The sequence below is a fragment of the Chiloscyllium plagiosum genome, unplaced genomic scaffold, assembly GCF_037043375.1.
Source record: "Chiloscyllium plagiosum isolate Xiang-an unplaced genomic scaffold, Cpla_swu_hap1 HiC_scaffold_35, whole genome shotgun sequence".
Lineage (NCBI taxonomy): Eukaryota > Metazoa > Chordata > Chondrichthyes > Orectolobiformes > Hemiscylliidae > Chiloscyllium > Chiloscyllium plagiosum.
Window position 1 is genome coordinate 24,451,231 of NW_028270173.1, and position 72,089 is coordinate 24,523,319.

The 72,089-nt window shown below is 46.4% G+C and overlaps 2 protein-coding genes across 2 annotated transcripts; both read right to left on the reverse strand.

Annotated features, from left to right (window-relative positions):
* Positions 1-6,690: 6,690 nt before the first annotated feature.
* Positions 6,691-21,478, reverse strand: LOC148140468 (uncharacterized). The gene is made up of 5 exons (XM_087978879.1): positions 21,248-21,478; positions 21,067-21,162; positions 18,090-18,188; positions 16,884-16,933; positions 6,691-7,113 (listed from the first exon to the last, which is right to left on the reverse strand). The coding sequence occupies exons 1-5, from the start codon at positions 21,417-21,419 to the stop codon at positions 6,997-6,999; spliced, it is 534 nt and encodes a 177-aa protein (XP_087835005.1). The 5' UTR covers positions 21,420-21,478; the 3' UTR covers positions 6,691-6,996.
* Positions 21,479-41,310: 19,832 nt separating this feature from the next.
* On the reverse strand, positions 41,311-59,365 carry LOC122541381 (uncharacterized). The gene is made up of 10 exons (XM_043678104.2): positions 58,953-59,365; positions 57,189-57,494; positions 56,401-56,664; positions 55,486-55,599; positions 55,212-55,295; positions 54,627-54,740; positions 50,900-50,998; positions 49,146-49,244; positions 46,373-46,452; positions 41,311-44,664 (listed from the first exon to the last, which is right to left on the reverse strand). Exons 1-10 carry the CDS (start codon positions 59,023-59,025, stop codon positions 44,596-44,598), a joined length of 1,302 nt encoding a protein of 433 aa, XP_043534039.2. The 5' UTR covers positions 59,026-59,365; the 3' UTR covers positions 41,311-44,595.
* Between the last annotated feature and the right edge of the window lie 12,724 nt (positions 59,366-72,089).

The following is a 72,089-nucleotide window of genomic DNA, read 5'->3' on the forward strand; positions in this document are numbered from 1 at the left end:
GGCTGGGAAAGGGTGGGGCTGGGGGGTAGGTTATTGGGGCTGGGAAAAGGTGCGGCTGGGGGTGAGAGTTATTGGGGCTGGGACAGGGTAGGAGTTGGGGTTGTAGTTTTGGTTGGGCCTGGGGTGGGGAGAGTTATTGGTTCTGGAACAGGGTGGCGATGGCGGAGGTTACTGATGTTGTAACAGGGTGTGGATGTATTGGTGCAGCTAGGGCTGTAAAGTGTTTATTGTGTGCTGACGAAGAACTAATGAGGCAGTTGTCGTCGATTCTAACTTAGCTGCCTGTCCTTTAAGAGTCATGCTCAATACTGTTGTGTTTACTTTTCCCATTAGGATCGCAATAAAGGTGTATCAACTTTTAACCAATAAAGGTTTTTACAACATCTCCATTTTTCCAAAGTTAAAACCTTTGTACAAGCAGATATAAATGCTTGTACATGGTCACATATTAGGCAAAAGTGAGGACTGCAGATGCTGGATATCAGAGTCTAGATCAGAGTGGTGCTGGAAAAGCACAGCAGATCAGGCAGCATCCATGGAGCAGGAAAATCGATAGGACTGAAGGCAGGGAGCCTGTGGGGTGAAGAGATAAATGGGAGGGAGGTGGGGCTAGGGAGAAGGTAGCAACAAGTACAATAGTGATTGGGGGTGGGGATTCATTGATGGGATGGGGTGTCATTGGCTAGGTCAGCATTTATTGCCCATTTCTAATTGCCCCAGAGGGCAGTTAAGGGTCAACCACATTGTTGTGCGTCTGGAGTCACATGTAGGCCAGACTGGGAAAGGTTAGCACATATCCTTCCCTAAAGGGCAGTAGTGAAACAGATGGGGTTTTTTGACAATCGACAATTATTCACGGTCATCATTAGAGTCTTAGTTCCAGATTTTTATTGAATTTAAACTCCAGCACCTGCCATAGTGGGATTCGAACCCAGCTCCCCAGAGCATTACCTGGGTCTCCGGATTATTAGACCATCGATAATAACGCTAGGGCATCACCTCCCCCCAGCTTGATGTTTGTCTTGGGCTACGTCCCAGAGAATGAACCGTAAAGCACAGAGTCCCAGATCACGGAATTGCTGGGGATGAACCTCGACACAAATCATTGCATCTCCCTCCAGACTTTCTTTACAAAATCACATTCAGGAGGGAGATGTGTGACAGCCTCTACTGCCCCCTCATGGCCGCTTCGAGGGCAGCGTGCGGTGGTGCAAACCGACCGGGCATACATGATGGATCTGACGGGCAGTGCCCTTCTCACCACCAGCCGAGCGATGTCTTGGTGCTTGTTGGAAAGTTCTGGCGATGGGACATTCTGCCGAATGACTTTGACAGTCTGCTCAGGGAACCACGTGACAGGATCCACCCTCTCCTTATCCCTCAGGGTCTCGAGGGCACTACGTGCTGACCACTCCCTGATGGACCGGTGGGTAAGGGTCATTTTCTTTGTAAATTTCTCCACGAGGGACAGGAGATACGGAACAGTCCAACTACTTGGAGTGTTCTGCAGCAGCGAGGTCAGTCCCATCCTTCCCGACCCCGGGACAGGTCGAACCTCAGTACGTACTGACACTTGGTGTTTATGACCCAAGGGTTTACGCACAGCTTGATGCAGCCACACACACAGGTGGCCAACAGGGTGAGGTTAGCGTAGTTCTAACCCCCCCCCCCGCACCCTCATCCAGAACATGTACATGGAGTCATCGTGGACACAGTCCATCTTTGACCTCCAGATGAAATGGAAGGTTAGTTCGGGTGACTGAAACAGCACAGCCTCGGGGAATGGGCCAGACCTGAGCCACTTAAAACAACAGAGAGAGAGTGCCTCACGCCCGATGACCAGGATCTTACCCATAATGGAGTGGAAACGGACCCGTTTCTGCCTCACCTTGGCGATGCGCTCCTCCCTAATTTTGTATTCCAGGATGGGATCAGTAAAAAGTGCTATTCCTGTCACATTATCTGCCCTCATCTCTTTGACTCTTCATCACTTCTATTGCTATACACTACTGGATGGTGCATATGACAGGTACACAAGTCCAGTAGGAGCTGAGCTCCATCTGTACTGCCCAAGCCCTGCATGCACAGTCTCTCTCTCTCTCTCTCACACACACACACATCTTATACCAGTTGTACCTTTGTACTGTTCTGTTTATACTACACATGCAATTTACAGATCAATGACACATGCAAATAACAACACAGTAACAAAGTGGACCCTGCGCAATGAACTTCATAACAACTCATTTGTACTCACTCCCGTGGTTATAGTACTTTCTCACACTCTCCTCATTGTGTTATCAGCTGGTTTGCTTTTAACAGGGAAGGATGGGGATGGAATATGAAGACACTGGGTGACATCTGGTTTGTTATGATGTCCTCCCGCTAATCCTGCTTACACACTGCATCCTATTCCCAGCAGGAAGCTGCCTTACTTTGTCACGCATTGAGCCCACAGATTGCCCATGACATTGAGGTGCTCAGCCTGTGCTGATTGTCATTCCTACACTCCCTTCAGTCCTCTCTGTAAGCAAAAATAGAGTAGCCATTCTCCCACCTACCCACCCCCCCCCCCCCCCCACCCCTCCTTCTGCAAAAATGTCTAGTCTGCACTTTCAAACACCATCGTCAGTAAATCAAAATTATCCACACAATTCATTCTAACAGCAGCAGCTGGGTGCCTGACTGCATTGTTCAGGACAGTTCATTCCATTCAAAGGTGCTACCTGAATGCAAGTTGTTGTTGCATCACTCCTGTAACCAGCTGGCTGACCAATGATCTCTGTCCCAAGTCCAATTTGGCCGTCGTGCTGCTGAAATTGAGAGTGCCCATGCAGCATTGGATCAATGTTCACAATCGCCTAATTTCAATACAAAGGCAATCAGAATCCTACTCTCGAACCAAACAGTTACACAATTAGGATTGAAGTTGGGCTGATGCAGAGACTGACTCAGGGTAGAGGAGTAACCACCAGAAGCTTCTGAACTAACTTTACATCCTTCCTGAAAGTCACCCATCTATCTGCCTGATCACTTTTCCAAACCTACTAATCATCACACTCTGTATTCCATCACTAACATTAAGTTAGAGACAAAAAAAACTGCAGATGCTGGAATCCAAAGTAGACAGGCAGGAGGCTGGAAGAACACAGCAAGCCAGGCAGCGTCAGGAAACGGAGAGGTCAACATTTTGGGTCATGATGTGGAGATGCTGGTGTTGGATTGGGGTGTACAACGTTTAAAAATCACACAACGCCAGGTTATAGTCCAACAGGTTTAATTGGAAGCACTAGCTTTCGGAGCGACGCTCCTTCATCAGGTGATAGTGAGGAGCAGCGCTCCAAAAGCTAGTGCTTCCAATTAAACCTGTTGGACTATAACCTGGCGTTGTGTGATATTTAACGTTTTGGCTGTAATCCTTCTTCAGGTCTGGGGGTGGGTGTAGAGGGGAGCTGTAGATGAAGAGGGGTGAGCAGAGGCAGGGTGGTGAAGTGGGGATAGGTGGAGACAGGCAGAGGGTATGACCTGGTTGGTCAATGGGAGGGATGGAATAGCAAGGAGGGGAAGTGGGAGGGAGGTTATTTGAAATTGGAGAACTCAGTGTTGAGTCCTCCGGCTGGATCAAACAGAGGTTGAGGTGTTGTTCCTCCAAATTGAGGTGTGGTTCGTTGTGGCAATGGAGGAGGCCAAGGATGGTCATGTCGGAAAGGGAATGGGAAGGGGAATTAAAACAGGCGTTGACCAGGCGGTCCAGTCATCCCCTGTGGACCCAGCTGTGATGCTCGGTGAACCGCTCTCTAAGTTTACGTTTGGTCTCCCCGATGTAGAGAAGACCACATGGGGAGCAGCTGATGCAGTAAACTAGGTTGGAAGAGAGGCAGGTGAACCTCTATCTCACCTGGAAGGACTGTTTGGGGCCATGGATGGAGGTGAGGGAGGTGCTGGGCAGGCAGATTTTGCATCTTTTATGTTTACAGTGGAAGGTACCTGGGGGCTCAGGGGGTGGGGTGTTGGTGGGGAGAACAGCGTGTACCAAGGATTGGTGAAGGGAACGGTCCTTGCAGAAGGCAGAGAGAGGTGGGGTCTAATTGGAGTTGGCAGAAGTGTTTAAGGATGATACGTTGGATGCAGAGACTGGGTGGGGTGATAGGTAAGGACAAGGGGTCCCTCTTTTCATTGCATTTGCCGGGGAGGGGTGTTCGTGTTTAAAACAGTGGATGCAGTGACTGGTGGGGTGGTCAATAACATTAAGCCTGAAACAAAAGCAACTTCCAAAAATGCCTTATATGAAAAATAAACTTTATTTACTTTCTGAAGGTTAGGCGGCACGGTGGCACAGTGGTTAGCACTGCTGCCTCACAGCGCCTGAGACCCGGGTTCATTTCCCGCCTCAGGCGACTGACTGTGTGGAGTTTGCACGTTCTCCCCGTGTCTGCGTGGGTTTCCTCCGGGTGCTCCGGTTTCCTCCCACAGTCCAAAAGATGTGCAGGGTCAGGTGAATTGGCCATGCTAAATTGCCCGTAGTGTTAGGTAAGGGGTAAATGTATGGGTGGGTTTCGCTTCGGCGGGTCGGTGTGGACTTGTTGGGCCGAAGGGCCTGTTTCCACACTGTAATGTAATGTAATCTAATCTAATCTAAATGTTAAAATGTTAAAAAAAAATCAAAGTCCTCAGGTAAGGAACATTTGCAAACATTCCCAAAATGCAAACACTACTCCGTTTTTTAAAAAAAATCTCCTTGGCTATTCAAAACTAAAACTCTAACAATGTAAAAACTCTCTTTAAAACACAGTTTTTTTAAGCTTATAAATTTAGAAAATAAAACTTCAGCTGTTCATTGTAGGTCTTTGAAAAGCTCGCTTGAAAAAAGTGGGAAAGAAATCGCAACTATTTTATTCATTGGTTTTTTTTTGTACGTTAAAAATACAAAAAAATTCTTATGTGCAGATTTATTGTAGTTTCGTTATCACTATCAGATTTCACTAATATAAGTCTGTTAATCTAGGCAGAGGGACACAACAAACAGACATCAACCTATCATCCTCATTGTGAGACTTAACCCATTCAGGCCCAAATGGGTCCAAGGGCAATGCAGGACCACATAAAATGGTAATCTTTTTGGTTGATTAAGGTTATTCCTTATCAACATCAAACAATCTCCTTAAACTCTAGGGAAACTTTCCAGTCTTGTGTGCTTGAACCAGCCATGCACATCACTTTATCTTATCGATTTGGGGGAGACATTTTGCAGGCATCACTACCTCGGCCATCTTTTATTGTCAGTTTCTCATTGGCCAAAGCCTCAACCACATGGCTGTGGGTCTGGAGTCACAATTAGACCAGACCAGGTAACAATGGCAGATTTCCTTCCCTGAGTGAACCAGATGGGGTTTTCTCCTAACAATCAGTAACAGATTCATGGTCACATGACTCCTGCTTCCACATTTTTACTGAATTCAAATCCCACCATCTGCCATGATGGGATTTGAACCAGGGTCGCCAGAACATTATAGAGTCACAGAGAGATGTACAGCATGGAAACAGACCCTTCGGTCCAACCCGTCCATGCCGACCAGATATCCCAACCCAATCTAGTCCCACCTGCCAGCACCTGGCCCATATCCATCCAAACCCTTCCTATTCATATACCCATCCAAATGCCTCTTAAATGTTGCAATTGTACCAGCCTTCACCACATCCTCTGGCAGCTCATTCCATACACGTACCACCCTCTGTGTGAAAAAGTTGCCCCTTAGGTCTCTTTTATATCTTTTCCCTCTCACCCTAAACCTATGCCCTCTAGTTCTGGACTCCCCCACCCCAGGGAAAAGACCATGCCTATTTACCCTATCCATGCCCCTCATGATTTTGTAAACCTCTATAAGGTCACCCCTCAGCCTCCAACGCTCCAGGGAAAACAGCCCCAGCCTGTTCAGCCTCTCCCTGTAGCTCAAATCCTCCAATCCTGGCAACATCCTTGTAAATCTTTTCTGAACCCTTTCAGGTTTCACAACGTCTTTCCGATAGGAAGGAGACCAGAATTGCACGCAGTATTCCAACAGTGGCCCAACCAATGTCCTGTACAGCTGCAACATGACCTCCCAACTCCTGTACTCAATACTCTGACCAATAAAGGGAAGCATAATAAACGCCTTCTTCACTATCCTATCTACCTGCGACTCCACTTTCAAGGAGCTACGAACCTGCACTCCAAGGTCTCTTTGTTCAGCAGCACTCCCTAGGACCTTACCATTAAGTGTATAAGTCCTGCTAAGATAACTGGAGTCTCCGAACCACGAGTCTAGCAATAATACCAGCAGGCCATCACCTCCCCACACATAAAGCCCAAGCATGGATCTAAATCAATATTCAGTGATATAAAATGTGCTGTTTGGAAAATTACAAAAGCAGAATAAATAAGTAAATATGAGAAAACAAGTACAAACATAAATGAATACAGGCAGAATGACAAGCCAAATCATCACACACGTTCTCACAACTTTCAAGTCCATATAAAATAAACTTATTCTAAACAGAGAACCAGACTGTTACTGTGTAAGGACACCCACACTGAGATTAGGGTTAAATGATGCCTTGCCCATCACTCCATGACTTCTCCTGTGTGTGGTCTAATTCTGCTGCAATTGTCGAACACGGTCAGACACCAAGCACACACAGGTTTGGCTATTTCGGAGATTCCAGTTTGGAATTTAGACTCGGCGTGAGCATCATTCTCTGCGATCTGCTAGTCTGCTGGCAGATCATGCAGTGACGTTGTAGATAGGGACTAAGTGTTCAATTTTCTAGTCCAAGTATTCCATCAGCCATGTGGAAAATGGTCACTCCATCCAGACACCTCCTCAGCACAGAAAATTAACTTCAGCCAGTGCAGGGTCTTTGCTTCAAATCAGAATTATTGTTCAGATTAATCTTCTCGTTTGGTCTCCCTTAATTCAATCATTTTGCATTTTCCTCATTTGGCTTTTCGATCCTGATTCAACGAGTGCAATTTATAGCGACTGGTTCATGTCCCGACTTTTCATTAGGCCTTCGGAGTCTGAATCTTAAACAGTCACAGAATTCCTTCTGCCTCAGAGACCACGGTTCCTCACCCTGCAAAGGAAGAAAGGGAGAAATCAGAAAAATGCTTTCCCACAGCAAGCTCTGAGGACACGGACTACACTGTCTGCACATGTGATTCTGACAGGTTTCAGTTACTATAGAGGTGCCGGTGTTGGGCAGCAGGGGACAACGTTTAAAATCACAACATTAAGTTACAGTCCAACAGGTTTGTTAGGAAGCACACGTTTTCGGAGAGCTGTTCTTTGTGAGGTAATTCAGACATTCAGCGGGACAATTAAAGCGAAAGAACATCAAGTGGAGGGAAAGCAGCCTAAATAATATTCTTGCCAAACACACCGTTGGGTTAAACAAGATGATAAATATCTGATGGAAGAACAGCAGAAAATAAAGCAACATACATGACATGCATCATACACCGACAGAAGTGTGGAGAGCAATGGTAATTGGCATCTCTGTGTCAGTGACCTTATAAACACAGCAGGAAGATTCTCTCTAGTCTCTCTCTCTCTACCTCTGTGTCAGTGACATTATAAACACAGCAGGAAGATTCCCACTGGTCTCTCTCTGTGTCAGTGACACTATAAACACAAAGTTTGTGAAGGTTTGAGATTTAGGGTGTAGGTTTGCTCGCTGAGCTGAAGGTTTGATATCCAGACGTTTCATTACCTGGCTAGGTAACATCATCAGTGGTGACCTCCAAGTGAAGCGAAGCTGTTGTCTCCAGCTTTCTATTTATATCTTTCTCCTGGATGGGGTTCCTGGGCTTGTGGTGATGTCATTTACTGTTCGTTTTCTGAGGGGTTGATAGATGGCATCTAGGTCTATGTGTTTGTTTATGGCGTTGTGGATGGAGGCCACATACAAACACAGCAGGAAAATTCTCTCTGGTCTCTCTCTCTCTCAGAGTCAGTGACATTATAAACACAGCAGGAAGATTCCCTCCGGTCTCTCTTTCTCTGTGTCAGTGACATTATAAACACAGCAGGAATATTCCCGCTGGTCCCTCTATCTCTGTGTCAGTGACATTATAAACAGAGCAGGAAGATTCCCTCTGGTCTCTCTCTCTCTCTCTGTGTCAGTGACATTATAAACACAGTGGGAAGATTCCCTCTGGTCTCCCTCTCTATCTCTGTGTCAGTGACATTATAAACACAGCAGGAAGATTCCCTCTGGTCTCCCTCTCTATCTCTGCGTCAGTGACATTATAAACACAGCAGGAAGATTCCCTCTGATTTCTCTCTTTCTTAGTGTCAGTAATATTATAAAAACAGTAGGAAGATTCCCTCTGGTCTCACTCTGCATCAGTGACATTATAAACACAGCAGCAAGATTCCCTCTGGTCTCTTTCTGTGTCAGTGACATTATAACCACAGTAGGAAGATTTCCTCTGGTCTCTCTCTCTCTCTCTGTGTCAGTGATGTTATAAACACAACAGGAACAATCCCTCTGGGCTCTCTCTCTCTGACATTATAAACATAGTAGGAAGATTCCCTCTGGTCTCTCTCTCTCTGACATTATAAACGCAGTAGGAAGATTCCCTCTGGTCTCTCTCTCTCTCTGTCAGTGACATTATAAACAGAGCAGGAAGATTCCCTGTGGTCTCTCTCTCTCTATCAGTAACATTATAAACAGAGCAGGAAGATTCCCTCTGGTCTCTCACTCTCTCTCTGCGTCAGTGACATTATAAGCACAGGAGGAAGATTCCCTCTGGTCTCTCTCTCTCTGACATTATAAACATAGTAGGAAGATTCCCTCTGGTCTCTCTCTCTCTGACATTATAAACGCAGTAGGAAGATTCCCCTGGTCTCTCTCTCTCTCTGTCAGTGACATTATAAACAGAGCAGGAAGATTCCCTGTGGTCTCTCTCTCTCTATCAGTAACATTATAAACAGAGCAGGAAGATTCCCTCTGGTCTCTCACTCTCTCTCTGCGTCAGTGACATTATAAACACAGGAGGAAGATTCCCTCTGGTCTCAATCTGCATCAGTGACATTCTAAACACAGCAGGAAGCTTTCCTCCGGTCTCTCTCTCTCTGTATCAGTGACATTATAAATACAGCAGGAAGATTCCCTCTAGTCTCTCTCTCTCTCTATGTGTGTGTCAGTGACATTATAAACACAGCAGAAAGGTTCCCTCTGGTCTCTCTTTCTCTGTGTCAGTGACATTATAAACACAGCAGGAAGATTCCCTCCGGTCTCTCTTTCTCTGTGTCAGTAACATTATAAACACAGCAGGAAGATTCCCTCCGGTCTCTCTTTCTCTGTGTCAGTGACATTATAAACACAGCAGGAAGATTCCCTCCGGTCTCTCTTTCTCTGTGTCAGTTACATTATAAACACAGCAGGAATATTCCCGCTGGACCCTCTTGCTCTGTGTTAGTGACATTATAAACACAGTGGGAAGATTCCCTTTGGTCTCCCTCTCTATCTCTGTGTCAGTGACATTATAAACACAGTGGGAAGATTCCCTCTGGTCTCTCTCTCTCTCTCTCTCTCTCACTCTTTCTCTGTGTCAGTGACATTATAAACACAGCAGGAATATTCCCGCTGGACCCTCTTGCTCTGTGTTAGTGACATTATAAACACAGTGGGAAGATTCCCTTTGGTCTCCCTCTCTATCTCTGTGTCAGTGACATTATAAAAACAGTAGGAAGATTCCCTCTGGTCTCACTCTGCAACAGTGACATTATAAACACAGCAGCAAGATTCCCTATGGTCTCTCTCTGTGTCAGTGACATTATAACCACAGTAGGAAGATTTTCTCTGGTCTCTCTCTCTCTCTCTCTCTGTGTCAGTGATGTTATAAACACAGCAGGAAGATTCCCTCTGGTCTCTCTCTCTCTCTCTCTCTCTGTGTGTCAGTGACATTATAAACACAGCAGGAAGATTTCCTCTGGTCTCTCTCTCTCTCTCTCTCTCTCTGTGTCAGTGACATTATGAACACAGTAGGAAGATTCCCTTGGTCTCTCTCTCTTTGTGTCAGTGACTTTATTAACCGTGCAGGAAGATTCCCTCTGGTTTATCTCTCTCTCTCTCTCTCTCTGTATCAGTGACATTATAAACACAGCAGGAAGATTCCCTCTGGTCTCTCTCTCTCTGTGTCAGTAACATTATAAACACAGCAGGAAGATTCCCTCTGGTCTCTCTCGCTCTCTGTGTCAGTGACATTATAAACACAGCGGGAAGATTCCCTCTGGTCTCTCTCACTCTCTGTGTCAGTGACATTATAAACACAGTAGGAAGATTCCCTCTGGTCTCTCTCTCTCTGTCAGTGACATTATAAACAGAGCAGGAAGATTCCCTGTGGTCTCTCTCTCTCCGTCAGTAACATTATAAACACAGCAGGAAGATTCCCTCTGGTCTCTCACTCTCTCTCAGTGTGTCAGTGACATTATAAACACAGGAGGAAGATTCCCTCTGGTCTCAATCTGCATCAGTGACATTCTAAACACAGCAGGAAGCTTTCGTCCGGTCTCTCTCTCTCTCTCTCTGTATCAGTGACATTATAACCACAGCAGGAAGATTCCCTCCGGTCTCTCTCTCTCTCTCTCTGTGTCAGTGACATTATAAACACAGCAGGAATATTCCCGCTGGTCCCTCTTGCTCTGTGTTAGTGACATTATAAACACAGTGGCAAGATTCCCTCTGGTCTCCCTCTCTATCTCTGTGTCAGTGACATTATAAACACAGTGGGAAGATTCCCTCTGGTCTCTCTCGCTCTCTGTGTCAGTGACATTATAAACAGAGCAGGAAGATTCCCTCTGGTCTCTCTCTCTCTGTGTCAGTGACATTATAAACACAGGAGGAAGATTCCCTCTGGTCTCAATCTGCATTAGTGACATTATAAACACAGCAGGAAGCTTTCCTCCGGTCTCTCTCTCTCTGTATCAGTGACATTATAAACACAGCAGGAAGATTCCCTCTGGTTCCCCTCTCTCTCTCTCTGTATCAGTGACATTATAAACACAGCAGGAAGCTTTCCTCCGGTCTCTCTCTCTCTGTATCAGTGACATTATAAACACAGCAGGAAGATTCCCTCTGGTTCCCCTCTCTCTCTCTCTCTGTGTCAGTGACATTATAAACACAGCAGGAAGATTCCCTCCGGTCCCTCTTGCTCTGTGTTAGTGACATTATAAACACAGTGGGAAGATTCCCTCTGGTCTCTCTCTCTCTGTGTTAGTGACATTATAAACACAGCAGGAAGATTCCCTCCGGTCCCTCTTGCTCTATGTTAGTGACATTATAAACACAGTGGGAAGATTCCCTCTGGTCTCCCTCTCTATCTCTGTGTCAGTGACATTATAAACACAGCAGGAAGGTTCCCTCTGGTCTCTCTCACTCTGTGTCAGTGACATTATAAACACAGTAGGAAGATTCCCCCTGGTCTCTCTCACTCTGTGTCAGTGACATTATAAACACAGCAGGAAGGTTCCCTCTGGTCTCTCTCACTCTGTGTCAGTGACATTATAAACACAGCAGGAAGATTCCCCCTGGTCTCTCTCTCTCTCTCTCTCTGTGCCAGTGCCATTATAAACACAGCAGGAAGGTTCCCTCTGGTCTCTCTCTCTCTGTGTCAGTGACTTTATTAACCGTGCAGGAAGATTTCCTCTGGTGTCTCTCTCTCTCTCTCTGTGTGTCAGTGACTGTATAAACACAATAGTAACATTTCCTCTGGTCTCTCTCTCTCTCTCTGTATCAGTGACATTATAAGCACAGCAGGAAGATTCCCTCTGGTCTCTCTCTCTCTCTGTATCAGTGACATTATAAACACAGCAGGAAGATTCCCTCTGGTTCCCCTCTCTCTGTGTCAGTGACATTATAAGCACAGCAGGAACATTCCCTCTGGTCTCTCTCTCTCTCTCTGTGTCAGTGACATTATAAACACAGCAGGAAGATTCCCGCTGGTCCCTCTTGCTCTGTGTTAGTGACATTATAAACACAGTGGGAAGATTCCCTCTGGTCTCCCTCTCTATCTCTGTGTCAGTGACATTATAAACACAGCAGGAAGATTCCCTCTGGTCTCTCTCACTCTGTGTCATTGACATTATAAACACAGTAGGAAGATTCCCCCTGCTCTCTCTCTCTCTCTCTCTCTGTGCCAGTGCCATTATAAACACAGCAGGAAGGTTCCCTCTGGTCTCTCTCTATCTGTGTCAGTGACTTTATTAACCGTGCAGGAAGATTTCCTCTGGTTCCCCTCTCTCTGTGTCAGTGACATTATAAGCACAGCAGGAAGATTCCCTCTGGTTCCCCTCTCTCTGTGTCAGTGACATTATAAGCACAGCAGGAACATTCCCTCTGGTCTCTCTCTCTCTCTCTGTGTCAGTGACATTATAAACACAGCAGGAAGATTCCCGCTGGTCCCTCTTGCTCTGTGTTAGTGACATTATAAACACAGTGGGAAGATTCCCTCTGGTCTCCCTCTCTATCTCTGTGTCAGTGACATTATAAACACAGCAGGAAGATTCCCTCTGGTCTCTCTCACTCAGTGTCAGTGACATTATAAACACAGTAGGAAGATTCCCCCTGCTCTCTCTCTCTCTCTCTCTGTGCCAGTGCCATTATAAACACAGCAGGAAGGTTCCCTCTGGTCTCTCTCTATCTGTGTCAGTGACTTTATTAACCGTGCAGGAAGATTTCCTCTGGTCTCTCTCTCTCTCTCTCTGTGTGCCAGTGACTTTATAAACACAATAGTAACATTTCCTCTGGTCTCTCTCTCTCTCTCTCTCTGTATCAGTGACATTATAAACACAGCAGGAAGATTTCCTCTGGTCTCTCTCTCTCTCTCTCTGTGTCAGTGACTTTATAAACACAATAGGAAGATTTCCTCTGGTCTCTCTCTCTCTCTCTCTCTCTCTCACTGTGTCAATGACATTATAAACACAGCAGGAATATTCCCTCTGGTCTCTCTCACTCTGTGTCAGTGACATTATAAACACAGCAGGAAGATTCCCCCTGGTCTCTCTCTCTCTCTCTCTCTGTGTCATTGACATTATAAACACAGCAGGAAGGTTCCCTCTGGTCTCTCTCTCTCTGTGTCAGTGACTTTATTAACCGTGCAGGAAGATTTCCTCTGGTCTCTCTCTTTCTGTGTGTCAGTGACTCTATAAACACAATAGTAACATTTCCTCTGGTCTCTCTCTCTCTCTCTCTGTATCAGTGACATTATAAACACAGCAGGAAGATCCCCTCTGGTCTCTCTCTCTCTGTGTCAGTGACTTTATTAACCGTGCAGGAAGATTTCCTCTGGTCTCTCTCTCTCTGTGTGTCAGTGACTTTATAAACACAATAGTAACATTTCCTCTGGTCTCTCTCTCTCTCTCTCTCTCTGTATCAGTGACATTATAAGCACAGCAGGAAGATTCCCTCTGGTCTCTCTCTCTCTCTGTATCAGTGACATTATAAACACAGCAGGAAGATTCCCTCTGGTCTCTCTCTCTCTCTCTGTGTCAGTGACATTATAAACACAGTGGGAAGGTTCCCTCTGGTCTTTCTCTCTCTGTGTCAGTGACATTATAAACACAGCAGGAAGATTCTCTCTGGTCTCTCTCTCTCTGTGTCAGTGACATTATAAACACAGCAGGAAGGTTCCCTCTGGTCTCTCTCTCTCTGTGTCAGTGACATTATAAACACAGCAGGAAGATTCCCTCTGGGCTCTCTCTCTCTGTGTCAGTGACATTATAAACACAGTAGGAAGATTCCCCCTGGTCTCTCTCTCTCTCTCTCTGTGCCAGTGCCATTATAAACACAGCAGGAAGGTTCCCTCTGGTCTCTCTCTCTCTGTGTCAGTGACTTTATTAACCGTGCAGGAAGATTTCCTCTGGTGTCTCTCTCTCTCTCTCTGTGTGTCAGTGACTTTATAAACACAATAGTAACATTTCCTGTGGTCTCCCTCTCTCTCTCTGTATCAGTGACATTATAAGCACAGCAGGAAGATTCCCTCTGGTCTCGCTCTCTCTCTGTATCAGTGACATTATAAACACAGCAGGAAGATTCCCTCTGGTTCCCCTCTCTCTGTGTCAGTGACATTATAAGCACAGCAGGAACATTCCCTCTGGTCTCTCTCTCTCTCTCTGTGTCAGTGACATTATAAACACAGCAGGAAGATTCCCGCTGGTCCCTCTTGCTCTGTGTTAGTGACATTATAAACACAGTGGGAAGATTCCCTCTGGTCTCCCTCTCTATCTCTGTGTCAGTGACATTATAAACACAGCAGGAAGATTCCCTCTGGTCTCTCTCACTCTGTGTCAGTGACATTATAAACACAGTAGGAAGATTCCCCCTGGTCTCTCTCTCTCTCTCTGTGCCAGTGCCATTATAAACACAGCAGGAAGGTTCCCTCTGGTCTCTCTCTCTCTGTGTCAGTGACTTTATTAACCGTGCAGGAAGATTTCCTCTGGTCTCTCTCTCTCTCTCTGTGTGTGTCAGTGACTTTATAAACACAATAGTAACATTTCCTCTGGTCTCTCTCTCTCTCTGTATCAGTGACATTATAAACACAGCAGGAACATCCCCTCTGGTCTCTCTCTCTCTCTGTCAGTGACATTATAAACACAGTGGGAAGATTCCCTCTGGTCTCTCTCTCTTTCTCTCACTGTGTCAATGACATTATAATCACAGCAGGAATATTCCCTCTGGTCTCTCTCACTCTGTGTCAGTGACATTATAAACACAGCAGGAAGATTCCCCCTGGTCTCTCTCTCTCTCTCTGTGTCATTGACATTATAAACACAGCAGGAAGGTTCCCTCTGGTCTCTCTCTCTGTGTCAGTGACTTTATTAACCGTGCAGGAAGATTTCCTCTGGTCTCTCTCTCTCTTTCCGTTTGTCAGTGACTCTATAAACACAATAGTAACATTTCCTCTGGTCTCTCTCTCTCTCTCTCTGTATCAGTGACATTATAAACACAGCAGGAAGATCCCCTCTGGTCTCTCTCTCTCTTTGTCAGTGACTTTATTAACCGTGCAGGAAGATTTCCTCTGGTCTCTCTCTCTCTCTGTGTGTCAGTGACTTTATAAACACAATAGTAACATTTCCTCTGGTCTCTCTCTCTCTCTCTCTCTCTGTATCAGTGACATTATAAGCACAGCAGGAAGATTCCCTCTGGTCTCTCTCTCTCTCTGTATCAGTGACATTATAAACACAGCAGGAAGATTCCCTCTGGTCTCTCTCTCTCTCTGTCAGTGACATTATAAACACAGTGGGAAGATTCCCTCTGGTCTCTCTCTCTCTCTCTCTGTCAATGACATTATAAACACAGCAGGAATATTCCCTCTGGTCTCTCTCTCTCTGTGTCAGTGACATTATAAACACAGCAGGAAGGTTCCCTCTGGTCTCTCTCTCTCTGTGTCAGTGACATTATATACACAGCAGGAAGATCCCCTCTGGTCTCTCTCTCTCTCTCTGTGTCAGTGACTTATAAACACAGCAGGAAGATTCCCTCTGGTCTCTCTCTCTCTCTGTATCAGTGACATTATAAACACAGTAGGAAGGTTCCCCCTGGTCTCTCTCTCTCTCTCTCTCTCTCTCTCTCTTGGGCGGCACGGTGGCACAGTGGTTAGCACTGCTGCCTCACAGCGCCTGAGACCCGGGTTCAATTCCCGCCTCAGGCGACTGACTGTGTGGAGTTTGCACGTTCTCCCCGTGTCTGCGTGGGTTTCCTCCGGGTGCTCCGGTTTCCTCCCACAGTCCAAAGATGTGCAGGGTCAGGTGAATTGGCCATGCTAAATTGCCCGTAGTGTTAGGTAAGGGGTAAATGTAGGGGTATGGGTGGGTTTCGCTTCGGCGGGTCGGTGTGGACTTGTTGGGCCGAAGGGCCTGTTTCTACACTGTAATGTAATCTAATCTCTCTGTGTCAGTGACATTATAAACACAGCAGGAAGGTTCCCTCTGGTCTCTCTCTCTCTCTCTGTGTCAGTGACATTATAAACACAGCAGGAAGATTCCCTCTGGTCTCTCTCTCTCTCTCTGTGTCAGTGACATTATAAACACAGCAGGAAGGTTCCCTCTGGTCTCTTTCACTCTGTGTCAGTGACATTATAAACACAGTAGGAAGGTTCCCCCTGGTCTCTCTCTCTCTCTCTCTCTCTCTGTATCAGTGACATTATAAACACAGTGGGAAGGTTCCCTCTGGTCTTTCTCTCTCTGTGTCAGTGACATTATAAACACAACAGGAAGATTCCCTCTGGTCTCTCTCTCTCTCTGTGTCAGTGACATTATAAACACAGCAGGAAGATTCCCTCTGGTCTCTCTCTCTGTGTCAGTGACATTATAAACACAGCAGGAAGATTCCCTCTGGGCTCTCTCTCTCTGTGTCAGTGACATTATAAACACAGCAGGAAGATTCCCTCTGGTCTCTCTCCTCTCTGTATCAGTGACATTATAAACACAGCAGGAAGATTCCCTCTGGTCTCTCTCTCTCTCTGTCAGTGACATTATAAACACAGCAGGAAGATCCCCTCTGGTCTCTCTCTCTCTCTGTGTCAGTGACATTATAAACACAGTAGTAACAGTCCCTCTGGTCTCTCTCTCTTTCTCTCTGTGTCAGTGACATTATAAACACAGCAAGAAGTTTCTCTCTGGTCCCTCTCTCTCTATCTCTGTGTCAGTGACATTATAAACACAGTAGGAACATTCCCTCTGGTCTCTCTCTCCCTCTGTGTCAGTGACATTATAAACACAACAGGAAGATTCCCTCTGGCCTGTCTGTGTACATGTCTACAGAATACTGATCCATGCTAAACAGGCAGTGACTTTCAATCGAAAAACCTGTAGAAATCTAGATTTGTATTAATAAAATACCTGCAGTACATCTTGACGTATCTGGCTTCTCCTTCTCTCCTTATTTGGGTCTGTAATAAAACAAAGATCCTTTGTCATTCCCAGTCACTGGATACAGAATAACATTGCAGGCCTGTTGTTGACCTCAGTCTATCATAATTCCCCATCCCAATTGCTTCTCCATTGTCACATCCTGCTTTCTGTTTCCCCCAATACCCAGCTTCCTGCTCAGACCCACCTATGTGACCTTCATAATGATCCCAGCTGGCTGGGTCTGAAATACTTCCTGATATTTGTTTTCTAAATCTTCCCTTCACATCCTGGAACCCATATCTTAAATCCCTGCCACAGGTTTGCTGCTTGGAACATAAGAATTTATAAATATAGATTAAGTTCTATCAAAGTTTTTGAGAAGATTTGTAGCTCGGGTGCTCGTTATTGTGGTTCTGTTCGCCGAGCTGGGAATTTGTGTTGCAGACGTTTCGTCCCCTGTCTAGGTGACATCCTCAGTGCTTGGGAGCCTCCTGTGAAGCGCTTCTGTGATCTTTCCTCCGGCATTTATAGTGGTTTGAATCTGCCGCTTCCGGTTGTCAGTTCCAGCTGTCCGCTGCAGTGGTCGGTATATTGGGTCCAGGTCGATGTGCTTATTGATTGAATCTGTGGATGAGTGCCATGCCTCTAGGAATTCCCTGGCTGTTCTCTGTTTGGCTTGTCCTAGAATAGTAGTGTTGTCCCAGTTGAATTCATGTTGCTTGTCATCTGCGTGTGTTGCTACTAAGGATAGCTGATCTATCTGAATCACCTCCTACTGTGCGGTCAGTGCTGCGATCCAATGGCATTACAGACTCACCACCGTGTCAGTCTCTACCTGCTGGTCTAGACCAGTCCCAGACACTGCAGTGCGATACCCCCTGCCATGGTTGAGAGTTGTGGAACAAACAAAGTATCTCTTTCACTTCCATGAGGTCCCCTCTCTGCTATTTCTTCTTCAGGTTCTGCACACACCACCACCATCAGGTCAGAACTTTGTGCCCTTAGCTCCCACACAGTGATGTTGTGTGAACATCAAGGGATGGGATGGGATGGTTCATGTAGTGGTGAGATTTCCTTGTCCCTCTTCCCAGTTTAAACATTAACGTGGTGGCAGGAACCTCTGGGTTTTCCCTATCACTGCACGCCTTAGAAAGTGGGCAGACCAATCAATATTTGGGTACAGTTGATACTTACAGCACCACATTGCGATATAAACCGCAAAGATGAGAAGACCGATGCCCAATATTGGGCCCACCATGCTCCATGTTAATGAGGTAACACTGCAACCTTGATCTGAAAGTGTACAACAGTGAACACATCGAGTTAGTTCACACTAATCACCACTTATCCAATGGGCATTTACACAGCACCGGCAACTGCATGGAAAGTCTGCAGCAAGGACACTATGTGCAGGGACATGCGCCCAGTTTCTGGATTAGACCAGGCCATATCTCAGGGCTGCTCCCTCACACACATAGCGCCTATCTGCCTGCTTACAGCATCTGTGCCTTGCTGTGCCACACTGTTAGGGTGCAACATCGGGCCTCAAACAACGGGCAAGGAAGGTGGAGGCAAAGTTCAATGTGGTGGGTCACCCCACTGGAGTTGGCAGTAGGCGGGGAGGGGGGTTGGGATGTGTGGAAACGGGGCTGTGGCTGACTCCCGGGGTGGGTGGTGGGGGGAGTGTTAACCTGGCGATCAGGCACAGCTCAGCTCACCGTGAGCTGCATTCCCTGCTGTCCTAATGGTTCACAATGCAACTGGGAAATGGCAAAGTGGGTGGGGCCAATATCAACTGGGTGGGAGCATGCCCAGGATCCCTGTCAGCACAACACTAGGACACAGCAGGGCCATACAGGAAGCAAGTGTTTGCACTCTCCAACAACATGCAATGGGAATTATTTCACTGACCAGCGTCTGACCCTGAAGCACTTTCCCTCTGCAGGCACGGCCCATGGCCAAAGGCAATTTGTACCAGCGCCATTCAGACTGAACATTGATTCCTGTTGTTTATTGCTAACCTTGGCACCAGTGAGAGGCCACAAAGGCCAATGGTGGGCACAGGCGAACTTGTACTTGTGAGATTTCTAAGGCTGTGCGACAGACCGAGACCATCACTTCACCTCCTGTTCCCGAAGCTGTGGTGAGGGCATTGTGAAGATGAATGAATGATGTGCGTCTGAGATGTGAAGAGTTGTTCACTCCACCAGCCTTTCACCAAGTTGGTGCCCGTGCTGAGGCTGAGTGAGTGATGGAGACGTGGCCCTCATTAATTGGGGTGGCTCTCTGTCTGGATTACTGTGTATAGCCCTCCTCTGCAGGGCATGGCACCACTGACTTTTTGGATCCCTCACACACGCTTTTCTTATGGTTCCATCAGAGCTCATTCCCCCTGAGTGCCCTGCACCCAGCCACTGCAGGGATGTTGGTCACTGTGTCAACATGGGCTCCCGAAGTCCCAGGACACCTGGCCAGATGCTGGGAGTGACCTGATGGATGCAGGAGGGAGACGCCATACTCTCCTCATGGCTGTGAGGTTGACAGCAGTTCTGAACCTCTATGTGATTGGCTCTTTCCGTGGAGTGAGTGATGTCTCGGTGTACAATCCCGGTCATGTACCCACAAACGTATTAGGACAGTGACCTATGTCATCTGAACAAGATTCGAATGGTTAGGTATGTCAACCCATGATGGATTCAGTGCTGCTGCCTGGGTAGTAGGAACATCGTCCCAGCATGCAGCACTGTCCCAGCATGCTGCTCCATCCTGGCACGCCACCCAATAAGAGCTCACCAAATGGGGATGTGACTGAAGCTGAGGACCTGGGAGTACGGGAGCAGCTTTCGGGGGGAGGGAGACAGGGACACTGGGGAGAGGAGGGAGAGACAGGGACAGCAGGTGTGGAAATTTTGGGGGTGGGGTGGGGAGGGAGACAGGGATACCATGATTAGGAGGACGAAAGTGGGGACACTGTGATTGGGGTTGTGGGTGGGTGACTTGTGCGGGGGGAGGGGGGATGGGCGGAGGAAACCGTGCTCTCCTTCTCCATGACAGCTAGGTTGCATTGGGTGCTAAATGCCTGACAGGACCTGTCTGAGCCTCAGTTCCTGTCGATGAGAGCTGGGTGCAACAGACCATCATGGAAGGTGAGGTTGGTGATGATGCCAGTGTTTGGTGATGATGCCAGCGTTTTGGTGGCACTGTGAGGTAAAGTGCGGCCCTGAGTCATTTTTACTGCGCTCGGATTAGCCGGCTGTAAATAAAAGCTCATATTTGGAAATGTCTGATTGTACAGTCAGGGATCATCACTTAGAGACAAGCAATGTGAAGTCTCCAGTGGACACGGGCACAGAGCTGCGGTGACCCTGAGAGGGGGCTTAGACTGGAAATAACTGAGGGGAGGTCTGGTGTGTGACACTGTGGTCAAACAGTAACAAGGGTGAGCAACTGGGGGTATAAGGGAGAGCCAGCCACACTCCCATGGGCTTAATGGCAGCTGTGCCATTACTGTGTCAGTAAGGGGCAGTGCCAGTGAGGAGCAGAGATGAGCACCAGTGTCAGTGATGGATACTGCCAGTGAGGGGCAGTGCCAGTGATGAGGGACAGTGCCACAATGCCAAACCTGTGTGGGTGCACTATAGCCTGTTAAAGAATGTCTGGGGAGGATACTCTGGAATTACTGTGTAACTGAGTTGCTCTGGGAGCAGTGAGTGGTCAAAGGGGTCAGAAAGTGGGTGGAAGGTATGCCACAGGCGCCGGGCTGGGGAGTTAATGAGGTGAGTTTGGTAAGGTCTCATTACACTTCGTAGTGAAAATCCCAACAGGACCCTCACTCAGCCACATACAGGTAAGGTCCAGTCCAGTGTCTCAGAATCCCACTCCCCACCCCATTCTCACTTCATGTCCACGCAGTGAGGGAGAACAGCCCAATCCAATGGGTGGGAAACCCCTGGGATCGGGTAAAAGGTCAGATTGATAACCTGCGTAAGGCTGCTCTCCATTGGCTGCAGTACTGGTGATATTAACATAGTCTCCTCAGAAGGTCAGTGATTGGCCATCAGCAATGGGAATCCAGCCAATCTTATTCTCCCGAATCTGGACAGACCAATGGCAGGAGTCAATCTCTCTGAAATATTCTGAACAGTAATGAAGAGCTGACAGTAAAACTCACTGTTCTGACGAATCTCCTCCACCAGGATGGTGATTGAGATGACAATCACAGTTAAAGAAATCAGGGGGGGACTTCCATCAAGTAAACCTCGCAAACCTGTGAAATATAGATGTCATGATGAATTAGGCGGTGTTTGTTTTTAATACTAGAAAGATTTTACCATAAAGAAATCATACTTTACCTGCGTTGTGTAGGAATGTCTTCATGCACAGACAGTCCATTTTCCAAACATTGATCGTGGCAATCACAGCAAACACCAGAACGATGGAAACAAACAGTAACGTCGCTAGAGGCACAATCGTAACACCTACAGCAATGATCCAAGTGGTTACGGTTATGGACAAACATCTCATTCAAACCACCAGATTAAACAAGTCAGACACACACTGTGTTACCCGACACTGGGCCACATATTTTGTGTTTGCTCCAGAGTAGTATCTGCAAAGTGGTAATTACAGAGGAACCTTGATTAGCTGGCATTGGATGATCTGAATTTTGGATTATCCAAACAAGATCGCAAGGTCCGGTTGCTTCACGACACGGTGTTATCCGGCATTGCATCGTCTGAGCAAATTACTTCCCACCTTTGACATCTGGGGATCGAGGTTCCTCTGTATTTCTCAATCTGACTTATCCTGAGAAGGTCAAGGTGGGCTGTCCGCCAGAGAGACAGATGTTCAGGTTCTGATAACCTTTGCAATATGGCATTAGGGAGGGAATTCCGGGACATGGACCCAGTGACAAAATGTGTCTTTGTTGACATAGTGATGTCACCGTCACCGGGAGGGTAGGCGCTATACCGGGAATCTCACCGGGAGGGTAGGCGCTATACCGGGAATCTCACCGGGAGGGTAGGCGCTATACCGGGAATCTCACCGGGAGGGTAGGTGCTAGACCGGGAATCCCACCAGGAGGGTAAGCGCTATACCGGGAATCCCACCGGGAGGGTAGGCGCTATACCGGGAATCCCACCAGGAGGGTAGGCGCTATACTGGGAATCCCACCGGGAGGGTAGGCGCTATACCGGGAATCCCACCGGGAGGGTAGGCGCTATACTGGGAATCCCACCGGGAGGGTAGGCGCTATACCGGGAATCCCACCGGGAGGGTAGGCGCTATACTGGGAATCTCACCGGGAGGGTAGGCGCTATACCGGGAATCTCACCGGGAGGGTAGGCACTATACCCGGAATCCCACCGGGAGGGTAGGTGCTATGCCGGGGATCCCACCGGGAGGGTAGGCGCTAGACCGGGAAGCTCACCGGGAGGGTAGGTGCTAGACCGGGAATCCCACCAGGAGGGTAGGTGCTATGCCGGGAATCCCACCGGGAGGGTAGGCGCTAGACCGGGAATCTCACCGGGAGGGTAGGCGCTATACCGGGAATCCCACCGGGAGGGTAGGTGCTAGTCCGGGAATCCCACCGGGAGGGTAGGCGCTATACCGGGAATCCCACCGGGAGGGTAGGCGCTATACTGGGAATCCCACTGGGAGGGTATGCACTGTCCCAGTAACACCACCAGGAGGGTAAGCGCTATACCGAGAATCCCACCAGGAGGGTAGGCGCTATACCGGGAATCCCACCGGGAGGGTAGGCGCTAGACCGGGAATCCCACCGGGAGGGTAGGCGCTAGACCGGGAATCCCACCGGGAGGGTAGGTGCTAGACCGGGAATCCCACCGGGAGGGTAGGCGCTATACCGGGAATCCCACCGGGAGGGCAGGCGCTATACTGGGAATCCCACTGGGAGGGTACGCACTGTCCCAGTAACACCACCAGGAGGGTAAGCGCTATACCGGGAATCCCACCAGGAGGGTAGGCGCTATACCGGGAATCCCACCGGGAGGGTAGGCGCTATACCGGGAATCCCACCGGGAGGGTAGACGCTATACCGGGTTGCTAGACCGGGAATCCCACAGGGAGGGTAGGTGCTAGACCGGGAATCCCACCGGAAGGGTAGGCGCTATACTGGGAATCCCACGGAGAGGGTACACACTGTCCCAGCGACACCACCGGGAGGGTACACACTGTCCCAGCGACACCACCGGGAGGGTACACACTGTCCCAATGACACCACCGGGAGGGTACACACAGTCCCAGTGACACCACCGGGAGGGTACACACTGTCCCAGTGACACCACCGGGAGGGTACACACTGTCCCAGTGATACCACCGGGAGGGTACACACTGTCCCAGTGACACCACCGGGAGGGTACACACTGTCCCAGCGACACCACTGGGACGGTACACACTGTCCCAATGACACCACCGGGAGGGTACACACTGTCCCAATGACACCACGGGGAGGGTACACACTGTCCCAGTGACACCACCGGGAGGGTACACACTGTCCCAACGACACCACCGGGAGGGTACACACTGTCCCAGCGACACCACTGGGACGGTACACACTGTCCCAATGACACCACCGGGAGGGTATACACTGTCCCAACGACACCACCGGGAGGGTACACACTGTCCCAGCGACACCACTGGGACGGTACACACTGTCCCAATGACACCACGGGGAGGGTACACACTGTCCCAGCGACACCACTGGGACGGTACACACTGTCCCAATGACACCACGGGGAGGGTACGCACTGTCCCAATGACACCACCGGGAGGGTACACACTGTCACAGCCACACCACGGGGAGGGTACACACTGTACCAATGAGACCACCGGGAGGGTACACACTGTCCCAGTGACACCACGGGAGGGTACACACTGTCCCAGCGACACCACCGGGAGGGTACGCACTGTCCCAGTGACACCACCGGGAGGGTACACACTGTCCCAATGACACCACGGGAGGGTACACACTGTCACAGCCACACCACGGGGAGGGTACACACTGTCCCAATGACACCACGGGGAGGGTACGATCTGTCCCAGTGACACCACCGGGAGGGTACGCACTGTCCCAGTGACACCACCGGGAGGGTACACACTGTCCCAGTGACACCACCGGGAGGGTACACACTGTCCCAGTGACACCACCGGGAGGGTACACACTGTCCCAGCGACACCACCGGGAGGGTACACACTGTCCCAATGACACCACGGGGAGGGTACGATCTGTCCCAGTGATACCACCGGGAGGGTACACACTGTCCCAGTGACACCACCGGGAGGGTACACACTGTCCCAGCGACACCACCGGGAGGGTACACACTGTCCCAATGACACCACCGGGAGGGTACGCACTGTCCCAGTGACACCACCGGGAGGGTACACACTGTCCCAGTGACACGACCGGGAGGGTACGCACTGTCCCAGCGACACCACCGGGAGGGTACACACTGTCCCAATGACACCACCGGGAGGGTACGCACTGTCCCAGTGACACCACCGGGAGGGTACACACTGTCCCAGTGACACGACCGGGAGGGTACGCACTGTCCCAGCGACACCACCGGGAGGGTACGCACTGTCCCAGTGACACCACCGGGAGGGTACACACTGACCCAGTGACACCACCGGGAGGGTACGCACTGTCCCAGTGACACCACCGGGAGGGTACACACTGTCCCAATGACACCACGGGGAGGGTACAAACTGTCCCAGTGACACCACCGGGAGGGTACACACTGTCCCAGTGACACCACCGGGAGGGTACACACTGTCCCAGCGACACCACCGGGAGGGTACGCACTGTCCCAGTGACACCACCGGGAGGGTACACACTGACCCAGTGACACCACCGGGAGGGTACGCACTGTCCCAGTGACACCACCGGGAGGGTACACACTGTCCCAATGACACCACGGGGAGGGTACACACTGTCCCAGTGACACCACCGGGAGGGTACGCACTGTCCCAGTGACACCACCGAGAGGGTACACACTGTCCCAGTGACACCACCGGGAGGGTACACACTGTCCCAGTGACACCACCGGGAGGGTACACACTGTCCCAGCGACACCACGGGGAGGGTACACACTGTCCCAGCGACACCACCGGGAGGGTACACACTGTCCCAGTGACACCACGGCAGGGTACACACTGTCCCAGTGACACCATGGGAGGGTACACACTGTACCAATTTCACCACCGGGAGGGTACACACTGTCCCAATGACACCACAGGAGGGGACACACTGGACCAATGACACCACCGGGAGGGTACACACTGTCCCAGCGACACCACCGGGAGGGTACACACTGTCCCAGTGACACCACGGGGAGGGTACACACTGTCCCAGTGACACCACCAGGAGGGTACGCGCTGACCCAGCGACACCACCGGGAGGGTACGCTGTGTCCCAGCGATGCCACCGGGAGGGTACACACTGACATCAACAGGAGGCTAAGTGTTGACATCATTGCCACTGGGAGGGTATGTGCTGTCATGTACAGGAGGGTACATGCTGTCATGGGGACATCACCGGGAGGTAGGCATTGTCATGATGATGCCATCAGGAGGTTATGCATTCACGCCATTGCTACTGGGAGGGTATGCGCTGTCACATTGGCATCACTAGAAGGATACGCACTGACATCACCAGGAGGATACGCATTGACGTCATTGCTACTGGGAGGGTATGTGCTGTCAGATTGACGTCACCGGGAGGGTATGCACTGACATCACCAGGAGTATACACGCTGACACGGTGACATCACTGGGAGTGAATATGCTGTCACATTGACGTCACCGGGAAGGTACACGCTGACACGGTGACATCACTGGGAGTGTATGTGCTGTCACATTGACGTCAACGGCAGGGTACACACTGACATCACCAGGAGCGTACATGCTGACACGGCGACATCACTGGGAATGTATGTGCTGTCACATTGACGTCACCGGGAGGGTACACGCTGACATGGTGACATCACTGGGAATGTATGTGCTGTCACATTGACGTCACCGGGAGGGTACACGCTGACATGGTGACATCACTGGGAATGTATGTGCTGTCACATTGACGTCACCGGGAGGGTACACGCTGACATCACTGGGAGTGTATGTGCTGTCACATTGACATCACCGGGAGGGTACACGCTGACATCACTGGGAGTGTATGTGCTGTCACATTGACATCACCGCGAGGGTACACGCTGAGATGGTGACATCACTGGGAGTGTATGTGCTGTCACATTGACATCACCGGGAGCGTACACGCTGACACGGTGACATCACTGGGAGTGTATGTGCTGTCACATTGACATCACCGGGAGGGTACACGCTGACACGGTGACATCACTGGGAGTGTATGTGCTGTCACATTGACATCACCGGGAGGGTACACGCTGGCATGGTGACATCACTGGGAGTGTATGTGCTGTCACATTGACGTCACCGGGAGGGTACACGCTGACACGGTGACATCACTGGGAGTGTATGTGCTGACATGGACACGTCAACAGGAGGGTACCCACAGACCCAGGAGCATTGGCATCAGCAGCAGTAAATCTCAAGTACACTTAAACAGTGATAAATAAGTAATGAAGACCTAAACATAGTCAGAAATTAAAATCTACATTGTATAACAGTTTTTCTCACTAAACCGAAGTAGAATTTCATGCAAATTGCTGAAAAAACCTTCATATTGATGCTGAGCAATACACTGTCAGTTACTCGTTCTTTTTCAGAGACCCTGGCCAATACAGGTGCAGCAAATCATCTTTAGAGATTATGTTCATATCAATTAAAAAATTATTGTGAAAAAATACACTTTTTATCAAAGATTTTATCCTGTACTCTCAGGACAATTTACATGAACACCAATATGGGGGGGAAACTAACACTTACACTGAATGAGAGGAAAGTACTGCTTGGTTTGCAGATTGATGCTGATTGGTAATGGTGCTGCCATAGAGAAAACAGCACTTTATGACGATTGACAGTTAACTATCAGGCTTTCTTTATATTGTCAACCAGGGAGATTGACTGTGACTGATCAGAGAACTATACTGGGATATAAGCCAGCGATTGGCTGTCACCGGTTTGGTTGACTTGAAACAGGTGCTGCACATGTATATGCTCATTAGGTCTGCAAAGACAAGGGCTCTAAGCACTAACTTATACAATTTCCAACACACTAACTCTGTAACCTCCACCAGCCTGTGAGTACTCGCTAAGTCAGTAACCTCCTTCAGCCCAAAGAGTACTCGCTAACTCTGTAACCTTCTCCAACCCAAAGAGTACTCGCTAACTCTGTAATCGCATCCAGCCCAAAGAATACTCCCCAACTCTGTAACCTTCACCAGCTCAAAGAGTACTCACGATCTCTAGAACCTCCTCCAGCCCAAACAGTACTCACTAACTCTGTAATCTACCCCAGCCCAAAGAGTACTCACTATTTCTGTTACCTCCCCCATCCCAAAGAATACTCGCCAATTCTGTAACATCCTCCAGCCCAAAGAGTACTTGCTAACTCCGTAACCTCCTCCAATCCAAAGAGTACTCGCTAATTCTGTAACCTCCTCCAACCCAAAAGTACTCGCAAATTCTGGAACCTCCTCCAGCCCAAAGTGTACTCGCCAACTCTGTAGTCTCCTCCAGCCCAAAGAGTACTCACTAACTCTATACCCTCCTCCAGCCCAAAGAGTACTCACTAACTCTATACCCTCCTCCAGCCCAAAGAGTACTCAGTAACTCTTAACCTCCTCCAGCCGAAAGAGTACTCGCTAACCCTGTAACCTTCTCCAACCCAAAGATTACTTTCTAACTCTGTAACCTCCTCCAACTAAAAGAGTACTCGCTTATTCTGTAACTGCCGCCAGCCTAAAGTGTACTCGTTAACTCTGTATCCTCCTCTAACCCAAAGAATACTCGTCAATTCTGTAACCTCCTACAGCCCAAAGAGTACTCGCTAAGTCCATAACCTCCTCCAATCCAAAGAGTACTCCCTAATTTTGTAATCTCCTCCAGCCCAAAGAGTACTCGCTTATTCTGAAACCTCCTCCAGCCCAAAAGTACTCGCAAATTCTGTAACCTCCTCCAGCCCAAAGAGTACTCGGTAACTCTGTAATCTTCTCCAGCCCAAAGAGTACTCACTATCTCTGTAACCTCCTCCAGCCCAAAGATTACTCACAAACTCTGTAACCTCCTCCAGCCCAACAAGTACTCGCTTATTCTGTAACCGCCTCCAGCCCAAAGAGTACTTGCCAATTCTGTAACCTCCTCCAGCCCAAAGAGTACTCGCTTATTCTGTAACCTCCTCCAGCCGAAAGAGTACTCACAAACTCTGTAACCTCCTCCAGCCCAAAGAGTACTCGCTAACTCTGTAACCTCCCCCAGCCCAAAGATTACTCACAAACTCTGTAACCTCCCCTAGCCCAAAAAGTACCCGCTAACACTGTAACCTCCTCCAGCCCAACAAGTACTCGCTTATTCTGTAACCGCCTCCAGCCCAAAGAGTACTTGCCAATTCTGTAACCTCCTCCAGCCCAAAGAGTACTCGCTTATTCTGTAATCTCCTCAAGTCCAAAGAGTACTCGCTAACTCTGTAACCTCCTCCAGCCCAAAGAGTACTCGCTTATTCTGTAATGTCCTGCAGCCCTAAGAGTACTTGCTAACTCTGTAACTTACCCCAGCCCAAAGAGTACTCGCTAACACTGTAACCTCCTCCAGCCGAAAGAGTACTCACAAACTCTGTAACCTCCTCCAGCTCAAAGAGTACTCGCTAACTCTGGAAGCGCCTCCAGCCCAAAGAGCACTCACTATTTCTGTTACCTGCCCCAGCCCAAAGTGTACTCGCTAACTCTGTAACCTCCTCCAACCCAAGGAGTACTCGCCAATTCTGTAACCTCCTCCAGCCCAAAGAGTACTCGCTTATTCTGTAACCTCCTCCAGCCCAAAGAGTACTCGCTAAATCCGTAACCTCCTCCAATCCAAAGAGTACTCGCCAATTCTGTAACATCCTCCAGCCCAAAGAGTACTCGCTTATTCTGAAACCTCCTCCAGCCCAAAAGTACTCGCAAATTCTGGAACCTCCCCCAGCCCAAAGAGTACTCGCCATCTCTGTAACATCCTCCAGCCCAAAGAGTACTCACTAAATCTGTAACCTCCTCCAGCCCAAAGAGTACTCACTAACACTGTCACCTTCACCAGCCCAAAGAGTACTCACAAACTCTGTAACCTCCTCCAGACCAAAGAGTACTCGCTATCTCTGGAAGCACCTCCTGCCCAAAGAGTACTCACTATTTCTGTTACCTCCCCCATCCCAAAGATTACTCTCTAACTCTGTAACCTCCTGCAGCCCAGCATGCGGTGAGTGATAGAGGTTTCAAACACTGCTCTGTAAAACGCAGTGGCATTGCATTAATCGTGGATTTGAAATCTGAGACTGGTTAACAAAACCCTATCAAAAATATGGAGGGATATGGGACACTTTAGCCAGATACCAGTTAAGTTCAGAAAAAAATATTTATTTACAAATTGTTGCAAATTTTGGAGGATTTGAGCTATAGGGAAAGGTTAAATAGACTGGGGCTGAGGGGTGACCTTATAGAGGTTTATAAAATCATGAGGGGCATGGATAGGATAAATAGACAAGCTCTTTTCCCTGGGCTGGGGGAGTCCAGATCAAGAGGGAATAGGTTTAGGGTGAGAGGTAAAAGATATAAAAGAGACCTAAGGGGCAACATTTTCACACAGAGTGTGGTATGGGTATGGCATGAGCTGCCAGAGGAAATGGTGGAGGCTGATACAATTGCAACATTTAAGAAGCATTTGGATGGATATATGAATAGGAAGGGTTTGGAAGGATATGGGCTGGGTGCTGGCAGGTGGGACTAGATTGGGTTGGGATATCTGGTCGGCATGGACGGGATGGACCGAAGGGTCTGTTTCCGTGCTGTACATCTCTATGATTCTAGGACTGTACTGGTCTGCAGCCAATGTCACCGTCCACACTAACTGATAACACTTGGGTTTCTTCCTGCCTCAGTTATGGCTGATCGAAGTTAATTTTCCAGAGGCGATGGTATGGGTTGAGACCTTTCCTTTGAGAACACTCCACTTGTGATGTCGATGTTTCTCACTGGAGGCCTCTTCTCCTCAGTGTTTTTGACTGGGTTTTCTGAAAAAGAGAGAGAAGGCAAAAGGTGCTGAGCCTGTGGCAAATTCTCTATGACAGTCTGCATTTGAAACCATTGCATTTTACATCCATGCACTAGATACGCGACCTCTCTCTGATGGTGTTGCAGACACGGTGACCGTTATCAAGAAACCTGTGATCTTTGCAAATGTAACACCTATGCTGCAGTAGCCTGTGTTCTTTGTTTAGCAAGGCATACTTTTCAAAGAAAGATATGCAGCTCATAAATAGATGCTCCCATCAACATTACAAAGGGGTAAAACAATTTCTCAGTAAGCAGTAAGGTTTTTTTTAAAATAAGCTGTTTTCTTTTAATCGATCTATTCAGCAATGTTATGACACACTCCTGGAGCACGTGGGACTTGGAATTCCCACAGTGTGGAAGCAGACCATGTGGTCCACCAGGAGCACACCAACCCTCTAAACAGCATCCCATCCAGAACCACCCCTATAACCCACCTAGCCTACACACTACAAGGTAATTTAGCATGGCCAATCCACTCTACCATTTTCACTATAGGAGGAAACCAGAGCACCCAGAAGAAACCCAGGCAGACACGGGGAGAATGTGCAGTCTCCACACAGACACTCGCCCGAAGTGGAATCAAACCTGGGTCCCTGGCTTTGTGAGGCAGCAGTGCTAACCACTGAGCCACCATGCCACCCCTTACTTGAAGTGGGCCTCCTGGCTCAGAAATAGGAACAAAACTTACACATACAAAATGCAAAGATTTTGAACAAAAGCATTAGACTATGCAAATACCAATCTCCTAAATAGCTGGCCTCTCAAACACACACACATACATACATACACTCACACAAGCACACGCACACACCACGCAGATACATGCACACATATACACACACATGTGCATACACACATACATACACAGACACACACGCGCACACACATACACACATGCATACACATATACACAGATACATACACACACATACATATAAACACACACACATACACACACATACACATATACACACACACATAATCGCACGTATGCACGCACAGACACATACATGCACACACATACACGCACGCACAGACACACACACACACACATAATCACACTCACACCACAACCATCTCCTTCTGGGTAAAAAATCAAAAATATATAATGAAAAATATAAACATTCTGCAGGTTGTTGTCTTAAAAGTACTTTGATAAAATTACAGTTAAACTCAGGAATAAAGGACTCACCGTATGAGGAGCAGTTGAGGACTCTGGGTCTGCACTTCATGGAGTTTAGAAAGAAGAAGGGGAATCTCATTAAAATTTGCAGAATATTGAGGGACCTGGATAGAGTGGATGTGGAGAAAACATTTCCGCTAGTCGGAGAGACTAGAACATGAGGGTACAGCCTTAGAATGAAGGGATGACGCTTCAGAATTGAGATGAGGAATTTCCTCAGCCAGAAGGTGGTGAATCTATGGAACTCATTGCCACTGACGTCTATAGCAGCTGTCATCGAGTGCAGTTAAGACAGAGCTAAATAGGATCTTGACTGGTAAGGGGATCAAAGTTACAGGAGAATAGAATTGAGAAACACATCAGCCACGATTGAATGGCAGAGCATTCTTGATGGGCAAATTTGTATTTTCTGCTCCTAAATCTTAATGGTCCTAAACGTAGGAGAAATTCATGAATTGTCCCAGAATTACTTTGCATAGAAGAGCGAAAAGCTCTGAATTATCTTCCTGGAACATTTGTGGTGGCTTTGTCAGGAGCAGTGAAGGAGATTGTGAATTCTCTATAGGAACATCCCTTGAGTGGTAAAGATTATTTCCAGTGAGTTCTGAAATTGGAGTTTGCTGAGAGGTGATTCAAGTAAAGGCCAAGGAACCACTGTGTGTTCCTCTGGTGATGTTCAACAGCCTTCTTCTCCCCCCAGACTGGGCCATGAGAGCTTGCTTTGAAAGTCTTGTTGACAGATGTCTCGGTGTGAATTCCCATTGTTTGAAGGTGCCAAATTGTTGCATCCAGTTCTCACTTTCTCTTGTGTCTAATGTCAAAAAGATTGAAGACAGATGTATAAATATGGGTCCAGCCAATGTTGTAAGTTAATATTTACATCGTGCATCTTTGAAACCTTAACTTTAAATACTGAGAAAGTAACTTTTGGTACGGAAATGGAATTGGAGCCTAACAGTTTCCTACAATTTTGATTGAGGAGGTGGGAGTCATTAAACTGAGGACTACGCAGCCCTGTCAACGGAGGATAGACAGGCAGGAGGCTGGAAGAACACAGCAAGCCAGGCAGCATCAGGAAGTGGAGAAGTCAACGTTTCAAGTGTAACCCTTCTTCAGGACTGGCGGGGGGGCTGGCTGTGGGAAGAGCTGCAGATAAAGGGAGGGGTTATGGGTGAGGGGAGCAGGGTGGTGAGGTTGGGATAGGTGGAGACAGGGAGAGGGTACTGCCTGGTTGGTCAGTGGGAGGAATGGATCCGGTTGGTGGCTGGGAGCAGTGAAAGGGAGGGGGAGGGGCTGGGAAGGGAGTCGGCTGATGGGGAGGGAGATTATTTAGAAATTGGAGAACTCAGTGCTGAGTCCTCCAGGCTATAGGCTGCTCAGGCGGAAGATGAGGTGTTGTCCCTCCAATTTGATTCGCTGCGGCTTTGATGGAGGCCAAGGATGGTCACGTTGGAAAGGGAGTGGGAAGGGGAATTAAAATGGGCGGTGATGGAGAGGTCAGACTGGCATATATGGGCCCGGCTAAGGCGTTCGGTGAAACGTTGCCTAAGTTAACATTTGGTCTCGCTGATGTAGAGAAGGCCACATCGGGGGCACCGGATACTAGGTTGAAGGAGAGGCGGGTGAACCTCTGTTTCACCTGGAAAGACTGTTTGGGGCCTTGGGGGAACAATATAATTACAGAATGACAAGTTTATACCGAAACATTTTGCTATAATTCTGGACATTGAAAATCATTATCGAGAAAACTGACACAAAACTGCAACAAGAGTAAGTAATATTTTGTGTAAATAATTTTTTGAAATAGCAGGTACACACAACGTTAATGACTGGTTGGGTATATTATTCAGTATTTTACTGGTCTGAGTAGCATTCACTTCTCAAAGTGAACGGAAGTGGGAAGAAACAGCCTATTAATTTTCACTGCTGCAGCCATTATTTATAACTTGCAGGAAAACAGATTGCAAGATGGTGCCGGATATGATCGACTCCTTGTGAGCTCCTGCATGCAGATCTGCATTTCCTATTTCTGACAATCGTTCTACATTCTTCAAACTTAAAGGAGGTGTGTTTTTGTTTTTGCTGCTATCGTTTACTTACCTGTGCTACTTAACTCTGTGACCTGCCTGTACTGCTCGCAAGACAAAGCTTTTCACTGTGCCTCGGTGCCCGTGACAATAAAGTCAGTTCAATTCCAGACCCAAGCAAACGTTAAAAAGGAGGTTCAAACTTAAAGTTGAACAAAAGTTGCAGAATTCCTCAAGACTCTTCAACATTTGCGAATGCAAATTTATGGACTCAGTGGCATTGATGATACTTGCAGAGAAAAAATGATATAACAAACAGCTTTGACTTTTTGTTTTTTTTGTACAATTCGCAGCACTGTCACCCTTCACACTAGCTATTGTGTTGCTCTTCTGGTCAACTTCCTACATCATATGAAGTCTTTTGTCTTAATGTAAGGAGGAGCATAGTGAAGGTCCCATGGTAATGATTTGAGAAGAAACCTTGAGCGTGATGTAAAATAAAGGAAGTTAGAAAGTTTCGTGAAGAATGGCCAAAACTGCAACAGTTGTAGGCCTCAAAGAGATTTTGATCTGAACACAAGCTCCTTCATGCCACCCAGGTTGGTTCCTTCCGCGATGCGTTTTGCTGGGATGTTCTTTGCACCAATGTGATACAAACTGAAAATAGCCAGAAAGCAAAGTGGGAGCAACAGAACAAAACTCAGCTCCTGGTCCTCGAGCTAACGGAATTAAAGGGGATTGGGGGGGCGGGGGTTGGGGAGAAAGTGGGAACCGGGGCCTGGGTTGGATGAAGACCAATAAATGCTGGAGACCACAGCAGGGCAGGGAGAGGTAAACTTAGTAAGTTTGCAGATGACAACAAAATTGGAGGTGTAGTGGGCAGCGCAGAAGGTTAACTCAGATTACAGCAGGATCTGGACCAGATGGGCCAGTGGGCTAAGGAGTGGCAGATGGAGTTTAATTCAGATAAATGCGAGGTGCTGCATTTTGGGAAAGCAAATCATAACAGGACTTATACGCTTAATGGTAAGGTTCTAGAGAGTGTTGCTGAACAAAGAGACCTTGGAGTGGAGTCACAGGTAGCTAGGATAGTGAAGAAGGCATTTGGTATGCTTTCCTTTATTAGTCAGAGCTATAGGAGTTGGGGTGTCGTGTTGCAGCTGTACAGAACATTGGTTAGGCCACTTTTGGAATATTATGTGCAATTCTAAAATATGAGAGACATGGATATGGTGAGTAGCCAAAGTCTTTTCCCTGGGGTGGGGGAGTCCAGAACTAGAGGGCATAGGTTTAGGGTGAGAGGGGAAAGATATAAAACAGGCAAGTTTTTCATGTAGAGGGTGGTGCATGTAGGGAATGAGCTTTCAGAGGAAGTGGTGGAGGCTGGTACAATTGCAACATTTAAAAGGCATCTGGATGGGTATATGAATAGGAAGGGTTTGGAGGGATATGGGGCAAGTGCTGGCAGGTGGGACTAGATTGGGTTGGGATATCTGATCGGCGTGGACGGGTTGGACCAAAGGGTCTGTTTCCATGTCCAATTCTATGATTATCTAATGTCAAAAACATTATGCCAGGCTTTCACGACAATGTTACACTAGGGACACCACATAACGGTCCATTGGCAGGAGGGAAGTATGTTGTAAATGGCAGAAAGCAGTAATATACCCAGGGGTCTCAGTTGTCAGACCCACAGTTCTCTGAAAGAGGCAGCATAAGTGGAGGAGAAGGTTAAGAAGGCATATAGCATGCTTGCCTTCATAGGTGGGTTTTTACAGAGTATAAAAATTGGCAGATAATATTGCAGCCGTTTGGAACATTACTTAGGCCATGTTTGAAATACTCCATATCGTTCTGGTCACTACACCGTGGACACTTCGGAGAGGGTACAGAAAAGATTAATGAGGACATTGCCTGGTTTGGAGGGTATTAGCTATGAGGAGAGATGAGACAAAATTGGTTTTGTCTCACTTGAACGTTGGAGTCTAAGGAGCAACCTTATAGATGTTTACCTAGTTATGAGAGGAATAGATAATCAGATTCTTTTCCCCAGGGTAGAAAGGTCAACGATGCAGGAACATAAGTTTAAAATTAAAAAGGAGGTAAGTTTAAAGGAGATGTACGAGGGATTTATTTTTGACACTGGGGGCGGTAAGTGCCTGGGATGTGCCGCCAGAAGTGGTGGTGGACGCAGATACAATAGCGATGTTTAAGAGGCATCTTAACAGAGAGCTGAAGAAGCAGAGAATGGAGGGATATGGACCACGCAGAGGCAAAAGCTTTTTAGCTTTGAAAGGTGTCATGTCTGTAATCTTGGTGGGCCGAAGGGCCTGTTCCTGTGCTGGACTGTTCTTTGTTCTTTGTGAATCTGTGGCCTGGCTCAGGGTGAGTCAGGATATTCAATGACTTGTAAATCCTGTGAGACATGCTAAATGTACCAACCCCAGCAGCAAGAGAGAGCTTCTAGATCCAGGTGGTGTTCCATCCATTCCTGACATGACAAAAGCAACAGAAACGATTTTTTTTGTGCAAGTCAATGATTGCACCTTGGAGATAGATTATTTGCCCAAACGTCCCATTGTCTGACGACTGAGCAGCAACGTGAGCGTAACCCTTGTTGAAATGAAGGCTGCTACTTCTGGTTCCTTCTGTGCCCTGGAGAAGATCATCTCTGACAACAGGCTACACTTCACTGGCAAACTGTTTCAAGATGTGTGCTAGGTAGCGACTGACCAATACAATGATCATTTTACCCACAATTCTAACTCAAACGAGCCAGAAGAGCGTCTGGTACGTATTACCTAATTAATAATCTTCAAGTCTCAGTAATATTTTTGTGTTACCTTGCTGCATTTTGATGCAATAATGAAGGGATGAAACTCCTGGGCACAATTTATGCTCAGAACCCAAGTACAAATGACTTTGCCCAGGAACTAATTGTCTCGCCATTCTGCATCAGAGGACATTCTTTCCCAGGATATAGAGGAGAATAAAAGAAATACATGATCAGCAAGCACGTAGAGAATCCACAACTAAGGGGAAATGGTCCTGGGATAGTGGTGTCATTGGACTATCAATTCAGAACCCAACACTCTAGTGTTCTCAGGATATGGGTACACCTGGAGAATGCTACTTAAAGGTCTGCCATCATTGATAGTTTACCCACCCAGCCCCACTTGGATGGCCTACAGATATTGTTTAGTGACTTGCCAATAGCCCAGGGTCAGGCAAAGGCCTCCTGTTGAGCAGACTGTGGCTTGTATTCCACATTGACTGTCCTCTCTCTCTCATCATCACTGGGACCCGCCTGACTATCCTTGCCTGTCCTTTGGGGGCTCCCAAGCTCTCCCTCAGCTTGGGTCTTTCAGCTGTGACCATGATTATAAGCGATGGGAGTAAAGCATTGAAACCTTCTGAATGTCCGTCATCATTTGAAGGCAAGATGGTCATCCTGAAGGCTGCAGGAACCCTGTTGGTCAGGGGTGCTTGGACTGGCCTGAGTGAGAAGCTGAGAGTTTGGTGAATGATTGAAATGGAGCATGGTGTTGGGACATGGTTGGTTTGGGGGAAGAGGTGTGTTTTTTTCTACCTTATATTAGGTTTTTTAATGCAAAGGAAGAGGTTGATTAGTGAATAACTGGTCATTTATTCTACTTATAGTGACTTTGTAATGTTGAAGTATGGCAGGGCAGCTTGGCTGAGTGGATTATCTATCTTGTAGCATACATGAAGTTGTGGACACCCTTTGTGCTCCAGTCAAATTCATTGACACCAACTTAAAAAGGTTGAGTTCAGGTGTTTCTGCAAGGTTCGATGTGACTCCGTTGGTATTTTGCCTCCCTGCTTCGAGGGTCAGAGAATCTTTGTAGACATACCTCTGAGAGAGGGCAAACTCTCGGATGGTACCGATGACATAAGCAAGCAGATTGGCCAAACACGTGCAAGTGAGGATAGTTAGAGAAAGAGTGACCAATTGAACATGCATCTGGAGATTTAGCATAGAAGGGAGTGTGTTGGATTTCTGAGTCATTGGGAGTGGTTCTGGGGCAGATGGGAGTTGTAATTGTTTTGTTATAACCTTTACTTCCCTGCCTGTCTTAGCCCAGTCTCATTTTACCACAAGGTAAAAGGGTAACACTCACAGGATTGGGGCTGATACCCTTGCAGGGAGATTTGCTATTGCTGTCAGGAAGGCTTTGAATTAGATAGAGAGGGTTATGCCTGTTCCTATGTTAGTACCTGATTCTGATTCGACTACAATTGGGGGGGGGGGGAGGTCTCAGAAATGCAGTGCTGCAGTCGGTGTTGCTACTGACTTTAGTTGTTGGCAGGACGCTCTGGTTATGAAATGCGGCAGTTACCGGCATCTCCACTTTTGCAAGTGAGCTCAGGGAGCTCCTACACTCAATACCAATCCTGTGTGTGGTCCATTGACATCTGGCTGGTTTGTTCCATGATTATGATACTCTAGCGCCACCTTCTGCCTGACACTCTGCCCATTGCTGTTAGTGTAAGTGACCTGCTCACATGGTCGGCCGACCTGTTATAAAGCAGGTCACAGAGGATTGCCAGCAGCTTTATTGTTATTGTTCTTTCCCATATAGCACCTCAGAGAGATGATAAAGATTTATTTCAGAGCCTGTTCATGAGTAACCTTCAGTCTTTTGTGGCTACCTTCATCACCCTCACTTGCTGGCTTGTCATTAAATGTTTGTTTTGTGTCGATATTGTGGCTTTCAGAGATTATTTTGTGCTGCTTTTTTAAGAGAGATTGAATGTGAAGCATTGAGTTGCCTGTAAGAAAGTAAACAGCTTGTGAGGACTTGTTTTATTTTAGAAGGTTGGGGTAATGGAGACAGCCTGGCTCCATTATGGCCCAGCTCTCACAGAATAGACTTTCGAGATGTCTTTTTAGTTTTTAGGTTTATCTTTAAGCAGTTGCTGTTGGAGCCTCAGCAGGACAGAAGCTGTAGAAGTTATCTTTTCCCTCTCTCAGTTATAGCTCGAAGCTGGGATTTGTCTCTGTTGCTGGGTTACCTGTCAGACAAATCTATTTCTCTGAATTTGACCTTTACTTGGCAAGGAGCATGTTTGAGGGATGTTATGATAAAAGAACAGTTAATTAGTAACAGTTATTATACCTGTTAATCTGTTAAGGGTGTTACGACACAGGGTAAACCCTCCTGCTTAATTTAACCCAGCAACACCGAAAAGATTTATGCCATGTGGTAATCTGTGAAAATTCCAGAGGCCAAGAACCATTTAAAGTAAAAATTAACAACTTCATTTCTTAATGTATAACAGATAATAATTAACTAACAACTATTCACAACTCCTTCCTCTAACCTAGCTTTTACCTTCCCCTTCTACAATAATAGTCCGATAAAACCTCCAATTAAGATTGACCAAAATTCAAATTTTCAAAACCAGCTAGATGTCGAATCTTCTCTTTATATCTTCCTTTGTCTTCTTTTCTTCTTCCGGGGAATTACTGTTTCGCAGGTTACTAATTGATAAAGGTAACTTTAAGAGAGCTATTTTTCTGGGCAGTCTGCAGATGTTGGTGGCTTGGTAGCTCTCCTCCCAACTGTTCATTTTTCCTGGTCTTATACCCACAAAGCATCAGATTGTGTCATTGGCTTTTTAAGATTGCCAATATACTCAATTCAAACTGGATTGGAGTTTGGTATTTTTTGGGGGTATAATTTAAACTGATTGGCCTAAATCGAATTCAGTTTGTCATCTCCAGGCAGCCAACTAATTGAGTTGTTACACCAAATGTTACATTATATCTTGTTGAACCACTTGGTGCTGTGTCAGATAGTTCTGCTAGCTTCCAACTCTCTGAAAGGTACAGTCCATCTACATAACAGATTTTCTAATATAGTTACGTTACTCTAAGTTCTTCTTTCTTTTGTTTGTATTTTAACCATCATGTTTAAATAAATGCATTTTCGCTTAACGTCCAGCAGTTTGACCAGTTGTATTGTCTCCAGAACACGACACCTCACATTTGCCTTAGAAATAAGGAAAAGGTAAGCCACCTTGTTAAAATATTTTTGAGAGGGTCGGGTCTGATCCTTAACAGTCTATATAAAATATTCTTCATTTACATAGTTAAAAAAATCACACAACACCAGGGTTATAGTCAAACAGGTTTATATGGAAGCACTAGCTTTCAGAGCGCTGCTCCTTCATCAGGTGGTTTCATTTACATGAAAACCATCAGTAAAGACAAGACAAGCGAGTACTCTGCATTGTTCAAAAAAACAAGGAGCTCAGTCAAAACCCGGGAAGCTCCCGTATGCGGCTCATCTGCTCCTTTCCTCGTCTTCTGTTTCTTTTCTTTCCCTTCACTTCCTTTTCTCCTTACCTTTCATCAGCGAAGGGCCGAGGGTGGGTCCAGCGAAGGGCCCGGCGTCAGCAAGGTAAGCCCAGCCGTAAAACGATGGCGCCAGAAAACTGGTGACTCTGACATTGGTAGGTCAAGGTGGTGGCAGTGGGAGAGGTGTGACGGCACAGGCTTGTTGGTAAGCTGCCTCAGGACTCATGGCAAAGATGGACTCTCCTCTAGTTTTATCTTTTTCCTTATTTTTAAGCTATTCAAAGTGGCACCAGGCCATGGTGATAGTTGAAGCTTTTCACTGGTTTCCCCAGTGTACAAGTGGGGTGGCATGGTGGCCCAGCAGTTAGCACTGCTGCCTCACAATACCAGGGACCTGGGTTCGATTCTAGCCTCGGGCAACTGTCTGTGTGGAGTTTGCACGTTCTCCCCGTGTCTGCGTGGGTTTGCTCCGGTTTCCTCCCACAGTCCAAAGATGTGCAGGTTAGGGTGGATTGGCCTTGCTAAATTGCACATAGTGATGCATAGGTTAGGTGCATTAATCAAGGGGAATGTAAAGGGATGGGACTGGGTGGGAGTAGTCTTCAGAGGGTCGGTGTGGACTTGTTGGGCCAAAGGGCTTGTTTCCGCACTGTAGGGATTCTGTATTTAAAAAAATCATTCAACTTTAACCTGATGTGTTAGCTGTGGGATCATCTCACTCGCTCTATCAAACGCTGCTTCCTGTGTTGGAGCCTTACTGTGTTGACATCTTTAGATTTTTAGATGTGCCTGCTGAAGCTCCTGACATGTTCTCCCTCCCACCACACTGGGCACACATTATTAATGTAATCGCCCATTTGTTATGATGTGCCTGCCATGTGGTCAGTAAAATGTGGACAAATGAAGCTCATATCACTCCCTTTCAATATGTAATAGAACACAGAACATCAAACATTACATCACAGAACAGGCCCTTCAGCCCTCGATGTTCCTCCGACCTGTAGCTCATCTATTCTACACTATTGTATTCTTGTCCATATGCCTAACCAACGACCATGTAAATGCTCTTAAATTTGACGAGTCTACTACTGTTACAGGTAGTGCGCTCCATGTCCCTACTATTCTCTGAGTAAAGGAACTACCTCTGACATCTGTCCTATATCCATCCTATATGCCATGATCCAAAGGATTCCTGAAGAAGGGCTTATGCCTGAAACGTCGATTCTCCTGCTCCTTGGATGCTGCCTGACCTGCTTCGCTTTTCCAGCAACACATTTTTAAGCTCTATATCCATCACGCCTCAATTTAAAGCTATGCTCCTTGTGCTGCCCTTAGCACATGGACTCCAGCTCACCACCACCTATCCAAGGGCAACGAGGGACAGGCAAGAACTGCTGACCCAGCCAGCACCGCCCATGTGCCATGAACAAATAATTTTTAAAAAGTTCACTCCCTGGTGTCCAGCCTAGTGCCGGAATGCCCTTAATGCACCGCAGGATTATCAGAGGCTGTTGTTCTTCAGGAATGACCACTCATTTCATCAATCCCTATAATGACAGTGTATCAGCACTATTCACAATTACCTGCATACAATAAACATTGCCCAATCTCGGGTGAGTTAGCACAAGACTCACAGTCAGACTTTGTCAAGTTTCTTTGGTTTATTAAATAAATATACACCATAATGCTTACAAACACAATTCAGAAATGGTCATATTTTATAGCTCTACATGCTGGTCTGGTTGCAGATTCAGTAGCTTTGTTATAAACTATCCCTGTATAAGATTCCTTGAAAGGCTCAGGGTCAAACATGGAAAGTGCATAGAAAAGTTAAAGCAGAACTCCATAGGAGAGCTCAGTTATTCAAGATTCTTTATTTAACTGGCTCCTTTTCACCAGATGATCGAGATCAGTGCATTATCTTGCCAGTCACATTCACCCTATGTACATGAAGGGGTGGCTCAGTGGTTAGCCCTGCTGCCTCAAAGCACCAGGGACCTGGGTTCGATTCCAGCCTTGGGCAATTATCTGTGCGAGGTTTGCACATTCCCCCGCGTCTATGTGGGATTCCTCTCATAGTCCAAAGACATGCAGGTTAGGGTGGATTGGCTATGCTACATTTCCCCATAGTGTCCAGGGATTATGTAGATTAGGTGCAGTAGTCAGGGGAAATGTAGGGTAGGAGAATGGGTCTAGGTGGGATACTCTGAGGTTGGTGTGGACTTGTTGGGCTTACTATTCTGTGTAGAGATTCTAATTTTTTTTTAAGGGAAGGCAGGGATTAAATCAAGAGTCAGAGGGGAAAACAAAACACTCCACACCCGTTGGTACCTAATCACCTGTTTTTTAAAATGTTTTTTTTCTAATATACCCATGATGAGAGACGCAGTTAAAGACAACAGGTGCAATTAGTGGGCGGCACGGTGGCACAGTGGTTAGCACTGCTGCCTCGCAGCGCCAGAGACCCGGGTTCAATTCCCGACTCAGGCGACTGACTGTGTGGAGTTTGCACGTTCTCCCCGTGTCTGCGTGAGTTTCCTCCGGGTGCTCCGGTTTCCTCCCACAGTCTAAAGATGTGCAGGGTCAGGTGAATTGGCCATACTAAATTGCCCGTAGTGTTAGGTAATGGGTAAATGTAGGGGTATGGGTGGGTTTCGCTTCGGCGGGTCGGTGTGGACTTGTTGGGCCAAAGGGCCTGTTTCCACACTGTAATCTAATCTAATCTAAAAAACACAAATCTTTATTCGATTCCCACCACCAGGAAGAAAGGAAACACTCAAGTGGCCAGTGACAAGCAGTGCCCTTCACATGAACGGGCAATGTTGTGTGATCGAAACGGTGAGGGGGGGAGGGCAGGGATTCAATCAAAATAGAGTTGGAGGGGGGGAAATAAAGCACTCCGCACCCTGTGGTGCCCATTTCTCCCTGAACAGTTCAAGGGTGTTAGTAGACATCACATGCTCCTTTGTCAAGGGTACACAGGCTCTGCCATACCAAGTGTAGGGATTCTGGGAATACATTCTAACATGTGGGACGTCTAACTAACAACTTTGTTTTGTTTTCTGTTCAATTTGACCCAGTTAAAAAGAACAGCACACAGAAATTGTCTCCATTTCAGGGCAAAGTGGTTTCCCATACGTATTTACCTTCAACATGGCTGTGAGAGTAACTGGCACAAGGGAGACTTTCAGGGGTTTCGGAACTCTGTTCTCTACTGTCATCACAAGTGCAACTAGAAATGTTCGCTGTTAGTTTCATCAGCACCACACCTAGCAAGGGAATGGACAACACCGAAAAAGGAGGGGACGACACACAAAGAAATCTCAGCACGATCAGGGGCAGAGAATAAGTGCTGGCTTGAGAAGTAGAGGTAGAGGCTGGGGGTGGAAGATTGGAGGGGGGAGGAGATGGCGAGGGGACTTGGAGTGACGGGCCAGAGATTGGGGCAGGGGAGGGAGGAGGAAAACGGTGGAAGGTGAGGGTGGTAGAGGTAAGGAGGGGAAAGGGGAGAGAAAGGAGGGGAGGGTGAGAAAGGGGTGGAAGGTGGAGGGGAGCAAGGGGTGGAGGCTGGAGACGAAAAAGGAGGAAGGCACAATGTTGGAGGAGAGACATGGAGGGGGAAAAAATAGGGATGGGGAAGAGGAGAAATGAGAAGCACTGGTCAGGAAGACCACGGGGAGTTGTTGGCTTAGGGTAATACCTAAAGGAAGGATGAGTTAGGTATTGGGAAAAAACACCACCCTTGGAGTCAGAGTTGTGGTTCAATGACAGTTTGTTGCACAAGGAAATATCGGAGCTCCAGGGAGAGAAAGACACCAACACTGTGGTCAGCTGAGAGTCTTCTCTTGTCCCGGAGCACATGTCAAAACACTTTCATACGTTATGATATAATAGGTGAGTGATGAGGTTATTGTCTCTGTAACATGGTTTGTTTACTGTAAAAATATTGCAGAATCATTTCGATGCAGTCATCGTCAGTTCTCGTGCAGCTTTTGTTGTTAATTTCAGCACGGTCATTGTCAGTTTCAGCGCAGACAGTGTCAGTTTCAATGTCTGCACGGAAGTCTATTGTTCTAATAATGGGCGCTAGTCGCTCTTCCTGAGAAGGACAATTACGGCAGCCCTGTCTATTAGCACTTTGCATTCAGTCCATATCAAACTGTTAGCATTTCTATAAAAGCCGTTTTAAAAAAATGAAACACATTTTCATTGAAACGATAGAATAATATTCTGAGGGAGGGCACCACGACAGATGACAAACTGAGGTTAACCTGTCTAGGGAAATCTGGAACTACCTAGTGTAGTTAAAACAATGAGAGGTCCCCATTTTAAGACAGATCTAGGGAGATGGTGTTCCCTCCTCAGAAGCATTAGACTTTGGACGTTTCTTCCAGAGAATTGGAGGCTAGATCATACAATACAGTCACGGTTGAGGTAGACAGTTGAGGTAGCAAGTTTTAGAGGGCAGAGAGGGTGAAATTGAAGTGTGGAGATAGACTGGGAAGTAGAATTAAGTTCAGACTCAGAGCAGCCACACAGTCTTACTGAATACCCACTGCTGCCCCCATTTCTTACGATTGGGGAAAAAAGGTCCTGAGCAGGAATGGAGTCCAAACTGAAGGGCAGTAGATATAAATTCCAAGGTACCTGTTGTCATTTTCTGGTGAGCTACCAGAGTCAGGGGCCCCAGCAATGTTTCAGGCAAAAATGCCCTTCGTTAACATCAATCTTCCTGCCCCTCAGATGCTGCCTGACCTGCTGGGCTTTTCCAGCCCCACTCTCATCTGGACTCTAATCTCCAGCATCTGCAGTATCCTGGAGAGCGCGTGAGAGAGAGAGAGAGAGAGCGCGCGAGAGAGAGAGCGCGCCCCTCAAGCTGTAACAGTGCTCCAGGACAGTTGGTCACTGGGAACAGTAGCCCCAATTAAGGTAATTCTTCAGTGGAAACAGTACTCTCAGATGAAAGCTTCTCTTTACCCAGGTCAATCAGTTCCTAGAGGAAAAAAAACACAAAAAAATGTCATAAAAAAATGTTAGCCATCGACTAAGTTGGACTGTCCCAGAAAACCAGCCTTTCGTGGGCAGAAGCAGACTGAACTTATTCGGTTCCAATCCTGTTCTCCCTTGTCCAGTCTCTTTCTACCCACATCTGTGACTCTTCTGATGCCCAGTGTCCCTGCAACATTTCCCTTCTCATGTCAAGTGTCCAACCTCCCTACCCCTCCAGCCACCACAGCCTTTTAAAAAAAAAAAGGGCAGAAAATCCTCAGGATCTCAACCCTCGGGATTTAAACTTTCCTCATCCCTCCCTTTAATTGGCCATCGCTTGTTTTTAAAACTATGACCCCCCCCCCCCCAAACTTGCTCACGACTCTCCACAAGGGGAAAACATTTTTTCCCATGTCCATCTTGTCAATAAGCTACTGAAGGTTAACATGCAGATGCAGCAAACTGTTAGGAAGGCAAGGGGACTTAAAGTTAAAAAAAAAAAATCACAACACCAGGTTATAGTCCAACAGGTTTATTTGGAAGCACTAGCTTTCGGAGCACTGCTCCTTCATCTTGCTTCAATTGTATAGAAGCCTGGTTTGACTTCATCTGGAATGCTGCGTGCACTTTTGGACTCCAGAAAAGGAAATCATTGGTGCACAGAAAGGCAGCTCACCAGACTTGATCCCCAGATAGCAGGACTGTCCGATGAAGACAGATTGGACAAAGTGGGCCTGGGGTTTCACAGAATGAGGGGACCTCATTGAAACCAACAAAACACTATGGATAGACAGGGCAGACACAAGCACTCTGGTTGGGGAGTCTACAACTAAAGGAGGTATAAATTTAAAATTAAAATTAAAATTAAAATACAAAAAGGGGAAACCATTTTGGACTAAGAGGAGGAGAAATCTATTTAGAGGGTTGTGAACCTTTGGAATTCTTTGCCACAGGGGGCTATGGTTAGCTCACTTATTGAATGTGTTGTAAAGACAGTGATTGATAGATTTCGGATTGACAGTGGCGTGAAGGATTATGGGATTGGGGCAGGGGAGGGAAAGGGGAAGGAGTAAAAAAGCATTGAAGCATCCAATCAGTCACGACTGTAGTGCACAGCAGAGCAGCCCTGTCCAGAAGAATGTCAAGATTAGAGTGGTGCTGGAAAAGCACAGCAGGGCAGGCAGCATCCAAGGAGCAAGAGAGAAACAAAAATTGGACGTTTTGGACAAAAGCCTTTTATCAGGAACGTCTGGATGAATGGCATAATGCTTTTCCAATGTTCCACTATTCATCCAATCTTGTATCTTATGTCAGCAATGTGACATTTAGATATTTCCGTTAAATGATGGACAGAACGTAACAGAGGGGGGAAAAAAAAGAATCCTTTATCTGTGGATCAAACATCACTGCTTGAAATCAGAAGAGTTAAGAGACTTGAAACATTAGCTCACGCTCTCTCCCCCCCATGGATACTGGCTGACCTGCTGTGATCTCCAGCAGGTTTGTGTGTTCATCCTAGCCATGCAAACACCCAGGCTCCGCTATCTGTAGGGAGATCCCTATTCTCCCTGAAAATTCCTCATGCAGCAGCAAAACATGTCCATTTCTGACTACAATGAAAGATGTGAAGTCAAGACAAAAGCTCATTTACAGAAAGATTCACAGTGCCATCTGTTTCTAAATTGCCACTTGTATCTGCTACCAATACTTACACCTTTCTCCTGCCCATCCACGTTGTTTGCATCAAGATTTGGAGGTTGATTTCTCGATCTCCTTTTATTCCACTTTGTTACTGTTGACAGTGAACGGATCAGTGAGTAAGTGAAATGAGCAAGGAATTTCAATAAACCATTCTAAAATCAATCCACATGAAAAATATTCCCCAAACTAATTGTCCTTTAACCTTTTCGGTTCGACAGGCTGTGAAATTACCCTCCAAATTCCTCAGCCAAAATAGTAAAAGGAACTTTTCAGAAGCTTCTTAAGTCTTGAACGATCATGTCCTTTGGTCTCAGCTGGACTGGCGATGTTCTAATTGGCAAACAAATGTGCCAGCAAAAGCAGAGAACCAGGTTTGGCAAGAGAAAAAAGGAAACAAGAGCTCATGGACAAAAGTAATAAAGGTATAATCAAGAACTTCAGTCATGAATGGACATTCCACCACACGCTCAATCTGTTACAAAATCACTGTTACATGAAATGGATATCTGAATTCCAGCATTATCCTGGAGACTGTTTCAGCAGTGGAAAGCAGGACTCAATTCAGCCAAATTCGCTGCACACAATTAATAGATTTCATCGTCCTAAATTCAAAATGATTGAGTCATACAGTCACAGCATGGAAACAGACCCTTCTGTCCAACTCAGCCATGCCAACCAGACATCCTAACTTAATCTAGTCCCATTTGCCAGCACTTGGCCCATATCCCACTAAACCCTCCCTATTCATATACCTATCCAGATGCCTTTTAAATGCTGTAATTGTACCAGCCTCCACCACATCCTCTGGCAGCACATTCCATACATGTACCACCCTCGCCGTGAAAATGTTACCCCCTTAGGTCCCTTGAACATCTTTCTGCTCTCACCCCCAAACCTATGCCCCTCTAGTTCCGGACTCCCCATCTCAGGGGGGTGGGGGAAGATTTGTCTGTTCACCTGATCCGTGCCCCTCATGATTTTATAAACCTGTAAGGTCACCCCTCCGCCTCCACCGATCCAGCGAAAAACAGCCCCAGCCTATTCAGCCTCTCCCTAAAGCTCAAACCCTCCAACCCCAGCAACATTGTTGTAAACAGTTTCTGAACCCTTTCGGGTTTCACAATATAGGAAGGAGACCAGAATTGCACACAATGTTCCAAAAGTGACCTAATCAACATCCTGTACAGCCACAACAAGACCTCCCAACTCCTACATTCAATGCCCTGACCAATAAAGGAAAGCATACCAAACACCTTCACAGTTTTATCTACCTGTGACTAATTTGAAGGGACTATGAACCAGCACGCAAAGTGTGTTACCTTTCGAATCCCTCCAGTGTGGGAATAGGTCATTTGGCCCAGCAAGTCCACACCAGCTCTCTGAAGACTAAGCCACCCAGACCCATTCCCCTACCCTACAATTACCCCAGATCAATGCACCTAACCACATTGCTGAACACAATAGGCAATTTAGCATGGCCAATCCACCCTAACCTGCAAGTCTTTGGGTTGGGAGAGGAAACCGGAGCAAACCCACGCAGACATGGGAAGAATGTGCAAAGTCCACAGACAATTGAGGTGGCACTGTGGCTCAGTGGTTAGCACTGCTGCCTCACAGCACCAGGGGCCTGGGTTCGATTCCAGCCTTGGGCGACTGTGCAAACTCCACACAAACAGACTTTGCACATTCTCCCAGCGACTGCGTGGGTTTCCTCCCACGGTCACAACGATGTGTGGGTCAGGGTGGATTGGCCGTGCTAAATGGCTCATCATGTTAGGTGCATTAGTCAGAGGGAAATGGGTCTGGGTGGGTTACTCTTCAGAGGGTCGGTGTGGACTTATTGGGCTGAAGGGAGCTCCAGTGTGTCACACAGTCGGGCTGGGAAACGGCAGCCCTTTCAATCATACAAAGTTCCTGTGGCAAATGCAAGAATAAAGAAGTTTGGTGAGAACCTGCCACTCCAGAACTTCTGACACGAACCAGGGCAGTGATACTAGTGACAACAAACCCCAACAAAATTGCTGGAGAAACTTAGCAGGTGTGGTGGTATCTGCAGAGAGAAAGCATTTAGAACAGATAAAGTGTTGTATATGTTAAATGACAGGGGTGTGGGGATTAGCAGAGAGAGAGAGAGAGAGAGAGAGAGAGAGAGAGAGAGAGAGAGAGAGAGAGAGAGAGAGAGAGAGAGAGAGAGAGAGAGAGAAATCAGGTAGACAGAGGGATGGAGGATAGTGTGCCAGGGAAAAAAACCCAGTCAATAATACCTTCCTCCAGGTTTTTACCCCATCCCCACGCCCTGTCATGACATGGGCTGCTTTTAGCACAACCAACCCATTCTCTCCCACTCAGTCCTTATCTTTTCTTTCTCCCTTGCTTTCAGATATTCATCCCTCCATTTCCACCTACCTACTCACTCCTTTAGCCTCCCCACTCCGATCTTCAGCAGAAAGACCATTCTTAAACTACTCCGTTCGGAAGAAACGTTAACACTGCTTTCTCTCCACACATGCAGCCAGACCTGCTGAGTTTTCCCCAGCAACTTTTGGTTTTATTTCAGATTTCCAGCATCTGCATTTCTTCTATTTTCATCAATCAAGTGAATTTCATACTCTCAGCTCAACTTCTGTTAAATTCAAAGTTGGTCGCTGGATAACTATGGGCTAAATATACAGAGTTTCTCCAGCTAAGCTCCACCAGTGGTGGTCAGGAGTGAGCGGAGTGGAAAATCTGAGTCCCTTGCATCCACACCAATACTTTTGATACAGCCTGCACCCCCCAACTTACGTATAGCGTGAAGTATAAGGGCCAATAGGAAAGCGATTGACACGTAGGCAGCAATAGTAAAGTTTGATCGTAGCTTGGCTGCTAGTTCACATCCTTTATCTGTAATATAAATCAAAAATCAATCAATCATTGTTAAAAATATCCAAAACACAGTTACAATTAGCCCAATTTGATGAAACAAATTCTGTGGCTTTATGCAGCACACAATGTATTTGGAATGTTTGAATGGGAATGCTGCCAACTAGTAGCGTTAACAGGAATAGGATCCATTATCCAAAACACATGATCAAACCATGCATCATTAACCTGATGCCAGAACAGAAAGTAGGTTAATTCAAATTCACTTGGATCACAGATTAGATTAGATTAGATTAGATTCCCTACAACATGGAAACAGGCCCTTCAGCCCAACCCGACCCTCCGAAGAGTAACGCACCCAGACCCATTCCCCCTCTGACTAATGCACCTAACATTATGGACAATTTAGCACGGCCAATTCACCTGACTTGCACATCTTTGGACTGTGGGAGGAAACCCACGCAGACACGGGGTGAATGTGCAAACTCTACACAGGCAAGCAGTCACCAGAGGGTAGAATCGAACCTGGGACCCTGGTGCTATGGGGCAGCAGTGCTAACCACTGAGCCACTGTGCCATGCATAGAAACAAACACCAGATAATCACAGGCTCTAGTCTTGGTGTCTTTCAATTCAAATATTTTCCCCAAATGTCTTTGTTGCCAGTCTGTCTTATAGAAGTGTTAACCTCAGTGAAAGTGTAGAAGGTCCACAGCACACTTCAACTTAACCAATCCACGCTTTTATTCTCAAAAGTGTCAAAAAAACAAATTCCCAAATTGTAAACAGTTAAGGGAAACCCACTCGTCACCCTCCTGCTAATCTAATACTGCACTGAATTGAAATACGGAGGTGACACTGTCCAGCACAGCCAACTGACCATTCCTTTGCAGTCTCCACCCTGGCCTCCAGGGGTCACTCAGATGGCGTTTCTCTCTGCAGTTATACAACAGAGATTCAGTCATGCTCCATTTTATCCCTGATTATCTTGTCGGCTTCTTCCAATCAGGGACCTCTGCATTGTTACTAAGTGCTGGATCCTCCAATCAAGTACCAAGACTGCATTCCTTATTTGGTGCAGGCAGCAGGCACCGAGCACATGACCGTTACCAGGTTCACCTCTTCACACATGTTCAAGCTGCAGTAACCCACAGGTTCTGTGTCAGAGTTTTAAACCACTGCCTGCGTCAGAGTTTTTAAACCACTTTGTGCCCTGGCCAACATCCTTTCCAACAGGAGCTCAAAAAAGGTTGAAATACCAACTTGGTCCCCAGCTGAACTGTCCACTGAGTGGGCCAGGGTCAATAAAGCATTGTGCTTTCCTCCTGGATAAGAGACACCAGCTCTGTAAAGGGCCTCTATACTCAAAGGTATTCCACACTGCTGATCCTAATATTCATGCTGAATGATCCACGATTAATTCACAAGAGAAAGGTTGAAAAGCAGAAATTGGAATGACAAGTCCTCAGTCCCCTCTGAATTTAGTTTAGGAATTCCAGAATGGCAGCCCCTTTCTCTCAAAGTGATACGGGTCTGGGTGGGTTACCCTTTGGAGGGCCAGTGTGGACTGGTGGGCCTGTATCCACACTGTAGGGAATCTAATCAGTTTCCGATGAGATATGTTACTTTCCGAACTGATGATTTGTTAGCTATAAATTTTAAACATTGCAAACTCACCGCCTGGTGAAGTGACTTCCGCAATCAAGGATACGGTCAGACACAACACAGCGATCTCACCTGACGTGGCCAACAGACCCAGAACTGTCAAAATGCAAGCTGGTAACAAATAAAACAGAATTACACCATAACACTCTTGGCTGACAGAGGCACTCAAATCCTGCTGTCTGCAGTGCAGCTGACAAATGCATTTGGTTAAAAAAAGGTTAGAGAAGGTTTTGCTGATCCAGTGCTTGGGATTATGGGATTGCCTGGATTTGGTGACTACATGAAGGTTGGAGAGGGAGGGGGAAGCACACCTCCTTGCCAATCTGCTGAATGTTTAATCTGTTTAATTTTTAAATTAATAAATAAGTGAAGGATGCCATAAAAAAGGTGGAAATCTAAAACAAATCACAGAAAATGCAGCAGGTCTGGTGGATTCTATGGAGAGAGAACCAGAGTTAATATTTTGAGTCGGGTATGACTCTTCCTTAGATCAGAAGAGGAGTTATGAATAGGAACAGGAGTAGGCCATTCAGCCCCTCAAACCTGTCCCACCATTCAATAGGATTGTGGCTGATCGGACATTCCTTACTTCCACTGTCGTGCCTGTTCCACATAACCCTTGATTCCACTATTAATTGAGAATCTATTTCAGCCTTAAATTAACATGAAGACTGTCCCCCACAGCTTTCTGTGGCAAGGAGTTCGAAAGATCTGCTGAGTTTCTCCAGCATTTTCAGTGTGCGCCCCTGGTTCCCCACTGTAGCCATCCCAGGAGCAGGACCATCTACTGCACTATTCTCCTTTACTGGTTCTGTGGTCCCTCTGTAGGTTCAGCCCTGGCTCAATTAATACCAGCCTCACTTCAAAAGGCCAGGGGATAAGGTGTTCAACCTCACTTGTTACACTGGAGCACATAACTGAGGGTGGCAAGTCAGTGCAACTTTGAGGGTGTGAGGGACTGTCAGGAGGTGCGGTCGTTATAAACCCAATCCAAAACAAAAATATTGTTTATAAAGGAGCCCGTGGAAGGGGAGCGGTCCCAGTTTTCTGGCCAACAATGATCCTTTAAAACATCCACCAAATGGACCATGTAATTTAACTCATTGATAGGTGTGTATGCTGCTGTAGGTGGGTCTGCAAGAGCTGGATTACTCAGCACTAGGTCAATCTGAACTGCCGGATAACTCTCCGTTGGTTCAAGTCACATCGGACACAAAAGACGACAACTGTTGTTAGAACAGGGAACAGGCTCTTCAGCCCATCAAGACTGTAGCAGCACAGGGCACCTTTCTGAACCAAAAACCATTTCTCTCTCTGCTGTCCGTCTCTCTATTTAATCAGAGAAGATGCCTCAAGTGTTGCTATTGTATCCACCTCCTTTGGCAGCACATTCCAGGCACTTGCCATCTTCTGTGTAAAAGGAGATATGCCTCTCATCTCACCTTTAAACTTACCCTCTTAACCTAGACCTACATCCTCTAGTAACGGACATTTCTACCCTGGGGAAAGGACTCAGACTCTTCATTCTATCAAGTCTCAGTTTTGCAAGCTTTTATCAGGTCACCTCTCATCCTTTAACGTTCATGTGAGTTTCTCAAATCTCTCCTCATGGCTAATAGCCTCTAAACTAGGCAACATCCTGGTAAACCATTTCTATGTTGTCTCCAAAGCTTCCATATCCTTCTGATGGTACAATATCCTTTATTGCCACATGAACCCGAGTACAGTGAATAGTTTTAACAAGGGCTGCCTTTAATGGTTTACTGGTGCCAGAGTTCCTCAGATGAGTGTACTGGACCCAACCATCTTCAGATTACTCAAACAACTTTGCTGATGACTGCACAAGGTTCAGTATTGCTTCAATATTTGAGACTTTAGGAGTAATCTGTGCAGCACACATGGCAAGAGTTGGACAACATGACCACCTTCAACCAGAGACAGAGACAGAATCTAATCATTGAGCCTTGATGTTCAATGGCATTACAATCATTGAATCTCCCACTGTCAACATCCTGTGGGTTACAATATACCAGAATGGAGCAGGACAAGCTACATAAATACTGTAGCTACAAGAATAGGTTGGGAAAAACCAGCCTCCTGACTCCCTGAAGCCTGCCCACCACCTACAAGGCCCCAAGTCAGGAGTGTGATGGAATACTCCCCACTTGCCTGGATAGGTGCAGCTCCAACAACACAAGTAACTCAACACCATCCAGGACAAAGCAGCCCATTTGGTTGGCCACCCTGCAGCGCAGGGTGTACCATTTACAAGAGACTGCAGCAACTCACCAAGGCTCCTGTAACAGCATCCTCCAAAACACACTACCTCCATCATCATCATCATCGAGGACAACAGCAGCAGATACATGGGAACACCAAGGTCAGCAAGACCCAATTCCCTCTCACCTCCATCACAGCCCAACACCCACCACCTCAGCCCACCTCACCCCCAGTCCTGAAAGCATTTTCTGTCTTTGTTTTAAATTTCCAGCATTGTGATTTGTTTTTATTCTATAACTTTTGATTTATTCATGAACTTCATTTATTCTCAGACTGCTCTCATTCATGTTTATGAAGTATAGAACAGGAAGAGGCCTTTGGCACTCCGTGGCACCAAATTAAACTAATCCCTTCTGCCTGCCCTTGTTCCATATCCCACCATTCATTGCATTTTCATGTGCTTTCCTCCAATCCCCTTAAACACCCCTAATAGATCTGCCTCCACCACCACCCCAGCAGTGTGTTCCAGACTCCGACCACTAAAAGTCTTAACCCACACATCACCTTTGAACTTTTCCCCTCGAACCTCAAATGCATGCCCCCTAGTCTTAGGCATTCCAACTCTGGGAAAACTATTCTGACAGTCGACCACTGGGGACTTTACACCTTGACCAGTGATTATCTAGTTGACTGGAGCTTGCAACACAGAGACTCTTGTTGGTCCAAAGAGGCTGAAAATGGTAATATCTCCAATCCTTGGAAATGGTGAGGAATGGTCAGTACTGTACTGAGGACAGACAGGAGAGCTCCCCACCAGAGTGTAATTGAAGCATTATTAGCAGCTTGATGCTCAAGAGACAGAGACAGAATTATATAGACCAAACTAACCAATGATTCAAAAGAAGAAATGTCATATCAATGTTCCATTCTGAACCTATTGTGGCCTGCAATCAAGCATACGGCATGGAATACCTCGGGTAGACAATGATCAGAAAGTGGAGTGTAGAAATGGGTGCGGTGGTCTGCTTTCTAACCATAAAATGGGTGCTTTTTATACCAATTTCTGGGTACTTGGTCCTGCACCCAATCTACTTCTGCTTTGGTAATGATGCACGTATCCTCTGATCTTAGTTTTGCAGTGAAGCCTAGCAGCAATTTAAACAAACGAAAAAGGAGACCCAGCACCTACTTCAGGACCATTCTGTGATATACAAGATAGAGGAGGGTATAAGTGAATCTCCATCGCGTCTTCCTGACTCAGAGTGACAGCTTAAGCAACAGCAGGGACTGGGTATCTCCTTGGGATCCACAGTGAACCCTCTACCATCTTCACTCAGTCCATCAAAAAAAATTCCAAAAGAAGGAAAAAAAAAGTCACCCAAAAAGCAGCAAGTCTAAATTTCAATCACTACATCAAACAGGTTCCTTGATCACCCTCTCAATTTACATCCCCCAACAGGTCAACAGTGTTTGTGTTTAGGCAGTATAACAGAAGCGTGTAATGCATGGCTGAACTTACTTTTACTCTTCAAAGTATCCTTGAACCTACTAAAAGATGCCATTATCAATAACACAGTCAGGACTAGCAGCAGACACAAAACTACAAACATCACCAGCACGATTGTAGACGTTTCTGTTGAATAGATTAAAACCACATACACAATTACACTTTCATAGATTAAAGAACAAATACCATTGCTGGTTATTTCACTATGTAACAGTAATATCCAGCATATAATGAAAGGGATTTTACAATCACAGAGGGTCATACAGGAGGTGTAATATTTGGACTTTCAGAGTGGGATTATTACAATAGGAAATTAAGATGTTAAGGTCTGATTTTAAGATCTTTGTAAGTACGCTAAAGGACCAATAGCACGTTTCCAAACTTAGGTGAACAAGTCTATAGTAAAAGCGACTTTTTTTAAATAAAAAAAAATGCCAGACCTCAATTTGAGGAATGTATGGAATTTAAATTGCCAGTTTGGCAAAGTGATGTTAGAACTCTTTGCCCACTTACATCTTCAACTGGACTTTAACCAGATACAATTATATTTCTACAATGCAGAAACTCAGAGCAAAGAAACAGAAGCGTATACAATACCTCCAAAAGCGATCCAATACGCAAACAGTGCGATAAGAAACACATACACCAGGATTTGTAACCCATATTTGAGAAAGGGGAGACCTAGAGTAATAAGCACATTCATAAATCAACATAAGGAAATAATCTTCACATTCAAATCACTCACTCCATACAATACAGCACAGTGTAAACAATGCCGGTGTCATTTTACAAGTTTCACATTGTTTCTCAGGTTATTAAGATATGACATTTTTAAACTTTTGACACCAAACTCTGGTAAAGGTGTTCTTACATTTTTCAGCATTGGAGCTGAAAGCAATTCTGCAGGTAATGATGGAAGTGGTAACAACAGCAGGAGCAACAGCAATAGACAATCCCTTTGTGAGATAATAACGTTGTAAAAGACCTGAGGAGATAGAGAAAATTTTAAACTTATGACAACATATTCAAAGCTATCTCTAAAGTGATGCTTTTTCTTCAAAAGTACATTTAGCAAGAGAAAGTCTGGAGCGTTTGAAATAGGACTTTTTTGCACTTAGCATCCAATGCAATATTTGATTGTCTCTCCCTCTCCCCTCACTGACTCCTTCAAGATGAAATATGATGCACTTAAAAAGGCAGTGTATGATACCCAGTACCAGTAATATACCTCAACTGCAAGACCAGAACCATATTATACAGAATCAGTGTTCTGTTTTCAACAGTACGTTATCTGTCTGATAGACAGAGAACTTAACTGAGATTTTCCAGGTAAATGTTACGAGTCTACATGAGGAAATTGGACACTATCAGTTTGGTTAAAAACAATGACTGCAGATGCTGGAAACCAGATTCTGGATCAGTGGTGCTGGAAGAGCACAGCAATTCAGGCAGCATCCGAGGACAGGCAATTGTGCTATCCCACCCTATGCACATTTTCAAATTAGGAGAAAGGCAATGTTGTTATTTTCTGATTAATATCTTTAGTCACGCTGAGGGCAAGTGAAACTAAAACAAATTGTTGGGAGAAACCTAGCAGGTCAGGCAGCATCTTTGGAAGGAAAGCAGTGAACGTTTCCAAGTCGTGTGACCCTTCTCCAGAGCTTCAGGTCGCTGGGCTCAAAGCTTCTCTACACATAAAGTTGCCAGATCTGCCGAGTTTCTCCAGCAACTGCAGCTCCTGGTTTTGTTTTCGAGGGCAATGGATTTGGCCGATGACTTGACTCACCAAAACCGTCAACAGAATATGAAGTGGTATTCTTGCTAACTGGGTTTTCCACAGAACAAAAGTAGATTCTGCAGTCTGATCTGCTGACTTCAGAAATGATCAACGTGCTGTTGTTATCCCTCAGCTGATAGTGTTGGCCACTCTCTATCACGTCAGAGTCCGTCCGCCACAGAATGGAACTTGGTCTCCCCGAAGACACTTGACAGGTCAGTTCGATGGTGGCATTAACAGATTTGGAAATGATCACTGGTTCTGACAGTGGCTCTGTGGGAGAGAATAAAATGGACAAACACATCTGAGCACGAGGACGAGGACATCATTGCTTGAAGGAGCTCTCTCCTTCACAGGTTTAGCAGAACAACATCAACCAAGAGCTGAATTTCCTGATGCATAACCCCATCATAAGGTCTGTCCACCTCCAAAGCCACCCAGCTCCATACTCTACTGCATCAAAGAAAATAAGAGATAGGAGTAGGCCATTCAGCCCTTCAAGCCTGCTCTGCCATTCAACAAGATCACGGCTGATCTAACCAAGGCCTCAACTCTTCACCAATAGCCGTATCAACTGAATTTGCAAGATGGAGAACATTAGATTTTCCTGTTGTGGGATGGAATTTGGAGCTAAGTCACAAAGGGGCAAGTGGAGGCAAGGGATAGACCATGATTAGAAAGGCGAAACAGGCTCGAGGGGCTGAAAGGCCACATTTGTGTCCCAGTACAAACACTTCATGAATGATTAGCTACTTGAGATCTCAGTTTCAAAGCAATGAAAAATTGGAAACACTCACCAATAAGTCTTAAATTTACACTCGCTTTCCAATTTCCATCCACAGCAAAGGTATAAACCCCTTGGTCACGGGGTTGGGGGTTCTTTAACAATAGAGACCCATTCGATGGATTATAATCCAAACGGAATTGGAATTGTTTACTTGGTTGTACTTTGTAATAGCCTGGTACGTAATCCACAATATTAATCACACTCCCCGTGCCGCCATCGAACGCCCATACAATACCATGGTGGGTCAGATCATCTGTGTATTCAGGGTCCAGTAAAATGGATGAACCTCGGACACCAAACACTTCTTTCCTTCCAGCTGATTAAAATAAAAAACAATATATTTAATCATTTAAGCTATTACAATTCACAATCAATCAATGCAAGTTCAAAGTTATGAAGAAACAGCAATAAATATGACAGAGGATCCATCCACCATCTTTCACCTGAACAAAGCAGCAGAAGGATAGGAGTCTAGGACCAAAGAGCAGGATTAGGCTATTTTGTCCATCTAGAATCAGAATCCCGAGTGTGGGAACAGGCCTTTCGGCCCAACAGGTCCACACCGACCCTTCGAAGTGTATCCCCACCCAAACCTATTCCCCATGACTCTACATTTACCCCTGACTAATGCACCTAACCTATGCATCCCATGGCCAATTCACCTGACCTGCACATCTTTGGAAACCCACGCAGGCACGGGGAGAATGTGCAAACTCCACACAGACAAAATCTCCTGAGGCTGGAATCAAACCCGGGTCCCTAGTGCTGTGAGGCAGCAGTGCTAACCACTGAGCCACCATGCCACCCCAATCTAGCCTGCTCCACCTCTCAACTGAATTTGATTTATGGTCTCAAGGATAATTACCAGTCTGCACCCCCAGGCCCTCAATCTCAACAGGGATTGAGACGTTATTTGTAAAAAATATTGCAAAAACCCACAAATTCATATTATTTGCAGGAGTTCAGTTTAAAAGCCACATTCAGTATTGCGCGCAGGAAGAATACAATACTGTTTTATGGGGAGATTGGGATGTGACTTGTAGAAGCTTATAAAATCATGCGGGATATAGACGGCATTAATGGTTAAGTGTATTTTTTTCCCTAGGATTGGGGATTTCAAAATGAGTGGTCATTTTTTTTTTAAACGGAGAGGACAGAAGTGTAAAAGATGGCATTAAGGCATTTTTTTTAAAACAAAATGGAGAGTGGTTCCTGTCTGGAATGAACTGCCTGCAAAAGTGGACGTGGGTGCAATCAAAAGCCATTTGGATAAGTACGTGAAAAGGTTTGGAGGGATATGGGCCAGGAGCAGGTAAGGTGGGACTAGTTTAGTTTGGGATGACGGTGGGCATGGGCTGGTTGGCTTCTCTACCGCTCACGAAAATAAAAGAACTCGTCAGATCAATTTGATTTAAAAAAGGTCGAGTGCAGCTTTCGTATGTCCTAAGTGCCGCTGCATCTGTCTCCCCACCCGCAGAAGTCGAGAGATACTCCCGCCTGTCAGCCCATAACCCAACACCCCACCTCCCCTAACCAGACCAGGGTCTGCTTAAACATTCTGCAACACACAGCCCAGGAATTCCGCTCGGTGCAAGTTCAGAGAGTAAAGCTTTGACTGCTGGGCGGTAACCTGCAGGAATCACTGTGCCCACACCCACACCCACCCCGCTCACTCACTCACTCCATTATAACCCCATTTCCCCCCCTCACCCACCCCATTTCCCCCCCAGCACCCCCTCACCCACCCCATTTCCCCCCCCCAGCACCCCCTCACCGGCCGCACGGAAGATCAGCAGCTTCAGGCTGAAAGACACCAGCAGAACTTTCAGGACCAATTGATCATTCATCTGGACGGAGGAATCCCGCTCAGACTCCAAACCGAAGTAGGCCGCGATGCCTGGGGATTTAAACACCGAGCAGCTGATACCAGAAAGTGATGGAAATCCCCAGCGGAAGCAGCCAATTGCACCAAGTCCCGCTCCCAAACTTTTGTTGTTTGAACGCCTTGCTGCTGCTGTTGTTGTTGTTGTTGTTGTTGTTACGAGATTATTAAATAACCCAGAGCTGGCTCAGGTCAACTCTAGAAGTGACGTTCCCACATATCACGTAAATATTGTAACAAAAATCAGCTTTTTGTCCTTTGTCTTTCATCTCCAGTCTCCAGCCCCGAGCCTTTCGCTGGTTCGCTTTTATTTATCTCGCATATGACGCTCACTGCAAATCAAACCCCGCCCTTATTAAAGGGCTCAAAAACCACATACATTAATGTAGAACTCTGAGCTCAAAAACCACTACATTCATGTAAAACTCTGAGCTCAAAAACCACTAAATTCATGTAGAACTCTGAGCTCAAAAACCACTACATTCATGTAAAACTCTGTTATCTCACTTTTTAGATTAGAATCAATCTAAACATCAGGTCATAGACAGAGGACACAGGGGGCTAATACCTTCAACATATTGTCTAGCTATCATCATTGTTAACAGCTAACCCGAAAATGCAACTTTTTAAAAAATGGGTTTTGTGATTTAACATGAAAAGTGAAACTATCACTGTATTCTAACAGATGAAAGGCTTAACAGACAATCAATTCTTCAATGTATAATTTCAGTTACATCACACTGCAAATTTTTGCTATAAATTCTGTGTTACGATCGAGCCCTCCACAATCACCTGATGAAGGAGCATTGCTCCGAAAGCTAGTGTGCTTCCAATTAAACCTGTTGGACTATAACCTGGTGTTGTGTGATTTTTAACTTATTAAAGGATTGGACACTCTGGAGGCAGGAAACATCTTTCCGCTGATGGGTGAGTGCCGAACCACAGGATCAGCTTAAAAATACAGGGTAGACCATTTAGGACAGAGCTCAGGAGAAACTTTTTCACCCAGAGAGTGGTGGCTGTGAGGAATGCTTTGCCCCAGAGGGCAGTGGAGGCCCAGTCTCTGGATTCATTTAAGAAAAAGAGTTGGATAGAACTCTCAAGGATTGTGGAATCAAGGGTTATGGAGATAAGGCAGGAACAGGATACTGATTAGGAATGATCAGCCATGATCATATTGAATGGTGGTGCAAGCTCGAAGGGCAGAATGGCCTACTCCTGCACCTATTGTCTAAACACATCGGGAGTCGATGACGACTGGGCCTGAACAAGCTGGTGAAATTAATCCCTGCCTCTTTGTTTATTTTTAGCTTCCCCCTACAGTATGGAATCAGGTCCTTCGGCCCAAGAAGTCCACACCGACCCTCCTAAGAGTAACCCACCCAGACCCATTCCCTATATTTGCCCCTGACTAATGCACCCAGACCAATTTCCTATATTTGCCCCTGAGTAATGCACCCAGACCTATTCCCTATATTTGCCCCTGACTAATGCACCCAGACCTATTCCCTATATTTGCCCCTGAGTAATGCACCCAGACCCATTCCCTATATTTGCCCCTGACTAATGCACCCAGACCTATTCCCTATATTTGCCCCTGACTAATGCACCCAGACCTATTCCCTATATTTGCCCCTGAGTAATGCACCCAGACCCATTCCCTATATTTGTCCCTGACTAATGCACCCAGACCTATTCCCTATATTTGCCCCTGACTAATGCACCCAGACCTATTCCCTATATTTGCCCCTGAGTAATGCACCCAGACCTATTCCCTATATTTGCCCCTGACTAATGCACCCAGACCTATTCCCTATATTTGCCCCTGAGTAATGCACCCAGACCCATTCCCTATATTTGCCCCTGACTAATGCACCCAGACCTATTCCCTATATTTGCCCCTGAGTAATGCACCCAGACCTATTCCCTACATTTGCCCCTGAGTAATGCACCCAGACCCGTTTCCCTCTATTTACCCCTGAGTAATGCACCCAGACCCTATTCCCCTACATTTACGCCTGATTAATGCGCCCAGACCCATTCCCCTACATTTACCCCGGACTAATGCACCCAGACCCCATTCCCCTCCATTTACCCCGGACTAATGCACCCAGACCAATTCTCCTACATTTACCCGTGACTAATGCACCCAGACCCCATTCTCCTACATTTACCCCTGACTAATGCACCCAGACCACATTCTCCTACATTTACTCTGGACTAATGCACCCAGACCCCATTCCCCTACATTTACCCCGGACTAATGCACCCAGACCAATTCCCCTACATTTGCCACTGACTAATGCACCCAGACCCATTCCCCTACAATTACCCCGGACTAATGCACCCAGACCACATTCTCCTCCATTTACCCCGGACTAATGCACCCAGACCCCATTCCTCTACATTTACCACTGACTAATGCACCCAGACCCCATTCTCCTACATTTACTCTGGACTAATGCACTCAGACCACATCCTCCTACATTTACCCCTGACTAATGCATCCAGACCACATTCTCCTACATTTACCCCTGACTAATGCACCCAGACCCCATTCTCCTACATTTACTCTGGACTAATGCACTCAGACCACATTCTCCTACATTTACCCCTGACTAATGCGCCCAGAACCATTCCCCTATATTTACCCCTGACTAATGCACCCAGACCACATTCCCCTACATTTACCACTGACTAATGCACCCAGACACATTCCCCTACATTTACCACTGACTAATACACCCAGACCCCATTCCCCTACATTTACCCCTGTCAAATGCACCCAGACCCCATTCCCCTACATTTACCCCTGACTAATGCACCCAGACCCATTCCCCTACATTTACCCCTGACTAATGCACCCAGACCCATTCCCCTACATTTACCCCTGACTAATGCACCCAGACCCATTCCCCTACATTTACCCCTGACCAATGCATCTAGATCCATTCCCCTACCCTATCCTTACCCATGTTTAATGCACCCAAACCCATCCTCTACATTTACCCGTGACCAATGCACCCAGACCTATTCCCCTACCCTATACTTACCCCGATTAATGCGCCCAGACCCCATTTCCCTATATTTACCCCTGATTAATGCACCCAGACCCCATTCCCCTACATTTACCCTGGACTAATGCACCCAGACCCCATTCCCTACATGTACCCCGGACAAATGCACCCAGACCCCATTCCCTACATGTACACCGGACTATTGCACCCAGACCACATTCCCCTACATTTACCCCGGACTAATGCTCCCAGACCCATTCCCCTATATTTAATCCTGATTAATGCACCCAGACCCCATTCCCCTACATTTACCCCTGACTAATGCACCCAGTCTCCATTCCCTACATGTACCCCGGACTAATGCACCCAGACCCATTCCCCTATATTTAATCCTGATTAATGCACTGAGACCCCATTTCCCTATATTTAGCCCTGACTAATACATCCAGACCACTCCCCTACCCTATATTTACCTCTGACTAATGCACCTAATAGTTTGGGCAATTTAGCATCGCCAATTCACCTGATCTGCACACCATTTGGACTGGGGGAGGAAACGCACACAGACAGGGAGAGAATGTGCAAACTCCACACAGATGGTTGTCCCGAGGCTGGAATCGAACCCAGGTCCCTGGTACTGTGAGGCAGCAGGGCTAAACACTGAGCCATCTGCGTTTTTTTTTTAACAATGACGTGCCAAAGGTTAGGTCACAGTAGAGGACCACTAGATTAAAAAAAAGACAGCATTCCGTCCCACTGTTTGTAGCTGTCAATCAACTCACTTTCATCACACTCCAAAACTGAATAATGCCAGGAACTCTGTTTCAAAAAGTATGGGTTGAAAGCAAGTGAGTTATAGTTATTAAAAACTGGTGCTAAAAGTCATGCTGATGTACTGTTTGTTCTTTTATTGAAGTTATCTCTGGCATGGAGAAAGAACACAGGCAAATCTGGGTCCTAGTTACTGGACAGTCTCCGTTTTCCAGTATCTAATTTAGCTTGGGGGCTTTGCAATAATTCCAGCAGTGGAAATCCACCAGTGCTGTGGCTAACGTACACAGGCGGTACCTTCTGAACCAGTTCAAGTTTTGGATCCAAGCTTACAAACCTTTTGGAGTTCTTCCTAATATTTGGGTGCACTGGAGAAAATGGTTTTGGTTCTTCACCATGGTGCTGTGGTTTGGGAGTCAGACTCTGCAGGGACAGACAGGGACTCTGTTAGGGCCGGCACAGTGGTTAGCACTGCTGCTTCACAGCACCAGGGACCTGGGTTCGATTCCCGCCTGTCCGTGTGGAGTTTGCACATTGTCTGCGTGTGTTTCCTCCGGGTGCTCCGGTTTCCTCCCACAATCCAAAGATGTGCAGGTTAGGGTGAATTGGCTATGCTAAATTCCCCACAGTGTTAGATGTGTTAGTCAGGGGTAAATATAGGGTAGGGGAATGGGTTTCTCTTCCGGGGGGGGGGGGTTGTGGACTTGTTGGCCCGAAGGGCCAGTTTCCACACTATAGAGAATCTAATCTAAACTAATCATTGTGCTGTGAAGGATTGTGAACCATTGCTGCACTGCCAAGTCTTGTCTGAATCACTGGGATTTCATCCATGGACTCTGCAGAATCAGAGTGGTAAAAACAATGACTGCAGATTCTGGATCAGTGGTGCTGGAAGAGCACAGCAGTTCAGGCAGCATCCAAGAAGTTTCGAAATCGACGTTTCGGGCAAAAGCCCTTCATCAGGGTGGTATTCAGCTGGAGGGCCTGCAGGCTGCAACAGGCAATTTAGCATGGCCAATTCACCTAACCCAGCACATCTTTGGATTGTGGGAGGAAACCCATGCAGACACAGGGAGAATGTGCAACTTCCACACAGTCACCTGAGGCAGGAATCGACACCAGGTCCCTGGTGCTGTGAGGCAGTTGTGCTAACCACTGAGCCACCATACCACCCCACTGGAGGCTAAGGCAGCAATGTTAACTATGTTAAAAATCACACAACACCAGGTTAGAGTCCAACAGGTTTATTTGGAAGCACTAGCTCTCGAAGTGCTGCTTCTTCATCAGACCACACAACCACCTGACGAAGGAGCAGTGCTACGAAAGCTAGTGCTTCCAAATAAACCTGTTGGACTTGTAAAACTTGAAAGGGTTCAGAAAAGATTTACAAGGATGGTGCCAGGGTTGGAGGATTTGGAGAGCCTGAACAGGCTGGGACTGTTTTCCCTGCAGCGTCAGAGGCTGAGGGGTGACCTTATAGAGGTTTATAAAATCGTGAGAGGCATGGATAGGGTAAATAGACAAAGTATTTTCCCTGGGGTGGGGGAGTCCAAAACTAAAGGACATAGGTTTAGGGTGAGGGGGAAAAGATATAAAAGATACCTAAGGAGCAAGTTTTTCACACAGAGAGTGGTACGTGTGTGGAATGAGCTGCCAGAGGATGTGGTGGAGGCTGGTACAATTACAACATTTAAAAGGCATCTGAATGGGTATATGAATAGGAAGGGTTTGGAGGGATATGGGCCGGGTGCTGGCAGGTGGGACTAGATTGGGTTGGGATATCTGGTCGGCATGGACAGGTTGGACCAAAGGGCCTGGTTCTGTGCTGTACTTCTCTATGACTCTATGACTCTTAAGATCATAAGACCATAAGACATAGGAGTGGAAGTAAGGCTATTCGGCCCATCGAGTCCACTCCGCCATTCAATCATGGCTGATGCGCATTTCAGCTCCACTTACCAGCGTTCTCCCCGTAGCCCTTAATTCCTCTAGACAACAAGAATCTATCAATCTCGGCCTTGAAGACATTTAGCGTCCCGGCTTCCACTGCACTCCGTGGCAATGAATTCCACAGGCCCACCACTCTCTGGCTGAAGAAATGTCTCCGCATTTCTGTTCTGAAATGACCCCCTCTAATTCTAAGGCTGTGTCCACGGGTCCTAGTCTCCTCGTCTAACGGAAACAATTTCCTAGCATCCACCTTTTCCAAGCCATGTATTATTTTGTACGTCTCTATTAAGTCTCCCCTTAATCTTCTAAACTCCAACGAATACAATCCCAGTATCCTCAGCCGTTCCTCATGTTAGACCTGTCATTCCAGGGATCATCCGTGTGAATCTCCGCTGGACACGTTCCAGTGCCAGTATGTCCTTCCTGAGGTGTGGGGACCAAAACTGGACACAGTACTCCAAATGGGGCCTAACCAGAGCTTTATAAAGTCTTAGTAGTACATCTCTGCTTTTATATTCCAACCCTCTTGAGATAAGAGACAACATTGCATTCGCTTTCTTAATCACGGATTCAACCTGCATGTTTACCTTTAGAGAATCCTCGACTAGCACTCCCAGATTCCTTTGTGCTTTGGCTTTATTAATTTTCTCACCATTTAGAAAGTAGTCTATGCTTTTATTCTTTTTGCCAAAGTGCAATACCTCGCACTTGCTCACGTTAAATTCCATCAGCCATTTCCTGGACCACTCTCCCAACCTGTCTAGATCCTTCTGTAGCCTCCCCACTTCCTCAGTACTACCTGCCTGTCCACCTAGCTTCGTATCATCGGCAAACTTCGCTAGAATTCCCCCGGTTCCCTCATCCAAATCATTAATATATAATGCGAACAGCTGTGGCCCCAGCACCGAACCTGCGGGACACCGCTCGTCACTGGCTGCCATTCTGAAAAAGAACCTTTTATCCCAACTCTCTGCCTTCTGTTAGACAGCCAATCCTCAATCCATCCCAGCTGCTCACCTCGAACACCATGGGCCCTCACCTTGCTCAGCAGCCTCCCGTGTGGCACCTTATCAAAGGCCTTTTGAAAGTCTAGATAGACCACATCCACTGGGTTTCCCTGGTCTAACCTACTTGTTACCTCTTCAAAAAATTCCAACAGGTTTGTCAGGCATGACCTCCCTTTACTAAATCCATGTTGACTTGTTCTAATTAGACCCTGCTCTTCCAAGAATTTAGAAACCTCATCCTTAATGATGGATTCTAAAATTTTACCAACAACCGAGGTTAAGCTGATTGGCCTATAATTTTCCATCTTTTGCCTTGATCCTTTCTTGAACAAGGGGGTTACAACAGCCATCTTCCAATCATCCGGGACCTTTCCTGACTCCAGTGACTCTTGAAAGATCTCAACCAATGCCTCTGCTATTTCCTCAGCCACCTCTCTCAGAACTCTAGGGTGTATCCCATCGGGGCCAGGAGATTTATCAATTTTAAGACTTTTTAACTTTTCTAGCACTATCTCTTTCGTAATGGCAACCATACTCAACTCAGCCCCGTGACACCCTTTAATTTTTGGGATATTACTCATGTCTTCCACTGTGAAAACTGACGCAGAGTACTTGTTAAGTTCTCCTGCTATTTCCTTATCTCCCATCACTAGGCTTCCTTCATCAGTTTGAAGTGGCCCAATGTCTACTTTTGCCTGTCGTTTGTTTCTTATGTACTGAAAGAAACTTTTACTATTATTTCTAATATTACTGGCTAGCCTACCTTCATATTTGATCCTCTCATTTCTTATTACACTCTTTGTTATCCTCTGTTTGCTTTTGTATCCTTCCCAATCTTTTGATTTCCCACTGTTCTTAGCCACTTTATAGGATCTCTCTTTTTCTTTAATACATTTCCTGACTTCCTTTGTCAGCCAAGGTTGTCTAATCCCTCCCCAGTTAATCTTTCTTTTCTTGGGAATGAACCTCTGTAGTGTCCTCAATTATACCTACAAACTCCTGCCATTTTTGCTCTACTGTCTTCCCGGTTAGCCTCTGCTTCCAGTCTATTTTAGTCAGTTCCTCTCTCATGCCCTCATAATTACCTTTATTCAACTGTAACACCATTACATCTGATTTTGCCTTCTCCCTTTCAAACTCCAGACTGAACTCTACCATATTATAGTCGCTACTTCCTAAGGGTTCCCTTACTTTAAGATTTTTTATAGAGTCTGGTTCATTGCAAAGCACTAGGTCCAGAATAGCCTGCTTTCTTGTGGGCTCCATGACAAGCTGTTCCAAAAAGCCATCCTGTAAGCATTCCATGAATTCCCTTTCTTTAGATCCACTAGCAACATTATTTACCCAGTCCACCTGCATATTGAAGTCTCCCATGATCAATGTAACCTTGCCTTTCTGACATGCCTTCTCTATTTCCCGGTACATGTTGCGTCCCTGGTCCTGACCACTGTTAGGAGGTCTATACACAACTCCAATTATGTTTTTTTTGCCTTTGTGGTTTTGCCTTCACTACACTCTGGGGGAGAGAGTTCTAAAGACTTACTGCCTCGTCCAAAATCCTCCTTGTCCATAATACAAACTTGGAAGTTAGTAAAGAGTGATGATGTAACTCCCTTGGGTTATTAAGTTACATTCAAGTTGGCACATCGACTCGAGTTGTTGATGCTCCATTAAAGCCTCAATTTACTGTGTGATCAGAATAGTCCCCTGAAAGAGATGGTGACATTGAAAAGGATAATGTACTTTCGGGAATGGAAGAAGGAATTAAAGATTCATGACGGCACACGGGGAGGTAATTTATTCTCTTGTGTTTATCTCCCTTCTGTTACCATCATAGTTGTGGTAATGTCTACATATGGATGATTTGGAATTGGGGACCACATGTAGTTTGCAGATGACACTAGGAACAAAGTGTGCAAAGGATTGTGAAATTTTGCAAAGGAACATAGATTCTTGAAGTGAGTGGGCAAAGGGCTGGCAGATGGAATTCAATGTTAGCACAATGCTAATAAATGTGAAGTCATCCATTTTGGTAGGAGTAACAGTAAAAAGGATTATTACTTCAATGGTTAAAAAGTTGCAGCATGCTGCTGTGCAGAGGGACCTGGGTGTCCTTGTACATGAATCACAGAAGGTTGGTCTGCAGGTACAACAGGTAATTAGGAAGGCAAGTTGAATTTTGACCTTCATTGCTAAAGGGATTGAGTTTAAAAGCCTGGAGGTTATGCTGCAGCTGTACAGAGTGCTGGTGAGGCCATACCTGGAGTACTGTGTGCAGTTTTGGTCTCCTTACTTGAGAAAGGATGTGCTGGCACTGGAGGGGATGCAGAGGAGGTTCACTAGGTTGATTCTGGAATTAAGAGGTTTGGCTTATGAGCAGAGTCTGGGGTTATACTCATTGGAATTTAGAAGAATAAGGGGGGATCTTATTGAAACATATAAAATTATGAAGGGAATCGATAAGATAGAAGTGGAGAGGATGGTTCCACTGGCTGGTGAATCTGGGATAAGAGGGCATAGCCACAAGATTAGTGGGAGCAGAGTTAGGACTGAATTGAGAAGGAAGTTCTTCATCCAGAGGGTTGTGAATGTATGGAATTCCCAGCTCAGTGAAGTAGTTGACGCTACTTCAGTAAACATTTTTAAAGCTAAGATAGACTTTCTTTGAACAATATAGTAATTAAGGGATATGGTGAGAGGACGGGTGACTGGAGCTGAGCCCACTAAAAGATCAGCCGCGATCTTATTGAATGGTGGAGCAGGATCGAAGGGCTGAATGGCCTACTACTGCTCCTAGTTGCTATGTTCTTATGCTCTTAATGTCATTGGGTTTACAACACAGAACCCCAGCCTAATGTTGTGGAGATGTGAATTTGAATCTCATTCTGGCATATGATTAAAATTTGAAGTCAATAAACAAATCTGGAGGTTGCATGTGATGTTGGTTGTAAAAGCTGGTCTGGTTTATTAATGTCTACTGAGGCAGGGAAAACTGTCTGGTCGAGCCTAAATATAAATCCAGACTCTCAGCAATGGATTTGAAGCTGCAGTTGACAAAATGCTCTAAAGGAAATGAACAAGAGGCGATCAGGGGTGTGCAGGAGTGTGGAGCTGAGGTTAACATCAGATCAGCCCGGTCTTACTGAAGGGCAAAGCACCTTTGAAAGGCCAAGTGGGAGAACTGGCCGAGTGGTTGACTGTTTTCCATATGAAACCCGATGGATTGACCCAGGCACTGGAAACGACAATGGCAAAATGATGTTACAACTAGACAGACCTCAGGTAAGCATTCCCAAGTCATTACAGTTCCAGATGAGATTCCTCAAAATGTCCATCTGAGGAAGGAGGAGCTGGCTCCCCTTTGGTTTTCACCTGTTCCATCAACTTAAAATAGGTGTCCTACTTTCTGGACAGTTTTCCCCAGACCAAATGGATTCATGTTTTTTTATAAAGGAACAGATTAAACCAAACTTTCTCGAGATAACAAATGGTTGAACGTATTACTTATGAAACATGAAAAAGACATGTTGATGCAACGTGAATTAGAAACAAAAAACCATTCTGTAAGTCATTTGTGAAGAATAGATAGTGAAATGTTGACAGTTGAGCATTTGGTTTTGAGAATTTTCGTTTTGCAAGTTGGTTGAAGTGCTTTTGTCCTGTCTCCTTTTGATTGGCTGGCTGGCCTCCAGAGCTCAGAGTGCAGTATTTCTTTCCCTGTAATGCAGAGACCAGTGGATGATTTTTCAACTGTGACATTCCAAGCATGCTAACGTTCAAACCCAGGCAATTTCATGAGAATACCGTGGCTCATTTGCACACTTTCTTCCACAAGCACTCACATACCCAGGCTTTTAATTGAGTTTTAATTTCAATTATTGTGTATTCTTGAAAGAAAACACAAAAATACCTCTCACCAGCCTTGGGCTACAGAACTAGCCATAACCCGACCCAAGCTGCTCCAGTACAGCTGCCAAGACTGGCGTTTACCCAGTAATATGGAAAGTTGCTCAGATATGCCCTGCACATGAAATGCAAAACCAATCCAACATAGTGAGGTATCTCCGCATCGGTCTACTCTCTGTCATGAATAAAATGATGGACAATGTCATCAACAGTTGAGGGTGTGGTGCTGGAACAGCAGGTCAGGCAGCATCCGAGGAACAGGAGAATCAACGTTTCGGGCAAAAGCCCTTCATCAGGAAGGATGCTGCCTGACCCGCTGTGCATTTCCAGCACCACACTCTCGACTCTAATTCCTAGCATCTGCAGTCCTCGCTTTTGCCTAATGTCATCAACAGTGCTATCAAGCAACAATTGTTTTACTATAACCTTTTCACTAATGCCCAAGATGGGGTTCGCCAAGTGTGATGATGCTTAAGAAGGTTACTTTGTCCTTGGTTTTTTTGAAGACCAGTTGTAAAGACAGCGATGCCAAAGTGTCCGGTTTAACAATGGAAGGGGAGCGGCCAGTTCTCCCAGTTCAGTTTTTTTCTGGTTTGTTTTAACTGTGGCAGTCACAACATGTTTGAGTCCAGGGGAGTTGCAAGCTTCAGTGAAGGACCCTGACTTTCTCTGAAATCTCTCTTTAGATGTTGTTCCCTCCTGCCTGTAAGAATCTGTATTTGAATTTACCTTTTTACCAAGGGGTGTGTTTATGGAATGTTACTGTATTGGAAGTTAATTAGTAATAGCAACTATATCTGTAACTGTATAAGTTTTTGACTAGTTTAGGTATTCTAAATCCCACTTTCTTTTGTGTGTCAACGGTGGTGTTTAAATAAATTGTGTTTTGCTGAAAGCCGAGTGGTTCAACTAGCTGCATCGCTCCTGGAATACCCACGACACATCTGCCTTTAAAACAAGAAAAGGTTAGTGAGGGAAAAGATCTGCCAGCCTGCCTACCCACAGCATGGCCTCACAGAACACAGAAAATCAAGCCTATCCAAACCATACAGAATGCCTCAGCAATGACCAAACAGGCTGACAAGGGAAACCAGACATGACCACAGTCACTCGCAGACCAGGGAATACACTGCCCAAGTCACACATTCACAATAGGTGTCCTGGACCCGATCAACATAGCTGTCCCAAAGCCCTAAGGGCCAGTAATACCAAAGCCACACAAAGGACAGGTCAGACAGAGAGGCACCAGAATACCTCGCTCACAGGACAGCAACAATAGAAACACCTTAATGCCAAGGAAAGGGGCATGCTCACCTACCCTCGAAGAGAGCTGGAATCTCCTGATCCCATTAAAGACTGATGGATGCTTCACTGTATCCACATTCAGAACATTCTTCTGATAACTGCTTTGCAATTATCACCATTGTAACTGTGGAATACTTGATTATCAAGACCATTGTATTTTCCCTATTTTCAATTAGCATCACTGCACAATATTCCCAAAAATACAGGCTTGATTTTCTGCTCAGGGAAGAGAGCTTTAAATTAGATTCCCTACAGTGTGGAAACAGGCCCTTCAGCCCAACCAGTCCACACCGACCCTCTGAAGAGTAACCAACCCAGACCCATTTCCCTCTGACTAATGCACCTAACACGATGGATAATTTAGCACAGCCAATTCACCCGAACTGCACATCTTTGGCCTGTGGGAGGAAACCCACAGACACAGGGAGAATGTGCAAACTCCACACACACAGTCGCCCAAGGCTGGAATCGAACCTGGGACCCTGGTGCTGTGAAGCAGCAGTGCTAACCGCTGAGCCACCATAAAGCTACCTGGACAGACTGTCTGTGCTGTTTCAGCTCAGTTTATTTCTCTTCCACGATATTGCTGTGTTAATAAATTGTTTGTCAATTTCACTTTGATCTGTGTTTTGTGATCTCTGCTTGATTGGGCTAATCTGTCCGACAGTTTGGCGTAAGTTGGCAGCCCCTTTTCTCTCAACAGGGCAAGTGAACCTGACATTTTAAATTGTGCCCAACTCGGACCTGGCAGTTCACCCTAACCCAGCGGGTCAGACCGAGAGAAAGGCTGGACGACTGAGGAGGGTAGCCACAATTCTAATCCAACTACTGCGACAATTCGGCATTGAGCGACCACAGACCTGGCCTGATAAGGTAGTCGGATAAACTCTGAAATTGGTTAACTAAATTTTGACTAATTTGGCAGACGTGTGATCCACCTTGAGCCAGGGTTGGTGCCATGAACCTGATCCAGCCAGGAGAAAGACAGACAGGCAACGGAAGCCTGGCCAGATAGACGGAGAGACTGTCGATTAAATCTTCGCTTTAATACTGAGATATCCTCAGCTCAAAGG

Bases quoted from the DNA above. Each gene is read 5' to 3' on its own strand.
- LOC148140468 (XM_087978879.1), bottom strand. From the start codon at position 21,419: ATGAGATGTTTGTCCATAACCGTAACCACTTGGATCATTGCTGTAGGT. The intron at 18,189-21,066 runs GTGAGTTTTACT...GTACACTTTCAG, and splicing joins GGAGGAGATTCGTCAGAACA to ATCAAGGTTGCAGTGTTACC. The intron at 7,114-16,883 runs GTATTTTATTAA...CTTCCTTTGCAG, and splicing joins TACGTCAAGATGTACTGCAG to GGTGAGGAACCGTGGTCTCT.
- LOC122541381 (XM_043678104.2), bottom strand. From the start codon at position 59,025: ATGAATGATCAATTGGTCCTGAAAGTTCTGCTGGTGTCTTTCAGCCTG. The intron at 55,600-56,400 runs GTGAGTCAAGTC...CTATCTCCTCAG, and splicing joins ATATTCTGTTGACGGTTTTG to GTCTTTTACAACGTTATTAT. The intron at 54,741-55,211 runs GTATTGTATACG...TCTATTCAACAG, and splicing joins GTATTGGATCGCTTTTGGAG to AAACGTCTACAATCGTGCTG.